Genomic DNA, 72,089 nt, shown 5'->3' with positions numbered 1-72,089 from the left:
ATTCCGTGCAACTCTTAAAATTGAATTTTCCTGAGGCAAAAATTTGAAATACCCATATAATGAACAAGTCACCACCTGGTATTGATATCAGTATTATTATTATTTTTTTTTTTTCTGATAAAGTGTAAAGTCTCTACCCCACCACCCTCCTCTGATACATTCTTACTGTCACCACATAATTCTCCCTAAAATACAAACTTGGTCATCTCTCCCCACTGCTTTGAAAATTGTAGATGCTAACCCATTTCAGGATAAAATCCATACTACTTTGAAGGAGGCAATATAGTGTAGTACAAGTAGTTCTCAAGCTACAGTGTGTGTTAAATTGGCTTAAGGTGCTTATTAAACACATTACACCCCAAGAGATTTTGATTTGGTAGACTCTGGGCATCTGCACTCATAACAAGCTCACTAAGTGGTTCTAATAGCAATGATCAGTTGGGATCACTTTAAGGAGCCCTGCTGTGTGATTAACAGCATAACTTTAGAATAGACCTCACATTACTCCCTTGCTTATAAAATGGGAATAATAAATATATCTCAAGCTGGTAGTGGTTGTATGAGATGCTGGAAAATAATTAGCACAGTGCCTGGCACACAGTAAATACTCAAGTGGTAGCTGGTACTGTTATAAATATAACACTGTTAATAGGTTGTTCCAGGGACCAATTTGATATGCTTTATTTTCTGTAGCACCCCTATTGCAATCCTTTACGTGTACTAGGAAATGAATGAAGAAATGTTTGCTGAATTAAAGAACCTAATCTGATTGACCAAAAAGGGAAAGAAGTCAGCTTTGTATTTTAAGGGCAAAGCACAAAGATCTTGATGGTTTTATCTTACCAGGGTAAAAAGCAGTTACACTGATAGAAAAGGTGCAGGCCTCCTTTGGCTCCACCGGGGGTCACTGCTGACTCTTCTTTCCAGGTTGAGCATAGATGCAATAAGGCCTGTTCTCACACCTTGGGGTGCATCAGAGTCACCGGAAGGCTAAAACAGATTACTGGCCCCCATCCCCCAGAGTTTATGATTCAGTAGATTTGAGGTAGGGCTCAAAAATTTACATTTCAATCAAGTTCCTGGGTGAAGCTGATGCTGCTGGTTCAGGGATCACATTTTTAGAGAACCACTGCATACTGGAGAAATCCACCCACTGCTGGATTAGGGTTTTTTTTAACAGGTTTTCTATAGCAGTGTGTCTCAAACTTTAATGTGACTGTGGATCACATGGAGGTCTTGTTAAAATTCAGATTCTGGTTCAGTATGTCTGGGTGGGGCCTGAGATTCTGCATCTAAAAAGCTATTTGATACTGAAGTTGCTGGACCACACACTTTGACATAGCCGTCTTCCCTACTTCTCATCATTGATCTTTCCTTCATTTTACCAGTTCTTTGCCCCATCAGGCAAGGCTGAGATGATGTACGGAAAATGTTTGGCACTGTACATACTGCACAGTCAAACACTTTATATGTGTTAGCTATTAGTATGATGAAGCATTTGGTGCAGTGGTTAAGAATGTGGGTTTTGGAGAGAACTTTGAATTCAATGTTTGGAATTCACCAGCTGTGTCAACTGGGGCACCTTACAGGAGAATGTCTTTGAGCCTTAGGCTCTTCATATGTTAATTGGGATTATAGTGGTCCTTACCTCACAAATTGTCGTGTGTATTAAGTCAGATACTAAACGTAAACCACTTAGCACTCTGTAAAGCATGTAAATGGCTATTATACTAGAAGAACCTAGTTTATCAGGTATATCACCAACCAGGCTAAGGAGAAAGCCCTCAGAAAATACTGAAATGCTCAAAAGCATTTAGAAGACTAAATTTTTAGGGGAAAAAAATATATAGAAATGATATCTTTTCAAAAGTTTTTAGAAATCAATTGCATTTTATTAGAAAAGGCAAATTTGTCCTCACATAGCCAGGGTCTTTCAAACCAGAGCTCATAATTTATTTTTCTACCTACAGAACTTAGCACATAACAGAAATAAAGTAGATATTTGGTGACTAAGTGAAGAAACCCTACTGCGGTCGCAGTTGATTCGTCGGGGTGGGGGTGGCGGCCGGTTGCTAAATCCTAGGCTCTCAGGATTGCTTGGAGGGTACCGGCGGCGGGGGCTCTTTCCCGGAGGCGAGGGCGAGGCGGGGGACTTGGCCAGGTCCCCGGCGGGGTGGCGTGCAAAGTATGGAGGGCGGCGAGAAAGGAACAGGCGGGACACGTTTCTTTTTAGGGTGAAGAAACCAAGAGAGTTTATTAGGGGAGAGTACAAGCTTATATCGGGCGTTTAGAGGGCGGGGTAGCTGTAGAGGTTAAAGGCTTGGATTGGTTCTGAGAGGGCGAGGAGGTTGATTGAAAAGGGGCGAGAGTTGCTCCGGTAACGGTGTCTGGCAACAATGTATGCACACTGGTGGTGATGGGAGTTGCACTGGCAACGGGGAGTGTCCGGGCAAGATAAGGGGGTGGGGAAAAGGCGGTTCCCTCCGGCAAGCCTCCCCTAACAGTGTTATTTTGGGTGAGGAAATGGGGCCTGCCTCCGGCCTCACTTTCCCAGGCCCGGGGGGCTGCGGAGGGCGCTGTCGCCCGTGCCCACCACCCTCCCCAGGGGCTGATCAGGTCCCCCAGCCCAGGCCCGCCAAGTTGAAGCACGTAATCAGTGTCCCGCACCCTACCATATTCAACTATGTAATAGGTTGTCCCACATATGTTTCTCTCACTAATTTTCTGTTTTTCTTAGAAAGGCTCCCGTAGTTAGACCATTGGTCTGGTTTTAGCACTGAAAATCCCAGGTCCCAGGAAACCCCTCCATACCAGATAAACCAAGATGGTTACTCTCCCTAAACTTATATATTATACATGTAGCCCTTATTTGCCTCCCTGCTTTTGTACTCCATCGTTGTGCTTTCCTTACTTAACAGAATTTAGGCCCCCTCTTCTTCATTCAGCAACTCAACAGGCATTTAAGAGTTTCACTATATACCAAGTCCAATCCAAGTGCATTGGAGGAAAACAAAATGAAAGATAATTCCTCCTCTCAAGAAGTATTGCTGGGCATTGTCAGCTCTTAGAAGAAGGCTTTCTCTATCCGAATTTTATTAGTCTTCCTTTTTGCCAAATCTCTGCTAGTTATCCATTGCTGCATAACAAATTACCCCAGATCTTAGCAGCTTAAAACAAACATTTATTATGTCACACATTTTCTAAGAGTCAAAGAATTCAGGAGGAATCCAGGAGGAGCTTAGCTGGGTGGTTCTAGCTTAGGAACTCTCATGAGGTTGTAAATGTGCATTATGTAAATATGCTTATTTATGTCTTTATGCACACATGGTGAAATTTCTCTGGGATATATACCAAGGAGTAGAATTGTGAGAACTTCAAACTGGCTTCACCATTTTACATTACCACCAGTGACATTTGTGTTTCAGTTATTTCACATCTTCATCATTTCTTGTTAATGTTTGCCATTGTGATGGATATGAAATTATATTTCATGGTGGCTTTCATTTTTATTTCCCTGTTTACTAGTGAGGATAAGCATCTTTTCATAAATTTACTGGCCATTCAAGTTTCCTTTTGGGTGAATTACCTGCTCATATAATTTTTTGGCCACTTTTCTATTTGATTGTTATTGCTTTCAAGGATAGTAAAAAAAAATAATTCTGTATACTGTCCTTTGTCAGTTGTATACTTTGAAAATGTCTTTTCACTTTCTTCTCCCTGTAGCACTTTTTTAAGACTTTCACTGCAGTACTTGCCCCACAGAAATGTAATTTTTACCTTAATCCCCTAGATTGTGAGGTCCTTGAAGCCATAGCTTTGTTCATGATTAAGGACCTAGCACTGTGCCTTGTACTTATGGGGGCCCAGTAAATGCTTTTTTGATTTTGGAATGGTTAGGGTTTTTTTTCCCTTCAGACAAAGAACAACCAGCTGTCTGCCTGTAGTGCACAGGTCAGAAAACTACAGCCTATGGGACAAATCCAACCCACTACTTGCTTTTGTAAATAAAGTTTTTGCTTATGTATTGTCTACGACAGCTACAAAGTCAGAGTTGAATAGTTGCAACATAGACTATATGGCCCATAAATCCAAAAATACTATCTGGCCCTTTACAGAGGGAGGTTGTGGATTCCTGGTCTGGTAGATAAAGATGAATGCCCTGGGAAGTATGCTACTATCACATATTTAAGCCTTTAAAAGAAATAGTGCACCTAATTTCTTTTCCGCCACTTAACATTTGCCAGCCTATTATTTTGTAACTCCTTACCTATCTTAAAAGACTGAATCCAAAATATATAGCATGTTTAAAGATAATTTGGGTTAATTTGGGCCCCAAATAATGCTATCATACTATCTCTAATCTACCCATACAGAAAATGGATCTTATTTCTTAAGAATTTCTACCCAAAAAATGCCTCCTGGATCATCAGCTACTTAAGGATAGGGAAATGTCTTTGAATTCCTTTGTAATTCCCAAACCTCATCCCTCCCCCAGCACCTCCATTCAGTGTTCTTCTCCTCGAGGTCACTCCATAAACATTGACTTATGCCTGGTGATATTATAGTGCATTGGTTACCTGGTTGCACTTTGTAGGAAATAACTGGGGCAGGCAGAGAGGGTCTAGGATGGGGATGAGAGGAGGATGGGGTGTGTGCAGGAGGCAAAGGGATAAAGGCAAGGAATGAAGAAAGATGGCCCTAAAAGCATTTACTAATTTGCAACTTATGGGTCTGCTGAAACCGCTTTCAAATTTTGCAGCCTTTGACATTTTTGCAATTTTTCCATGTTCTTCTGCTGTTCCAGTACTACAGATAAGAAGCCCTTAAACCTTGCTCTGCTCTGGAATAATGAGATTGGAAAGAAAAGATCTTTTTCATCTTTTTACCATTAAAAAAAAAAAATAGTCAAAGCCCTGCAGTTCAACAAATATTACTCATGTCGTTGGCAAGAAGAAAAGGGGACTTTTGAATTAAAAAAATGGAAAAGATGAACACAAGAGGCATTGTTTGCATATCAGAAAAATTAATCTACATAGGAAACTGTAAGAGCCTGCAATTCAGAAAGCAAAGAATTAGGACAGCCCAGCTGAGAATAATTTTCTAGCCAGTTAATTTAATTGCATAAATCATTCCTTTGTTAGCAATAAAGAGATATAATTAAAATGAGATTGCTTCTAGTTTCTATTCTCTGGAAACTAACGGAATTGATTCTGGGCAAAGCAGTCTTCCAAATACTAGATCGGCAAATTACATTTACCTTTTTAGAAAAGCTAAATTATTTTGCTGTAATATCATGGTGAGTTTAATTAATTATAGATCTGCCATATGATCTTAAGGAAATAATTTATTTAATGTCCTTAGAACAGAAGTTTGCAATCATGTGTGTATCCCTTTGGTAGATGGTGTGCAGATTTTTACAAACAGGTCAGAAGTTTAACAGGCAGCTGTCAGGAGGACTTTGAGGCAGTAGAACGATTGTTTAGGGTTTTCGTTAGCTGTCCTTGTTAAAATAAAAAACACCACTACTTAGTATTGCATAATTTAACTGAACTCATTTAGATTGGCTTTATTCTAAAATTGCTACTGGTAATTATTTGCTGTCTCTAAACCTTTGGGATTTAAATAGCCTATAATTGTCTATTAAATAGGGGGAAAATCAGATCAAAGGGGAATGAAAAAAGTCTCCTACTATAAAGCACAGGTCTGCTGATCAATCCGTTGAATGTCAGAGAGAATTGCGAGCTGTGATAGAGAAGAGGCTCATTTTCATTGTAATGAATTTGAATTTTTAAAAATGTACTATCTCACTTGCTCCAGATATTTGAAGTCCATTGGTATCACTTGGCAACAGGGATGTGTAGAGAGGTGGGAGGGATCTCACCAGCCTACAGAGGACTCAAGGAAAACCATGCCCCACCCCAGGGCAGACATTCTGGGTCTCATACTCCATTCAAGCCTCAGGGAGGCCAGTGACTCTCTTCTTCCTTCTTGAACATGATGGTAACATACCTAGGAACATTTTGTGCCAGATAAAATGTTTGGTTTGGCTGTTGGACATTTACATGTACTGACCTTTTAGAACAAGATGTGCATGCCACAGTTTATCAGGATTTCCATGGTTCATTAGAAGAAAGCCAGGGGGGAGAATCAGCCCAGGACCCAGAAGAAATTAGGTCTTCCCTGTATGATTTCCTCTCTCAGTGAAGATCTCCTACCAAAGGTGGTGAGCAGTAAGAAGACTGTTCAGTCACTTTTTAACTCAAGATAGTTTGTCCAAACTCACTCCACAGAACAGAATAGGTGGAGCTGAACTTCCTCTGCTTAAAAAGTCAGCAGAAGTTCCAGTCTTCTGCTGGAGCAATAGCTGCTATGGACATCTCCTAGGTGAGTACTGCTAGAGCAGGTCCAGCCCTGAGATTTCAAATGCCTTGCAGATTTTTCACCTGCTGCCATGACTTTCAGCTTCATGCTCCTTCTCTTGGATCCCTGCCTGACTCCCTGATTCTTTGTTAACCCTTTCATTGTGCTCAAAGCTGCCATTATGTCCTTCTTCCACTTTTAATCTCTTGTGACTAAGACAGTTCCGGTTTGCTAATGCTGCTGTTATGCAAAATACCAGAAATGGATTGGCTTTTATAAAGGGGGTTTATTTGGTTACAAATTTACAGTCTGAAGGCCATGAAAATGTCCAAATTAAGACATCAACACAAGTATACCTTCACTGAAGGAAGGCCAATGTTGTCTGGAAAACCTCTGTTAGCTGGGAAGGCTCATGGCTGGCATCTACGGATCCTGGGTTGTGTTCCAGCACCTCTCTCAGCTCCTGTGCTTTCATCAAAATGTCTTGGGGTATTTTGTCCTCTCTTAGCTTCTCGGGAGCAAACACTGGGCTAGCATCTCCAAAGTGTCAGAAAAAGTCTGCTTTCAGGAGCCATCTCCAAAATGTCTCTCTCAGCTGCTCTCCAAAATGTCACTCTCAGCTGTTCTGAGGTCCTTCTGTTTGTGAGCTCTTTTATAGGACCCCAATGATTAAATCAAGACCCTCCCTGAATGGGTGGGATCCACATCTCCAAGGAAATAATTTAATCAAGCATTTCACCTAGTCACATCTCAATGGAAACACTCAAAGGATTCCAACCTAATCAACACTAATATGTCTGCCCCCACAAGATCGCATCAAAGAACATGGCATCTTGGAGGACATAATACATTCAAACAGGAACAAAGACTGTTGACTTGAGCAGGCTATTAATGCAACAAAAATAACTCAAAATTAATGTTGAGGTTGATCTTCAAATGCCAACATTTTTTGGGGAACTCCGGATTGCAGAATTAACATGGGGAGTATAGTTAGTAATAAAATGATGGTTTCAGCCAGAATTAGGTTAAGGATTCTAAGTAACCTAAGAATCCTCAGAATAAGATACTTCAACCTAGAATAGGATAAATTTCTTTGTCTTAAAATACTTTCAGTCTTATCCCCTGATTCTAGATAATCTCTGCTAATTAATCCCAAATGTAGGCAATTTCTGTCCCACTTCTATAAATTGTTTTTCTTATTGTTTTTATTTATACACATCAATCAAATGGGGATTATGTTAGTTTGATCATATTTTCTATTCAGTCACTTTATTGATGGATATACAAATAATGTTGCTAATTAAGTAGATAAGTCAAAGGGTATCCTAAGGAGAACATCCAGTCCCATGTACTTCATGAGGATATATCTAATGGTATATTATCAAGTGTGAGAGAACTCAGGATATTCTGGGCCAACTACTGAAGGCTAAGCTCATTCTGGACATCATCTGGTCATCCTCATAACATGAAGTATGTCATATGCCATTAATCTAGATTCTTGAAGAAGGAACTTAGGATCAGAGAAGAATGCCACATGTCTAGATCAGATACAAAGGGCAGTTTATCAGCAGTTCCTTAAAGACATGTTTGGCTTTCCTACCTTAGAGCTTAGATCCTTCTGAGTTACCTGACCTAGACCAGGTCATAGTGAGCTGATATTTAATAAAATTATTTTGCATCTGTAACATAAGTCTTTCATTACTGCAGTCTTTGAAAATAGACTCAAAATATTCACCATTTCACAAGGATTTGATGTACCATATAGAGATTTAGGGGCTGTGACGATTAAGTTCATGTGTCAATTTGACCAGGTTCTGATGTCCAATTGTATGGTCAAGCAAGCACTGGCCTGTTTGTTACTGTGAGGACAGTTTGTGGATTTAAATCATCAGTAAGTTGATTGCATCTATGGCTGATTACATCTACAATCAACTAAGGAGATTGCCTTCAACAGTGAGAGAAGTCATATCCAATCCATTGAAGGCCTTAAAGGGAGAACTTATGATTTCAGCAGTCAGAAAGAAGAATCTCTGCTTCAGCCAGCCAGCTTCCCCTGGGGAATTCATCAAAACCCTTCATTGGATTTCCCAGCTTGTGGCCTGCCCTATGGAATTCGGATTTGCCCAGCCCCACAGTCACATGAGCCAATAAATTCCCATTGTTTAAGCAAACTTGTTGCATGTTATTTGCTTTAGCAGTCAGGAAACTAAAACAGGGGACCTATCCTCACTAGAGCTGACAGTGTTGGTACAATTACTTGATATCACCTGTCTATGGCTCAGAGTTAGGAATTTGCCATGTAGCCTTGGATCAAGTTCATCATCTTCTCCCCAAGATATTCCTGACCGTTACCACCATAGTCCATCCCATGCCCACACTGATTGCACTCTCTTTTGCATCCTCACAGTATCCTTAACCTATCTCTTTATGTGTCACAGTAGTTTATTATGTCCTTATACGGATGGCCCCCCACTGTCTGTAAGTTTCTTGATGTCAGTAGTAGAAGCTCATTCACTGTTTGATTTCCTAAATCTTACACAGTGCCTCATACAGACACTCAGTTACTGTTTATTGTTGTTATTAACCAATACAGAAAGAAACACACACATATACACACACACACATCCTTGGCCTCTTTGGCATCCTGTTCACATCTTTGACCTCCTGTACACAATTCTTATCAAGAATTATTTTAAATTCCTTATCTGATGTCTAACACAGGACATTTTACATGTTGGTTATTTAATAAAATTTTGCTAAATAAGAGTAATTATGCAATGTGGTAGGCCTTTTAACAACTGCCAGTAGATGTGTTTAAAGGATGTCTAGTGTGCATAACATTGGGCAAGGAAAACCATGACATTGCTCAGTGGCTGCAGTCTGGCATTCCTCAGGGCTGTATCCGAGACCCTCTTTTCATGCTCTCCACTCTCCCTAGGCTTTAATTATCTGCTCTTCTGATAAATTCCAATTCCACATGTCCATTCCAGACTTTTCTTCTGAGCTCCAGATCCATCCATGCAACCCCTCCTCATACCTTCTCTGGATTGACTACACACAGCTCAAACCAAACATGTCCAAAAGAGAATCCATCGGTTTCATCTCCCGTTCATAGCAAATGGTACCACCAACCACCCAGTTGCACAGGCAGAAAGGAAAACAAAAAAAGTCTCCCTTCTCTCACCCTCATCTCCCACAGCAACTCAATCAACAAGTCAACCAACTTTCTTTTCTAATGCTTCTGGACCCAAACTTTTTCTCCTATCCCTTGGACCAACTTGCCAAATTCTATCTTGCTTCTCTCCAATCCAGACTGTACAGCATAACCAAAAAAATAATTATTTTTTTAAAAAATGTTCCTCCTTTGCTTAAAAACCTCTGTTTTCCTGTTGCCCTTGGGATAAACCTAAACTCCTAAACATGACTTACAAGGCTCTTGATTATCTTCTTTGTCTCCTGACATTCTTGTGCTCCCCAAACCTTAGCATGGCTGCTTCCTGTCAACATGCAGACCTCAGTGCAAATGTCACTTCCACCAAAAGAAGTCCCCCTGGTTTGGCTAAAGCAACCCCACCCAAACCCAGTCGATCTCTAACTCCTTACCTCATTTTTTTCTTCAATGAACTTATCGGTATCTGAAATGACATTGTTGTTGCCTGCTTGTTGTCTGTCTTCTGCCACTAGGATTTCAGCTCCCCGAGGGCAGTGACAGTATCTGTCGTGTTCCTCAAGGCTGGACCCCCAGATTCCAGAATAGTGTCTGGTGCAGTCAGCACTCTACAAATATGTGTGGGCCTACTGAAGCCTACTTTGTGTTCTGGTAGTGTCAACAAATAGATAGTACTCTCTCTCTCACTCTCTCTCTCTCTCTCTCTCTCTCTCTTTAGGGGCCTTGGCACATGCCGTTTCACCCCATCCTCCCCGCACACACAAACACACATTCTTTTAAATGTGCAAACTGAGCTTGAATATCACTTCCTTCAGGAAGCCTTTCCTAGGTTAAACCCCCCTGTAACATCCTCCCATATCATCTTATACTTTGCCTATCAAAAACATTTAATATTCTTCATTGAAATTATTGAATAACTGCTTTCTACACTAAACTATAGGGGCCACAGATGTTTGTTCACAGTTAGATTCCCAGGGCCTAGTATAGGGCCTGCACATTCTCAGTAGTAATAATTTGTGGAAGAATGGGTGAATGAGTGAAATTAATTTTTTTCTCTATACGGAATTTATTTTCAGATCAGACCCCAAAGAGAAAACAGCACTTCTTCCGAGGAGAGAGGATACATACCCTCCTGTCACCCACCATGTTGACAGTCCAGTGGGGCAGAATGGTGACTTACAGGGGACTCTGATGAGAAAGCCGAGCTGCAGCACTAAGCAGACAAATAGAGAAGCTATTCCTAGGGTGGCAAGTAATTAGCACACATTTGGCAGAGTGTATGGGAAGGAGCAGACATCCTTAGGGGTACCCTTGGAAAACACTCAGGTCTTAAAACTGAGAACAAATATTGAGCAATTGCAGACACATAGTGAGAATAATCTTCACATAGTAATAAGGGCTTTGATATGCAGAAGGACCGTCGCAGAAAGACTAGCGCCGGACAAGAGGAGAGTGGCTTATGTAGCGGAATTTCCAACATTAGAACCAAAGGAAGAGAAATGTGGAGGTCACTAGTACCAGAGTTTTTTTGTTTGTTTGTTTGTTTGTTTGTTTTCTCTTGGCTACACCAAGCTAAATGATTTTTTTTTCCTAATCATTATTGAGGAAGGGAATGAGGGTGAGTGTCCAAATCCTATTTCACGGGCTCTTGAGCTGATGTATATGCAGGGAGTTGTTCCTATGTTAATCATATGCCTTAAAGTGAATATTTTCATTTGCAGTTAATACTTTTGTGTTTTTATAGAGTATTAATATTTTTTAAGCTCCAATATCATCGTGTATTTGGACCCGGTAGCTGCTACCGTGACTTTAACAGTCAAAACGTTGGCTCTCTAATTAGCAATTTAGGTGATTTTGCTTAAACGAGCTTATTTCTCTCTGGATATGCTACATAAAATTCCATGGAATCATTTGGAAGATAATGAAATTCATCAAATGATTTGTACAACCAAAGCATACCAGGGTGTTCTGATGAAAGGGAACCCAGCTGGGTCTAAGGGGAGCAGGGGTTCTGCCTGAGCCTGTGTTCTGCATTAACTGCTCAATTCAGATGCCTCAGCTCTGTGTTCCCGTGTGCGTGTTGGTCCAGCAGTGCCTCTAAAGAAGGGCCTTAGCCATCCTAGCAAAGCATTCAAATTAGGATTGCAGATAATAGGACGCCCAGTCAAGTTTGAGTTTCTTTTAAAGAATATTTTTTAGTATAAGTATGTCCTATACTTATATTCATGATTTATCTGAAATTCAAATTTGTGCATCCTGTATTTTTATTTTCTAAATCTAGCAACCCTAATTAAAATTCATTCATCATTAAAATAAAATACCCATTCACTCAATTCTTTGTTTCCAAAATCGCATAAAACCACTGAAAGTTAGTAAATGAAGTCAATGAATATTCATTGAGCTCTAACTAAGTGCCATTGGTTTTCACAGGCAACATAAACTTTGTTACTTAGATTTCTTAAGCAGGAACAAGAAGTAAGAATCCACTGTGAGAGGAGGCATTTGAGAAGTTGGTGGCTGGATTTCCATACCTGATTTTTCGTTGCTCATGTCTCTGTTGGTTTAGCAGTTTGTTGTGTTTTTGCCACATTTATCTCCTTTGATAAAAATCAGGTGCTCCTGAGGCTGTAAACTCAATTCTCAGGAGGATAGGTTAACTCCCCTGAGTTTAGGGGTCACAGTCTACATTCCACACCAAAACACACCCGGAACAAGAGGGGCCCCTTGATAAGTCATATACAACCAGCTGATTGATTGGTTCAAGGAATTTAAATATCTAGACATTCATTTTAATTAAGCACTTCATTGGAAAACACATAACGTAGACTACGTTGCCAGCACTGACAGCTATATTGCAATTTTATAGCCCAAAATTTAATCAGCAGGTGTTGATTAACAGTGCTCTAGAACTCTTCCATAGCAAGGGAGTTGTTCAGATTCTCTATGCTTCAAAAAAGGGGAGAGTTTGCTGAGAAAATAGATTGTCGACCTTTTGCTTTTGCTCCTTAGTTCTCCAGGAGTTTTGATCTGAGCTGAAAGCAAACTCACTTCTTTAGCAGGAGTGCTCATACGACCATAATTTAACATTTTTTAACCTTAAAAGAGGAGATACCCTTTCAAAACTGTGAAGCGCTGAGTTTGTAAGGACTGGGTTTACACCTTCATAGCTCACTTGCTGTTAGTAAAATAGAAGCCCCTCCCTGCACTGACACACACACACACACACACACCCTGCCACACACACACACACACACACACACACTTTCTGTACTCATCCCTCAAATTGCACAGGGTTTCTCTCCTTGATCCATTCTGCATTCTCTCACAGCTCCTGTCTGGGTCACCCTTACCTTGTTTTTACTAAACAGCATGTTGTTTCCCACATACCCAGTGTCTGATCTAGAATTCCTTTGCCTTCCTTTGCTTGAGCAAATCCTCCTCAAGTTTTTCTCAACACTCCCCTCACATTTCCCATGGTAGGAAGACTTCTCTCTCTCCTACCCCAGAATGTGCCAAGTGTCTTTCCTCTCTGATCACACAAGTACTTTGATGTTTCTGTATCACTAGATGTGTACACTAGAAATACACTTTTAAATATTCATTTTTATCTGCCTATAAATGTTAAGTTTGTTTGTAGAAAACTGGAAAACGGAAAAGTATAAAAAACTGAAAATCACTAGTAATTCTACTTTTCAGAAGTACAATGTTAATATTTTGGTCCATTACCTGCCAAAATTTTTTTCTATGTACACTGTGATAGGTTAATTATTAAAATGGCCCCAATTCTCCACCCCCTGCATCATCATTTGCGATGTGATCTTGAGACTTTGATCAAAAGTGGTGTCTACTTTCTCTCCTTTGAATCTGGATTGACCTTGTGACTTGATTTGGAAAATAAAATGTGGCAGAAGTGATAGTGTCAGTCTCATACTCTCTCTTTCTTGGAACCCTGATACACCATTAGAATAACCCTGAGTGAGGCTGATGAACAATAAAACATCATGTGGAGAATAGATGAGTCATCCCAGCTGAGAGCATCCTAGACCAGTCAGCCTCAATTGACCTGCCTGATAATCAAAGATGACCAAAAAAAACCCAGCTCAAATAAACCTGGATGAGAAGAACTACCCAACAAAGTCCAGCCTAAATTACCTGCAGAATTATGAGCTAAATAAATGGTAGTTTAAAACTACTATGTTTTGGGAGTGGTTTGTCATGCAGCAATAGCTAACTCATACATATATATTTTTACATAGTAGAGATTAGATCAATTATAACAAGTTTGTATCCTGCCTTCCCCTTCATGTTCTAATCATAACCATATTATTAAAAAATATTCTTACCAAGCATTACATTTACACTGCATAATAGTCTGTCCATGGATGTAGCATAAAATTTTATCATTTTCTATTATCCTATAACTAGTTTGTTCTTAAATTTTTAATAATTATAGAGAGCAGTGTAATGGGCATCTTTAAGCTAGAAGTGGGTCTAAGTGTATGATGAACATCTTGAAGGTCCTTGATACACACTGAAAAACCTTGATATACATTGACAAATTCTTTTCCAGAAAGATTACAACTACCTACACCATCTCTGGTGCTAGCCAAGGTCTTCCTCTCTCCACAACCTCACTACTGTTGAGCATTACTTCTAAATAAATTGTAAATTTGATGATCAGGAAATGCATCTCATTCTATTTTTAATTTTTTTATGAGCGAAGTTGGACCAACATTCATACTTTCTTAGCCATTTGTATTTACTTTTTTTGCAAGTAGTCTCTTCATGTACATTGTCCATTTTCTTTTGCTTTTTTGTTAGTCACGTATTTGTATATGTTCTGTATATTAATAATGTATGATACCAATAGCTGCTATTTATTTAATCATGAGGAAGAGGCAAACACATCATATACAGTACCACATTTCAATCCTCACCAAAATTTTTCAAGTTAAGTTACCATAGTTACCTCTTTACAGATGGGAAAACTGGGGCTTGTAACAGTTCACTATCTTGCCTGTGCTTATTCACAGGGGTCCTGGTTTCCAGAGTCTGGCTCTTTCCTTTGAACATTGCTACTTCACTTTGTCCATCACAGTTTTTGCAAAAAAAAAAAATTCTTTTTTTGGTCCTAACTTGTCAGTTACCACAGTGCAGAGAGATGATCTCTTTACAAGTCCATCTGTCATTTCCACTAGATTGTAAATATCTATGGTTGGAACAATATCCTTATAGCTCCCGCACTTAACATGGTTCCTAGCATGTAATATGAATTCTGTAAATATTTGTCCAACAGATTTCTCTGCTCTCAGATTGGTGCCAATATTTTGATGGCCAAAGTCTGATAGGCTGTATATCATATATATATATATGTTTCTCCCTCCCTCCTCCAATCAGATATTATAAAATAACCAGGCTAGTTAAATTAGATCATTTTAGTTTGTCAATTTATTTTACCCAGAGCCAGTTATCTATCTATGTCAGGTCTCTGGTGCACAATTATGATTGAAAACAAATATCACTGGGTTCCATTACTCCCCACATAACTACGATCTTGGATCACCTGAGGTAGAAAATCATTCACAATACTTTTCAGTCCTACTCCGCAGAACTGGAATTTGACCAAGAATACTCTGGTGGTCCCTACACCCCCTCCCTAGAAGAAAAATTGTTGATGGCCCATCCAACTCTTCTTTGAAAAATAGTTCTGGAAAAAACCTACATTTATTTACTGATGACAAGACCCATATACAACTTTCATGGTCTTACTTATACACTGGACCCTTTGAAAATAATACAAAGCTGTTTTGTTAACATAACGATATTACAAACTGGTGTTTCAAAATCCCTGGTCAAAATTTGAAAATATTCTGATCAGATTCATTAAAAGGGAGACTTTCTAAACTTCATGCTGTCTTTCTGTGGGCGGTTATATCTTCTTCAAAACAGGAAAGATGACACCCATGTAGATTTGCACAATGAAATAGTTACTAGGTTAACAAATGATTTCTCATAGGCGCTTACTAAAATTTGTGCATATGTGCTTTCTAAAGCAAGTCAAAATTAAATAGGCAAGATGCTTTTCTTTCCTGTGGGACCGCTAGCTACCTTGGGGACAGACTGACAGAACTGCTAGCTTCAGCCTAGGAAAGAGTTGAAATAGCCTGGAAATGCTGAGCCATGCCTTTGCAGGAATGTGCAGCACCTGGCACAGTGTTTAAAAACCCTCTAGAGAGAGTCACCAGTTTTTTAAAAGCTGAGCAATAACTTGCTGGGCTCCAAACTAGGTCAGTGAGCAGAGAAGGTGGGAACTTTCTGTTAAGATCAACTTCTCATTACATTTAATAAGAGTTTTAAAAACAAGATTGGTGGGGGTGGGGTTGTGGAAACATGCTGACAGTGGAGTCCACTTTTCTTGGAATCATACATACAGGATTTCTCAAATGGAAAAAGACCACCTGGCTCCAAAATTCTGAAGTCTATTTAATGATACCCTGATAATTTTTCTTTTATGTTTTACAATAAGGGTTATCAACCAGTAAATTGGAATCCTCTAGTAAATCTTTGTTCTCCAAAAATATCAGCTCAGAAATATACACATATATCAGTGGAATATGTAGATACTCTAGAGAAAATACTCAAAGATATAAGAATTATATGATGAATGTTATGCTTCAAAATGATGAGGAATGGGAAGTGTGGCTACCACAGGCCACTTACCTTTCTTGGGGAGACAAAAGCTCGATTTTTGTCTTTTACGTTGCGTAAAAATAAATGCCAAAAGATCTAAGCATAAATAACCGAATTACGAAAATGTTGCAAGATCATGTGTTCATTTCTTCACAAGTCTTACATATTTCTTTATGTATTTATTTCTGGGGACTTTATACTTCTGCTGATATGTATGAATGGAGCATCCTTTTGAATTATAATTTCCATATGATGGTCTCAAAGAAAGCCGTTTAACATTAATCTTGTATCCAGCCACTTACTAAATTCTCCTAGTAGTTCTAGTAGTTGATTTTATTTTGGTTGAATATCTTGGATTTTATATATTATTCAATTATATTATATAAATAATGCTAATTTTGTTCCTATATAAATATCATTTTTCTCTTGTTTTGTTTTAGTGGTTACAAATTCTAGAATTCTGTTTTAACTAGAAATGACAGTAGGCATTTCTCTTGTTTCTGGCTTCAAGAAAATATATCCTCTTTTATACAATGTAATTTTATGTTTCTTGTTGATTTCTGTTACTTGCTTTTATTAGTTTTAGGCATTTTCATTCTATTCCCATTTCACTGAGAGTTTTTATGATGAATGGCTTTTGATTTTTATTAAATACCTTTTTCTTTCCAATTATCATTCAAAGGGTTTTCTCCTTTAAATGACATGAATAGATTAAAGGAGAAAAACTGTTGAACAATAGTTTTGAATTTTTAAAAAGTAATTTAAGAAAAATAACACAAGTAATATCCTTTGTTGCTACTTTTGATCAAGCCTAACTTTAGAATAAATCCAAATTTGTCATGATTGACATGCATTGCATGACTCTTTTTGCAAGTGCTTTATTTGAAATTTTTGTATCTAAATTCATAAACGATATTGAGTTTTAATTTCGATTCTGTGTGTTTATTAGGTTTTTGAATGAGGGAGAGGCTAGATTTACAAAATAATTTGAGAAGTGTTCTGTCTTTTTCTAATCTCTGGAATGGTTTGAATAGCATTGGTATTATGGATTCCTTGATGGTCTGATTGAATTCTCCATAAAATCAGCTTCCTTGTAGCTTTTCTAATGTAAATCTTTGAAAATCTTTGCAAGATCCTCTATTATTCATCTATTCACATTTCCTATCTTACCTTGAATAAATTTTGATAATTTAGGTTTTTGTAAAAATATGTCCATTTCATCTAGGGTTTTTGAATTAATTAGTATACTATATATATATTTATTTATATATTTACTTGGAATTCTTTTCTTTTAAATGTACTTGTTAAAATGCCTTTCTCTCTCCAGAATTTGAAAATTTTTGTTTCCCCCTCTTTTCAGTCTGTACTTCCTCTTTGAAATGAGTGTTTACATTTCTTTTTAAAGTTTTACACTTTTGTAATTGCATACTGTTTATTGCTTATTGTTATTTTACGGTTTTATTGCATTCTTAAGAGGTTTTTAAAGTCTACTTCCTTTGTGACTAAGTACAAAAATATGTATTTTCCTTCAGTTAGACACAAAGTTCTATATATCCATTAAAACAAATGTATTATTTGTGTTAACCATGTGTGCCAGTTTGAATGTATTATGTCCCCCCAAAAAAGCCATGTTCTTTGATGCAATCTTGTGGGGCAGACATTTTAGTGCTGATTAGATGGGAATCAGCAATTGATTACTGGAGCAGTATATTAGCTCAGACAGAAGGAGCCAGCTTGCTACAGCAGAGAGGGACACTTGGAAGAACACACAGAAGCTACAGATGAGAGACAGTTTGAAGATGGCTGTTGAGAGCAGACTCTTGCTCCAGAGAAGCTAAGAGAGGACAAATGCCCCAAGAGCAACTGAGAGTGACATTTTGAAAAGGAGCTGCGACCTAGAGAGGAATGTCCTGGGAGAAAGCTATTTTGAAGCTAGAACTTGGAGCAGGCACCAGCCATGTGCCTTCCCAGCTAACAGAGGTTTTCTGGACACCACTGGCCATCCTCCAGTGAAGGTACCCAATTGTTGATGCAAATCCTTGGACACTTTATGGCCTTAAGACTGTAACTGTGTAATCAAATAAACCCCCTTTATAATCTGGTGTTTTGCATTCCAGCAGCGTTAGCAAACTAGAACACCAAGTTATTTATATTCTTATTTATTGAGCATCTACTATATGCTAGGCACTGTATGAAGTGCCAAGTTCACATGGTCCCTGATTTAGATTTCTCTTTTTTTCCCTTTCAATTTTTAATAATTGTAATGAGATAAATCTTAGATTAAAAAAAAAAAAAAGCTGTTCCCATTTAAAGCATACAGTTAGATGAAGTTGGGTTTTTTTTTTAATTCCATTTAACTGGGTATTGACAGATGTATATACCTATGAAACCATGACCACAGCCATGATAGAGAACATTTTATCCCTCTCAAAAGTTTCCTCAGCCCTCAATAATTCATTCCTTCCTCCACCTTAATTCCAGGCAACCACTGATCTTTTTTCTGTCCCTATAGATTACTTTGCATTTTCTAGAATTTTCTATAAATGTAATAACACATACTATTTTGCATTTGACTTCTTTCATTCATCAAAACCATTTCAAGTTTCATCCAAGTTTCTCCACGTGTCAGTAGTTCATTGCTATTTATTGTTGTGTGGCATTCTATTGTATGGCTATACCACAGTTTGATTATCAATTCACTTTTTAATGGACATTTGGATTATTTTCAGTTTTCACTATTACAAATAAACCTACTATGAACTTTTGCATGCAAGTATTTTTGTGGGCATATGTTTTCATTCCTCTTGTATAAATATCTGGACGTGGAAAGACTAAGTCATTAATTTATCTTTATAGACAGCACACAGATGGATTTGGCTTTGGAACCAATATGTGGAATCTTTGCCCTATAACAATAGAATGTAACCTATCTATCTATCTATCTATCTATCTATCTTTATTTATGGGCCCAATTGATCTATAAAGTCTCACATTTTTTATGGTTCCTTGCCTTCTTCTCCTTTTTCTACATAAAATTGTGTTTTCCTTGATCACTATTTTTCCTCTCTGGTGTAGCATTTCTCAAAATATATTCTATAAAATAGTAGTCCCAGTGAGAAGCTCTACAGAAAATAGTTTTCATAATGAGATAAATTTAGGAAATACATCTCAGAGATGTACAATTCATATTAGAATTTTAAGGGTTTTGAGAATTCTTGCTTGAAACTCCTCAATAGTTTCCCATTGCTCTTAGAACAAATCCCAGATCCTTAGGACAGCCTATGAACTCCTGCAATTTGGCCTCTACCAACCTCTTGACACTGTGACCCCTCACTGTGCACCATAGAACTTTAATTAATTCCCAGGACAGACCAAGTTCCTTCCTGCTGCAGGACATCACACAATCTCTTCCTTTTTCCCAGAGTACTTTTCCTCATCCTGCATCTGGATAATCCCTACTCATTCTTCTGGTTCACAAGTTAGATATCATTTCATCAGGGAAACCATATAGACAATAGATGAGGTCCACATTAGACATTCTCAGAGCATACTGTGCTTTTCTTGTGTAGCACTGATTGTAACAACAATTAAATAGTTATTTGTGTAATGATTTGATTAATGGCTGTTTTCCTTGATGGACTGTAAACTCTATAAGAATGAGAACTTGTCTGTCTTGCTCATAAATAGAGCCATAGCATCTGTCTGCTCTAGACTGTCTGTAGGAAGGAGAGACACCTAAAGAGATGTCAACCCATTCCAATATAGGTGTCGGATAGCCAGCAAAAGCATGTTCCGCACAGTCTCTGATGGAAAAATGTTTTATTCACAAAGGAAAGAGACAGAGCGAGGTCAGCTTCACTAGTGAATGCCAGTTCCCCATAGCCAGAGGGTCTCAATGCACGGTTAATGCAGGGAAATGTTCTATGCACAGCATCCCTCTCTTATGTTTGTGTGTCATAGTAGAAGAACCCAGGTCCCTCCTGACCAAAGACAGATACACTACTAGGGTGTGATCTGGATGTCATAAAACATGCCCACCAGAGTCAGACTGTGTCCAGTGAATATTTACATATACTAGGGACAATAGAGGAAGGAATGTGCTGCAATCCTCTCATTTACTAGGGGATTGTTTTATCCCACCAGGTCAATACACCTGGTCCTGAGCACATCATATATTTGTGGGTCCCATAGCAGGCTGTGCTATGACTGGTCACTACCACAGTCCACTCCCTGATATTTCCTAGGACCCCAATAGACAAATTAAATATCTCAGTAAGCACATCATCCATTTCGGTTGGTGAGCTGCATGTTTGGGGCATAGTAAACACCTCTGACAGATGTCATGTGCGTGCACCATTTTTGTAAAATCTTTAGGCAACATTTGAGGTGGACAACTAATAGTATCACCCCCAGCAGGGTGGTCAGGACTGCTTGGAGGAGGCCCAAACAGCTGAATAGGTCAAAGGGCTGTATTTCCCCAGTCTTGTGGAGGACTTGGACTGCATTTTTTCTGTCCTCTATGTTACTCACAGTATGTCCAGATTCATTTATGTAAAGCAACATCTCTCTCCTAACATAGCCCATGCACCATCAAAATAGTCCAGCACTCTGTGGTTTTGGAGGGCAATGGCCATCGTGCTATCTACCTCACGTTGGGGTAGTCCCTACAAATCAAGTGTAGAATTAAATCTCCTTTCTATAACACTAGACATTTTATATATAGCCTTTTCCAGTTGATATACTCTGATTCAAGAATCAGGATACGGACCACCTGGTAAAGGCACTGCTGCACTGCAAGAGGGGGTTGTCTATTGTGTAACAGCTGTGATATGCAAAAGAGCCCAGGTTGGGGATTTTAGGGGATGTTATGTTTCTATTCCAAGTGTTACACTGGAAACCACATACTTAACCCACTTTGCCCCCACCATTGTTGGGGAAGGGCCTTATACAAATGATCCCCACATATAATAAAGAGCCCAGCTTCTGTTAACGTTAGGGTTAGTGTAGTCTCCTTGACCTGCCAGGTAGGTAATAAACAAGTATCTCTATCTTCCTCTTTAGTTAGCTGGGCATCAGTGCATTGCCAATACCAGTGACATTCAGCAAAAGTTCATCCACCCACCTTGTTTGAACAGTACACATCTCAATGTAGGTGCTATAGAAGGCCCTCCCTCCTGTCAGTGCAGCTAAATAGGGTGCTGCCATTGCCAGGCCAGGTAGCCCAGACTTAAGGTCCACCCAACCAACCGTGTGGTGTTCCAGCCCTAGGGGAGCACTTGTGGGGATCCACTCCCCAGCAGTACTGCACATGCTAGATTCCTCAGTGCACCAGCTATAGGCACCAGTCATTGTACATTGGGCTGCCTTGCCATATACTGCAATAGTGTTTTTACTCATAGTAACATTAAATTCAGGCTCAAGAGTACCCTCCTCAAAATCAAACCACACTTTGGTTACACTAGTCATTAGGAACTTCTCCCAGGTAGGGCCCAATGCTGTTTATGTTTTGATATAGAGGGAGAAGTTCTTCTCCAAGGTTGGGCACTCCCTATGAGGAGCACTTGGGCTTTGGAACATGTCTCCTATGTGTAGTGGAGTCAATCATACTTGACTGTAGAGTGGTTTCCATTCCACACTGGGTCATACATCTGGTAGGCTGGTGTTGTCCACCATGTTGACAGGCTGGCTGGAATGATGTGCAGAGGTGGCTCATTATCTCGATTCAAATGCTGACAGAGCCAGCAGCTGGTCTGGTTGGTAGCTCTAGCAAAAGTTTATATTATTGGGGCATGTGGATGATGGGGTTGTCCATCATGGAGATAGCCTGGGATGGGGGAAAAGAGAAAACATTACTGACCCATACCTCTTTACCTCCCAGGGCAAAGTGCTCTTGCCCAACAACTTGAGGTGTGGATTGCCTAGGTATTGTCATTCAAGCTGTCTGTCCAAACCCCAAGGTCACAAATTCTGCCAGGCTTTTAACCACCCCCCCTCAGTATAGGTAGGGAAGTCACATCCTGAACAAATTTTGCATAGTCAGTACGTGTCACCCATTTGTACTGAAGGATTGGGAGTCCCAGGCATAACCAGCAGAACCCTACTGCTTTGGTGTTCTGTCACCCCTTTCTCCATTCTTGTGGAGTCCCACAAAAGGATAGCATCACCTCCAGGTTGGAATTTGTTGGCCCTGGTGGGGCCTGGACCATAAACCATGATCGCTGGTGCCCAAAATGACCCAAAGGGCCCCACCCACAATTGCATGCACACTTGGCCTGTCATGGGTCATTGCATCTGCCCCCAAGTCCCCCAATGTCCCAGTTTGCTCTTGCCCCTATGGGAGCTCAGGGCTACTGAAACTTGGGCACCTGCATCTAGGGGCCTCTTGAAGGTCAGAATGCCTCCCTTTCCTCTTCCACTTGAACAGGGACATAGGGCAGACATTCCCCAGTGGAGGCCCAGAGACCTTGGCCCTATCGCTAATCATTCTTTTTAAAGGGAGTAAGATTGGAGGTGAGGCAGATCATCTTCCCTGCCCCACGTATCACGTTACTGTCCTGGTGGAGGTACAGGGAGGTCTTATCAACTGCTGCTTCCCTTCTTGGACAATTGTGTTCAGGGATTTGGAGGAGAGCAACAAGGGATTCTAAATCTTTCTAGACTGTGAGACCTCTTACTCCTGTGCCTTTATGGCTTATACCAGGGCTTAACCCCTAACTTGGAGCACTGGCAGAGTTCTTCCGTAAGAATTCCATCAATTCCCCCTGCTTCAGTAACCAAGGCCACAGTGCCTGGTGGTGGGCCCTTCCCCTTCCTTTGTCTTTCTCCTGGCCTTTGCATTCCCTTCATGACATTTCAGCAGGGTGGCTCTTTCCCTCTGGGCCTGCCTCAGTGAAGACGGTCGACACTTCCTCTCTATTTCCACCCCAGAACAGGACATTGTGTTGGAATTTTTCGACCACTTTCCCCACCATCATCCCAGGAGGCAATAAAAGGAACAAGGGGGTCTTCAGTTGGGGAGGCCCCTGTTTCATGAAGGCCTCCAATGCTGCAGACAGCATTTCATCCATGCCCTGCTCCAGGGTGGGGTTGCATAGCCATGTGTCGATTGTCTTCACCCTCAGGGCAGTTATAGTCTCATGGATGTTTTTCCATAGGATTTTACTTTTTAGGAACTCTCCCGCAGTTGGGAATACTACCCTCAGGCTCCCAGCAACCCAGACTAACACTGGCATCAGGGTTGTTCTGTTTGATATTGGCAAAAATGCATTATACGTGGGATATGACTCCCTGGGATGAATCTGAACCCAACATCGTAGGATTGAGAACATCTTCTTGACCAAAAGGGGGATGCGAAATGAAACAAAATAAAGCTTCAGTGGCTGAGAGATTTCAAATGGAGTCGAGAGGTCACTCTGGTGGACATTCTTATGAACTACATAGATAACCCTTTTTGGGTTTTAATGCCTTGGAATAGCTAGAAGTAAATACCTGAAACTATCAAACTGCAACCCAGTAGCCTTGACTCTTGAAGTTGATGGTACAACTATGTAGCTTACAAGGGGTGACAGTGTGATTGTGAAAGCCTTGTGGATCACACTCCCTTTATCCAGTATATGGATGGATGAGTAGAAAAATGGGGACAAAAAACTAAATGAAAAATAGGGTTGGGGGGGAATGATTTGGGTGTTCTTTTTTACTTTTATTTTTTATTCTTATTTTCACTTTTTCTGATACAAGGAAAATGTTCAAAAAACAGATTGGGGTGATGAATGCACAAATAAATAATGGTACTGTGAACAATTGGTTGTACACTTTGGATGACTGTGTGGTATGTGAATGTATCTCAATAAAATTGAATTAAAAAATGCATTGTAGCAGAGGGTCAGTAGTTAACTTTCCCAGACTGTGCCACTTGGCCCTAGACATCTGAGTCTGCAATGCCCCTCTTATTGAGCTGATGCACCAACCAAGTCACGCGTCCCTCCTCTGGCTTCTGCCCACATCTGTCTTTTCACTTCCATCTTTCACACTCAGAAAAAGACCTCATTTCAACAGTTTGGTTTTCAGCAACGCCACAGGTAGTTTTGTGTTGAGTGAAAACAGGTCTCACCTGGGCCCACCAACAGCCAGGACCAGGTGTCGCTCCCTGCACAGGGGCCCCTGTGCCAGTTTGAATATATTGTGTCCCCCAAACGCCATTATCTTTGATGTAATCTTGTGTGGGCAGACGTCATCAGTGTTGATCAGATTGTGATTCTTTGAGTGTTTCCATGGAATGTGCCCCACCCAACTGTAGGTGATAACTCTGATGAGATAATTTCCATGGAGGCATGGCCCCACCCATTCAGGGTGGACCTTGATCAGTGGAGCCATATAAATGTGCTGACAAACAGAAGGAATTCAGTGCAGCTGTGAGTGACATTTTGAAGAGGAGCTACAGCCAAGTGGGACACTTTGAAGAAAGCACAGGAGCTGCAGATGAGAGAGAGTTTGAAGATGGCTGTTGAAAGCAGATTCTTGCTCCAGAGAAGCTGAGAGAGGACAAATATCCCAAGTGCAACTAAGAGTGACATTTTTGAGAAACTGCAGCCTAGAGAGGAATGTCCTGGGAGAAAGCCAATTTGAAACCAGAACTTTGGATCAGATGCTAGCCACGTGCCTTCCCAGCTAACAGAGGTTTTCCAGACACCATTGGCCATCCTCCAGTGAAGGTACCTGATTGCTGATGTGTTACCTTGGACACTTTATGGCCTTAAGACTGTAACTGTGTAACCAAATAAACCCCCTTTTATAAAAGCCAATCCATCTCTGGTGTTTTGCTTTCTGGCAGCATTAGCAAACTAAAACAGAGTTTGGTATCGAGACTAGGGTGCTTTTGCTGCTGAGTTTGCAAATACCAAACATGTTGGAGTGGCTTTTTAAATGGATAAGGGGAAGATTCTGGTAGAGTTCTGAAGAGCTTGATAGAAAAGGTCTAAACTGCTACAAAGAGACTGTGGAAATATGGACTCTAAAAATACTTTTGATGAGGACTTGAGCAGAAATGATGACTGTGTTGCTGTGAACTGGAAGAAAGGTGATCCTTGTTTTAAAGTGGCAGAGAATTTGGCAAATTTGAGTTCTGGTGTTGCATGGAAGGCAGAATTTGAAAGCGACAACCTGGAATATTTAGCTAGTAAGATCTCCAAGCAAAATATAGAAGAAGTAGCCTGGCTTTTACTTGCAGCTTATAGTAAAATGTGAGAGGACAGAGATAAGCTGAGAAATGAACTCTTGGTTTCAAAGAAACCAGAAATTGATGGCTTGAAAAACTCTGGGCTTCCAGGGGGGGAAACCCTAGAAGTTACAGCCCAACGTGAGGCTGCAACCAAATATGGAAACCAGCCACCATTTCAGAAGACGCCAAGACTGGAGAAGGAGTTAAGCAGAAAGGATTTGTGGAAAGTCCTATTGTCTGATGGCTTTGACCCCTGTGTGCTTCATGCGAAGCCAACAGAATGTTTGCAAGATCTTTATAGACGGAGCCGCTGCCAGCCTGGACTGGAGGAGACAGACAAGGAAACTAGAACAGCCCCTGACTCTCCTCTGGAGTTGTTTGTGACCCTTGAAACACTGTGGGAGTTGGTGACTGGCAGGGGAGCTTGCAGGCAGTCAGGAGCCAGGGTATAGTTTCCCTGCTCTTCTTGGAACCCACCTCTCTCTTCTCAGCCCTTATCCACTGTATCAATTCATCCCTGTTAACCGGAAGTCTGCTTACATTTCACTTGTCCTCATGGGGCCAGAGGGAGGTCAGCACCTCTGTTGGCCCATCACCCTCCAGGATCCTGCACCACCCTGGGAAGACTTACTGAATTGGTGGATCCCTTAGGCCTCCACCATGCCATGGTGTGCTCCTTCCTTCTTCTCTCCCTCCCTTCCTCCCTCCCTTCCTTCCTTCCTCCCTCCATCCCTCCCTCCCATAGTGTCGGGTGGTTAGATTCTGGATATATTCTGATGGAGAGCTACCAGGATTTGCTAATGAATTGTAGGTGAAGTGTGACAGAAAGGAGTCAACCAGCATGCAAACATTCTTTGGTTTGAGAAACTGTATGAATGATGGTATCACTTATTGAGAAGAAGAGAAACTGGGACAGAAGATCGCAGATGAGGAAACTTGAGTCTTGTTTTATTATGTTTATTTGAGATGCTATGCTGGTTTGGATATATTATATCCCCCAGAAAAGCCATATTCCTTAATGCAATCTTGTGAGGGCATACTGATTAGTCTGTTGATTAGTGTGGATCCTCTGATTAAATTATTTCCATGGAGGTGTGAGCCCCGACCATTCAAGGTGGGTCTTGATTAGTTCGCTGGAGTATTTAAGAGAGCTCCAGAGCCAGAGCAGACCGAGATGCTTAGAGATGCTTGGAGATGGGGACAAAAGAGCATTTAGAAATGCTAAGCTAAGAGATGAAGCCCAGAGTTTGCCAGGAGAAGCTAAGAGAGGACCCCCAGGCACTTAGAAATGCCCTGGGAGAAAGAAGCAAGAACACACAGTAGCTGCGAGAGAGGAACCAAGACAGATGCCCAGAGACATTTTGGAGAAAGCCATTTTGAAACACAACCCAGGAGCAAAAGACCAGCAGTGACTTCCCAGCTGTCAGAGGTGTGCCAGACATCACTGGCTTTCCTTCAGTGAAGGTATCCCCTTGTTGATGCCTTAGTTTGGACACTTTTATGGCCTTAGAAGTGTAAATTTGTAACCCAATAAATCCCCTTTATAAAAGCCAATCCATTTCTGTTATTTTGCATAACAGTAGCTCTAGCAAACCAGAACATGTGCCTATTAGCTATCTGTGTGGTGATGTAGATTAGATAATAGGATATATGAGTCTAGAGATCAGGGAGAGATCAGGGATAGACATATAAATTTAGAAATCAACAGTCAACTGATGCAATTTAGAGCTGTGAGATTGGATGAGATCATCAAAAATCAAAAAGAGAAGCCCAAAGACTAAATCTTTGTTACTTCAGTATTATATCACCCACAGTTGTTAAAATTGACAACTTCATGACTTAAAAAAAGTGAAGTTTGCATCCTTTTCTTTTGTCCCTTTTAGATTTTTTTTTTATTACATGAGAAATTTTCTCTTCTCACACCCTTTTTAAAACACATTTTCAATAATCACGTAGATCAGCATAAACTCACAGCTTTCTCGTTTTTATCTTTTATGTTGATTCATTCCTCAATTAACAGCACATTAATTTAAAAAAAAACATTTTCAGGAATGGTACATAAATATATCTTTTCTTAGTTATATATTTAAGGAAATTTTTTTTAACATTTGAATTACAACTTCACTGACTATAGAATCATTGAGTTATAGCTATTTCTTTCATACTCAGTAATACTTGATCTATCACCTTCTCTCGTTTCATATTAAAAGAAGAAAACCAGGGTCATACTTGTTTTTATCTTTTGTAGTCAACATTTTGTTTCTTTGTTCCCTATTATGGTGTTTTGGTTGCTGTTATTATTCTTGATGTTTGCTCCCCCCCTCCTTTTCTTTTGACTGGATTCTTCATGAAATTCTAACACTTTGCCACAATATATTTAGATTTTGGTTTCTGTATTGTTTTCAGATTTTAACCATAAAGTTATATTTTTCCATAAATTAATTGGAAAACTTTACGTATTTTTTCTAATGTTTAAAATAGTTTAAACAATCCTGAGAAATAAATAATAGAACCTTAAGCATTTTACCAATGTTTTCTATGGTGTCTGGACTTATACAATATTCTGTTTCTTCTCTGGTCATTTTTAATTAATTTATATTTTACTAGTAAATTTTATATTTCCTCTAGGTTTTCACACTTGGTTCCAAAGAACTGCATGTTGTGTTCTTTTTAAATTTTCAAAATATTTTCCTTATCTGTGGCTATGTCTCCTTTTTTTTTTTCCAATTCTTATATTTTTTCTCTTAAAAAAGGAGCCTATCTTATAAAGATAGTTATTCAAATAAACAGTTTTGGAGTTATGAATCTTTTCTAATTTCTTTTAGATTAATTAATTTTGGCATTTATTTTTATTTTCTCCTATTTTCTTTTGAATCACTTTGTTTCTTTTTAAAGTTCTTAACTGAGTACCAAGTAATGAGTTTTTGGTGTTTAATTTTCTCAAAATAGAAATTTTCATATTTAAATAAAAATTTACATAAAATTTAAAATAAAATTTGCTGAAATTTTCTGCTGAATAGAGATTTAACTATTTTTTATGGGCTATAATATGAAATATACCCTTAATTTCTTTCTAGAAATTATAATTTCAGTTTTTACTTCCTTTTGGATCAATGGATTTGTAGGGCAGCTTTGCTGAAAATTTCTAATGAATTAGGAATTTTATGACATGTTTCCTTTATGTCTAATTTTATTGAAACAAGTGTGTCCTATAAAACCTCTCCTCCAAAAATTGTTGTGGTGGATTGAATTATGTACCCCAGAAAACATATTCTTAATCCAAGCCTGTGGGTGTGGATCCATTGTAAATAAGATCACTTGAAGATGTCACTTCACTTAAAGTGTGACCCAAATGAACCAGGTTGAGATTTAGTCTGGATTTCTGGAAACCATTGTGGCAAGCCATGGCCTGAGCAAAACAGGCCTGCAGATCTTTAGTGTACAGCTGTCTGCGTGACCAAGGCAGCTAAATGTTTAACCTATTGTTTTTGTAAGTCAGTAAGGAGAAAAAGGGTAAACTGACATTCAAATGTAACTTTACGGGAAGCAGGCAGGAAGTGAGAGACTCTTAGTCTCACAAAAAGAGCAAAATGTAATTGTTCAAGTGTTATTCTAGTCCTTCCTGCACCACCCTTCAGGTCAGAGTGACCTGTCCCTGCATCTATGCTCCCCCCACCCTTAGGAATGTCTTTGTCTAAAACCCTTATAAAAGGGCTTGCTGTTCTCTGAATTTCCCTGAGAAAGCAGTACCTGCCCAGGGAGAGAAAAGCCATTTAAATTCTGCCTCCCTGTGAGTAAGCCCTAAATAAAGTTCATGTTTCAGCAGATGCTAGGCGTTTTCTTTGGTCTTTTGACTGGTAAAGCCCCCTCGGACTCTGACAACCGTTATAAGCAGAATGAAGTTCAGATATAGCATGGAAGCCACAGGGAGCAGCCTGAGCTGGAAGTCAATGGAACCTGGAAGAGAAAGGAAAAGATGTCTCCTTGTACACTGTCAGGTGACTGAGAAGCCAAGGATTGCTAGCCAGACAGAAGATAGCAACCCTGGGAACCAGCAAGCTGTTTCAGTTTGGTAAAGCTTCGGAACGCAATATGCCAGAAATGGGGTGGCTTTTTCAAAGGGTATTTATTAGGTTACAAATTTACAATTCTAAGGCCATGGAAATGTCCAAATTAAGGCATCAAGAGGAAGATATCTTCTCTGAGGAAAGGCTGCTGGCATCCAGGGTTCCTCTGTCACATGGGAAGGCACCTGGCGACATCTGCTGGTCCTTCTCTCCTGGTTCTGGTTTCACTGGCTGTCTCCTAAAGTCTCTGTGCATTTCTCTCTCAGCTCCTGTGGATCCTTGCTTATTTCTCCTGGGACATTTTTCTCATCTCCCTAAACTCTCTGCAAATGTCTTTGCTGTTTATCCTCTCATAAAGAGCTCTAGTAAAAGATTAAGACCCACCTTGAATTGGGTGGGTCACAATCCACTTGAAACAACCTAACCAAAGTCCCACCCACAATAGAATGGATTAAAAGATCGTGACATTTTCTGGGGGTACATAGCAGTTCCAAACCAGCACACAAGCCTCTGAATCCACAAGCCAATAAACTCCTGTTGTTAAGCCAACTCATTGCATTACATTTGTTTTAGCAGCCTGGCAAAATAAGACAAGTGTTAAAGTTTGTTTTAAGGCAGTTACTTGGTAGATTTTTGTAAATAATCTGTGGATATATGAAATAAATTTATATTCTTTTCTTTAAAGATATAAATTTTTCTCTCTCCACACACAAATGCATATATATGAAATTGAATTTTTTGATTGTACCATGTAGTTCCCATGGTACATATATTTGTCTACCAGATGTTTGATTATGTGCTTTTTGTACAAACAGCCAATAGAAAAAAATTGTTGAAAGTAATGAATAGCCACCTCACAGAAAAGGAACACAGAGTCAATATAAATATAGAGAGACATTGACCATCATTAGGATAAGGTAAATGCAACTCAAGACCGTGATGACCTACCATTTGATTCCTATTTGATAGGCAAACAATTTTTAAAGTTGAAAATATCTAATTTTAGAAAGGATGTAGACAGGAAGCATGTCTTATAAAGTGATATATACTTTGGAAAACAGTTTGGCATTGTCTTAGTTTCCTAGGGCTGCCACCACAAAGTACCACAAACTAAATGACTTAAAACAAGAGAGTTTATTCTCTCACAGTTCTGGAGGCTAGAAGTCTGTAATCAGGGGTCAGTGGTGCCATGTTCCCTCTAAATCTCATTGGGAGACTCCTTCATAGCCTCTTCTAGCTTCTCATGTTGCTGGCACTCCTCGGGATTCCTTGGCTGAGGCTTTCTCCATCTTACATGGCCTTATCTCCCGTCGCCACGTTCACATGGCCTTCTCTTCTGTCTGTGTCTAATTCTCCTCTTCTTATGAGGATACCAGTCACATTTGATTAAGGCCCACCCTAAACCATTTTGGCCACATTTTTCCTAATCACATCTTCAAAGATCTTATTTCCAAATTGCGGTCACATTCATGCAGATGAGAGTGAGAACCTGAACATTCTTTCTGGGGGACACAATGCAACCTATAACAGGCATCATCCTCTAAAGTTAAATCGTTGCATACCTTATACTCCAAAATATTTACCCTAGAGACATTCTTGTCATATCTACAGCTTAGACATGTACAAGAAAGTTCATAACAACACTGGTTTACAAAATCAAAAGAGTATAAAAACCTAAAAGCACACCAATAGGAGAATGGAAGAATTAATAATAGCTCTGTGGAATATCCAATAACAATCAAAACAAATACAGTGACACTCAGCAGAATGGATGAATCTTGGCAATTAAATATTAATGAAAAAGTAAATCCCCAATGATTTCATATAGTGAATACCTTTGTATAAAGTTAAGAATAATGAGAGAGTGTGTGTGTATGTGTGTGTGTGTGTGAGAGAGAGAGAGAGAGAAAAAGAGAGAGAGTTAAGAACATATAACTGGAAGGAAACTAGGTAAAAAGGAAAGCAGAGAAATGATAAACAGAATCCAGAGTGATATTTATATTAGGTGGGGAAAGGTATGGGTGTGGGTTAGGAGAAGGACCACATGGCTAGATGTAGGTTATTGTCACTCTCCTACCATTTGTTTTGGCTAGGGGTTTTTAATTACGTAATTAAGAATAATGAATGAAATATCCAATTAACTAAAGAAAAGCGAGCCATGAATGGGCCAATGATAAGAAAGTATCATGAGCCAAGGATTACGAATAATCTACTGTGAACCTGAGGTCAAATAAAAAAATAATAAATTGGGAGTTTTAAAATCAACACCTCATTTCCCTCTTTGATCTGTTTGTTAATAAACTTAAACACTATGGCATCTGATAATAATGCTGATAGTAACTTTTTTGTTTGTTTGTATTTGTGTGATACCTTTTTGCCTACCTCTGTATTTTCAATTTTCTTTTATGAATGTTTCAAATGTGCTTCTTATAATATGATGCTTCCCAAACTTTAATGTGCATATGAGTCGCCTGAGAATCTTGTTAAAATACAGTCTGAGTTCAGTGGTTCTGGGACAGGACCTGGGATTTGGCATTTCCAACAGGCTCCAGGTGATGCTGATGCTTCTGGTTCCACACACTTTGAGTAACAAGGTGGTAAACAATATATAGCTGAGCTTTGTTTTTTAAACCAAGAAAGTCTCAGTCTCAGTATTTTAATAAGATAATTCAGCATTTTCTCATTTGATAAAAACAAAGCATATAGTTGATTTTAGTCTTTCCATTCTACTTTATGTTTAATTTTGTGTTTCACTTTTATGCTGGTTGAATCAAATTATTATTTATTTACTTTTTCTCTTGTTTGGAAATTGTGAATTTTTTTTTATTCAAACCATAGTACTTTTTCCCAACACCTAAAATTTATTCATTTAACAAATATTTAATGTCTACACTTATTTCTTGAGTGTACTTCTTTGCTATTATTTGAAAACAAAATGCCAACTGTTTCCTCTTCCTAAAAAACACTCTATTCCCTAAGTAAAAAGAGGAAATATTTAGAATATCTTTTTCTTCCTCTCTATTTCCCAACAAGGGAATATCTTTAGAATTCATTTGCCTACCCCCCATATCAAACACCTCTAAGTGTTGCTGAGGTAATTTTATAGCTTTAATTTCAAACTATTATTAGGCTTTCCCTTGCAGCATGTGCCTTCTATTCTAAGAGTTCTAGCTTAACAGTGATGCTACTCATTATCCATCACTCTGTCATTCTTTTAGATTCAATTATATGTACTGAAAGTTTCATCCCTTACGTCTCCTTTTTTTAACAAAATCTTCCCCTAACTTGAGTTCTTCCTTGAAATTCATTTGTCGTTTAAAGATCTTTTCATTAATATTTTTTTCAGTGTCCATCAGTGACACATTTTGTAAATTCTCATATTCTGACAAATAGATGATTGTTTTCTTGGCTGGATATAGAATCTTGGGTTCTGTTTCTCTCATTTCTTTACTGACATACCATAAAATTCACCAATTTTAAGGCACAGTTTTATGAGTTTTGTCAACCACTGTAATAATCACCCCATAAAATTCCCTCATGACCCTTTGCAGTTACCACCCCCCATACCCTTGGCCCTTAGCAACCATTAATCTGCTTTTTATCACTATGGTTTTGCCATTTCTAGAATTTCACATAAATGGAATCACACAGTATTTACTCTTTTGTGTCTGGCTCCTTTTTCTTAGCAATATGCTTTTGAGATTCATTCAAGGTTTTCCATCTATCAGTACTTCATTACTTTTTATTGATGAACAGTTTGCCACTGTATGGATATAATAATATTGTTTATTCAGTTGATGGGCATTCAAATTGTGCATAAAGCTGCTATGAACACTGGTATATGCATTATGTGGACACACGTTTTCATTTCTCTTGGGTAAATGTCTAGGAGTAGAATTGTTGGATCAAATGTTATGTATGTTTAACTTTCTGAGAAACTTATACCTGTTTTCCAAAGCAGCTCAATCATTTTGCATTTCCATCAGCAAAGAATGAGAATTCCATTTACTCTACATCCTTGCCAATATTTGGTATTTTCTGTCTTTTTAATTGTAGCTGTTCTAGTGGATTTGCAGTGGCATCTTATAGTACTAATGATGTTGAGTATCTTTTCATGTGCTTATTTGTCTTTCATAAAACTTTTTTTGGTAAAGTGTTTTGTTCGAGTATTTTGCCCATTTTAAATCAGGGTATTGTCTTCTTACTATTAGGTTGTAAGAGTTCTTTATTTTATTGTTTATCTTTCTCAAGTCCTATTAGATGAATGATATCTTGGTTGGAAATAGAATTCTTGGATTGCCTTTCCTATTTCTTTTGTACTACTTTTATTGTACTATTTTCTTTTGTTCTGCTTAGAAAACATTTAACCTCTTCTAGCTTTTGGAGCTGCAGCTGTCCCGTCCAACACCCATGTTATTTGTTTCATCTAAGTAAATTCTTTTTTCCTTTTTAGAAGATTGTCAGAAGTCTAAGAATTTTACCTGAATATATGAGGGGTAAAAGTGTTTATATCAGTCTTTATCAGTCCTAATTGGAACTTTGTGAACTGTTTTAATTTTTGAATTTGAAATCTTTCTAATTTGAAAGTCTTTCTTTCACTTTGTAAAATTTGTCTTCCCTCCTTTTAGTCCTAATTTACCTTTTGAAATACCTAATGTTTTATTGGTAAATCTTCTGGATATGTCTTCCAAGGTCTCTTAACTTCTTTTCCATAAATTCCAGCTCACTGAATTTTGTTTTAAGATATTTTTTTTTACCTGATCTTCCAGACCATGAATTTGAATCTTATCAATATCTATCCCCTCCTTAAATTCATCTACTGAATTTCAAAATCCAAAACTGATGTTTCAGGCTGTAGAAGCAGAAATGTCTATCCCTATGGGCCAGTAGTACAATAGCCAGGAAGAAGGTGGCTCTCTATTCTTGGATCTCCTCAGCTCCAAAAGCTAGTGCTTTTTAAACTTCCACCTTGGGTCACCTCTGCAGCCCTTGACAACAGGAGCTGGGAAGTCCAGTGGTCCTCCCAAAACCAGGTTCTCGGAATAAAGCCACTCTGAACTTGGGGTGCAGAGTGCACTATAATGCATAACAAGTATTCAAGAATTTACCAGATATCTCACTTCCACTGAGAAAAGTCCAGATTCTTTAGTCTGGCATTGAAGGTCCTCCTCCTCTTACATTTCTAATATTGGCTCTCTACTCCTTTTCCCCCTGGTAGCTAGAAAATCTACTTTTTTCCTATCCTTGGTACAAAGCAGTCCATTCACTTCTCCCTGAATTACACTTCTACATATTTCTATTTATTAAAACCCAATATATCCTCCAAAGCCCAATTTCAATATCATTTTCTCCACAAAATTTTCCTTAGATCTTCATATAGAAATAATCTCTCACTTAACTCATGTGTGCTTTTTGTGCTGGTTTGAAACTGTTATGGACCCCAGAAGAGCCACAATCTTTAAACCCAATCTTGTTAGGTGGAAAGTTTTGATTGAGTGTTTCCATGGAGATGTGGTTCACCAAACTGGGGGCAATACTTTTGATCAGATCATTTCCATGAAGTTGTGGACTTGACCCATTCCAGGTGGGTCTTGATTAGTTCATTGGAGTATTTAAGAGAGCTCAAGAGCTGACACAGATGCTGAATTTAGAGATGCTTGGAGATACAGACAGAAGGACATTTGGAAATGCTAAGCTAAGAGATGAAGCTCAGAGTTTGTCTGGGAGAAGCTAGGAGAGGACCCCCCAGATGCTTAGAAATGCCCTGGGAGAAAGAAGCAAGGATGCACAGGAACTGAGAGACAGAAATCCAGAAACATTTTGGAGAAAGCCATTTTGAAACACATCCTGGGAGCAAAGGACCAGCAGATACTAGCCACGTGCCTTCCCAGCTGACAAAGGTGTTCCAGACGCCATCAGCTGTCCTTCAGTGAAGGTATTCTTTTGTTGATGTCTCAGTTTGGATACTTTTATGGCCTCAGAACTGTGACTTTGTAACCATTTCTGGTACTTTGCGTAACAGCACTCTAGCAAACCAGAAGAGCTTGTCATTTCCTAATAATAACTGTGGAAGGTTAAACTATGTACCCCAGAAGAAAACATGTTCTTAATCTTAATCCTTTATTTGGGTCTGAACCCATTGTAAATGGGACCTTGTTAAAGATGTTATTTTTGTTGGGGTGTGGTCAACTGAATCAGGTTAGGCTGTGGTAGAGATTACTGAAGTCCTTTATAATAAGCAGAAAGAAATTCAGACATAGAGAGAGAAAGCCATGGGAAGAGCTGGAAGGTGAAAGTTGGTAGAACCCAGAAGAGAAAGCTGATGACACTTCCGTGTGTATTGATATGAGAGAAAAGCCAAGGACCCAAAGATTGCCAGCAGCCTGCCCAGAATGCCACCGTCTTCCATGAGAAAGCACTGCCTTGCTTGTGCCTCCATTTTGGATTCTTCCTAGCCTCAACACCATGAGCCAATAAATTCTTGTTGTTTAAGACAACCCATTCTATGGTATTTGTTTTAGCAGCTAGGAAACTAAGACAATACCTAATACCTAACACTTAAATATTAGCACTTAATATATTATGCGCTATTTTAAAACCTTTACATGTACTAATTCACTTGTTTCCTATCTAATCTGTTTTCTCGCCATACATAGGGTTCTTGGGGGTAATTCATGTCAATCCAACTTTGTGTCCCCTGAATGTCCTAGCATAATGTCTTGCTCATGGTAAGCATATTAATAAATATAGTTTTGAAAGAATAAATAACAATAGCAATAATGCTGATTGAGTTCATACTAACAGCATTAGTTGAGACTTTTGAGGTCTTATTATATATCCCACCAGAGGGTGGCTAGCAATTTTGATTCTGTCAAGAGAAAGTAATTCAGTGTACAGACTCCTAATTATAAGCATTCGCTTCCAATTATCACAATCACAGGATCCTTACTCCAGTAATTTCCAACCCAGAGGTTGCTTCCAATCTCTTGCTAACATGATTGGGCAAAGTTGTTTGACTATATTAAATTGTCACACATCCCAGTTGTACTGGTTTGTATATATTATGTCCCCCAGAAAAAGCCATGTTCTTTGATGGGGATTAAGTTGGAACATTTGGATTAGGTTGTTTGCATGGAAACGTGCCCCATCCAACTGTGGCTGATTACTCTAATTGGATAATTTCCATGGAGGTGTGGCCCTGCCCATTCAGCATGGGCCTTGATTAGTTTACTGAAGCACTATATAAGCTCAGACAGAAGGAGCGGGCTTGCTACAGCCAAGAGGGACACTTTGAAGAATGCACAGGAGCTGGGAGAGGAACTACAGTTTACAGAGACATTTTGGAGATAACCTTTGAAAGGAGACTTTTGCTCTGGAGAAGCTAAGAGAGGACAAACACCCCAAGAGCAACTGAGACTGACATTTTAGAGAGAAGCTGAAGCCTAGAGAGGAATGTCCTAGGAGAAAGCCATTTTGAAACCAGAACTTGGAGCAGACGCCAGCCACGTGCCTTCCCAGCTAACAGAGGTTTTCTGGACACCACTGGCCATCCTCCAGTGAAGGTACCCAATTGTTGATGTGTTACCTTGGACACTTTATGGCCTTAAAACTGTAGCTGTGTAACCAAATAAACTCCCTTTTATAAAAGCCAATCCATTTCTGGTGTTTTGCATTCTGGCAGCATTAGCAAACCAGAACACCAGTGTTCAAGGTTATGAAATGGTAGCAGTGAAGAATAGAACTTCCAAATGGTATCTTTATGTCAATATCTTAGAGATTAAAAACCCAGAAGCCTTTGCTGGTATTGGGCTACCATGTCAGTCTGTAGAGAAAACAGAAGTTACCAGTGGCATTTGGACAAGTGAACCAATTCTTTTCCCTCTTTTCTGTTTTTCAAGCTATTGCTAGTGTGGATCATAAATGTTTCTCTTTGTTTTTCAGCAGAAAGACCTGGATTGTCTGGCTTGGTAGGTTAAAATTATTTCAGAATATAAAACTATCCTAATCACCTTGGAAAATTCATTGATTGGTTGATAATTTGTTCTCACAACAATTACACAAATGCATATTGAGTACCTGCTTTGAGTCAGTCACAGTGGTTGTAGCTTGTTTTTGTCACGGATGTTCTCTCCCTGGATCTAGTTCTTTAATTGAACAAGTTAGGAATGTTGGTATAATTTTGACTTTTATCACTTAGACTTCATAACTCTTTCCATTTTGTCATTTTTAAAATTTATATGACATCTAGTGAGTGATTGATCTTCTAGAAGACCCTATGGTCACTCACATTTCCTTATCACCAGCACATGGGGGCAATCCACAAATTTATGGCTGCCAATAAAAGTTGTTGCCAAAAGTACAGTTTCTTTTTTCTGTGTGCTAATTTCTAATAACTCTTGTGCATGAGAGCAATTACTGACAAAAGTCAGCCTCTGTTAATAGAGTTTATCACACTTCATCATATATCCCTTGTTGTTGGAAGCATTTTGACAAGCCCAGGGTTAATTAAAACCAAGAAGACAATAAAATACACCTAATCAAACATTACAGGTACAGAAATCAATTAGCAGATTTATGGCACTTTGGAGGTTTCCACAATGTATAAAATTCAAAGAAACTGTCGTTTCCATCTCCTCAAGACAGGGTAATTAAATTTCTAATTGAAACTATTTTTTAGTAGGTAATATACAATCCACCAAAGTTTGATCTGCATTAAAGCAGGGACTACAGAAGTTGAAAGAACCTAAGAAATTAAAAAGAACATTAAGTCATCTCCGTTATTGTTATTTTGCCAACGTGAAATTTGAGGAAAAGTTAAATTGTATAAAAGGGGGAGCGGGAGTGGTGCTTTGCATGATAAAGGAAATAAGTGATGTCTTCTTATGTATCAAGGAGCTTTGTCTTTACGCAATACAAAAAAAAATCACCAAAGGAGAGTGGACATTTCAGATAAGTCACTAGCCTTGTCAGCATTGTTAAATAATTTATCTGACTTATTTGTTTTTCTCAACTTGACTGATTCTTTTTACTGGGTTGATTGCAATGATCTATTGCTTTGGTATCATGTAGATGCGGCCTTAAATAAATCATGTCTTTTTGCAGTTTTATTCCCCACCTGCCTAAGTGAAATGTGATGTTGATCACCATGCCTGAAACACATGTCTCAGTGGGGAATGGGCAGGTGAATCAGGCCAGCAATGTGTGTTTGTTTGTTGAGTGTCTGAAAGGCTGTGTTCACACAATTTGCAGGTTGGCTGGCTGATGGGACTCTATTTACCTGGAGGTTTTCCTTTAGCCTTGTATTTTGTGAATTATTAATGAAGTATCTTACTGCTATTGAAAATTAAGCATAGACATAATCATTTTCTTTACCTTTCTCTCCAAGTCAACCCCCATTTTGAAATTTCTGTGCCATTGACATTAAATTCAGAGACATTAAATCTGTTGCTTGGAACTTATTGTTCTTCCATAACTAAATTATTGATGACAAAAAAAATAACTTGTATATTTTTCTGGACTTGGAACCAAATGATACTCATTATTAGGGTTTTACTTTTAAACTGTGAACAAAATCAAAATTTCCTTTCATAAAATGGTTGCCATAGAACAAACTACAAGGTCAAAATCAGATTTTAGATATTTCATTTGGTTTGTGGGGCTGACACTGAGGTTGTGTTTGCACAATAACCATAAAAGCCAGATAATCTGAACAATTTCATGGAAAAAAATATCAGCCAAAGCACTGTTTGAACTCACATAGACATTAACTGATTATGTTTTGCCTTTAAAAATTAAGATATGCTGATGACAAAGGGTTTCAAATGAGGGTAAACCAATTTTTAGTCCAACAAAAGCAGATCTAACAATCTTTGCATAAACTGGATCTTATGCTTCCCTAATGCTACCTGTTTTCTGGTGGGTTCATTGTTTCAACAATTTCATTTAAGTGTTAAGGAACATTAAATGGATATGAAAGAGTTAGACAATAAATGGAGTGCAGCAGGCATTCCAACGTGGTGGCTGATTTACATTGCAACATGCCCCTAGGTTTAGGAATGCACTGCCATCTGGGCTTGCTCTGCTGTTGGTCAGTGGAAGAATGCATCAGGAACAACTAAGATCAAAATTAGACTTGAGCTATGTTTGTTATTTTTCTACACCTCCAACTCTCTTCTCTCAATTCTTCACTGGCTTTTCTTCCTTCTTCCCCTCCTTAACTATGAATATATATTTAAGACTTAGTCCTCAATTTTTATTTTCTTACCTTCTCTCCATCTGCAATGTCTCCCATTCTATGGTGTCAACTAACGTCACTTTGTAAATAACAAATCTCTATTTTCTCTTTGGTCCTTTTTCTCAAGCTTTGGTCCTGCTGTAACACCAGCTGCACAACAGATTTTTCACTCAGTTTTGGTTCTCTCTAAAAGCCCAAAATGAGCATCCCCTTCCAAACTCACTACTTCTCTTCATGGTGCTTCTGTTTTCTAAGCCAATGGTTAGGTAAGCTTATTTTTAATAGCAATGGACAAAAAACATAGAATGACTCAGACACAATTGAAGTTCATTTTTTCTTTACGTAACAGAACAGGGTAGGTGAACAAGTCTGCAGGGTGGCCTGTTGTCTAGATCTCAGTATCGTGGCTACACCTTTCTGCCAGGAAAGCTGAGAAATGTAGTTTACCCCTTTGCCCAGGGAGGTAAAAGGAAAACGGATTTTGCTATGCAGCCATCATCTTTGCTGCAGCCACTTAAAATTAAAACTGTAGATTTCAATTCTGTTTTATCTTCCATCTAAGGTCAAAGACCAAATCCTGTTGAATTCTCATTCAAAGCATCACTTATTGCAACCTTCTGTCTCCTCCTAACACAATCACAGTGTCCGAGCCCTCATCACCTCACATTCGGATTACTACATTAGCATTCTAGATGATTTCCACAACTACAGCCTCTTCTCCCTCCAAAATCTATCCTATGAATCCTTTTCTCAGTAATTTTCCTTAGTCATGGATTTCATTGTTTTATGTCACAGTTCAAAACCTTCAACAGCTCTCTTTTCTAACAGATCAAGTCTAAATCTCCATCACTCATGCCTAGCTTTTAGGAACTGATATCGTTTAGAACCTTTTCTTCTTACTTCACCCAATCTTATCTCCTACTTATGTAAGTTTCTGCAGTATATGGAATCTGGCCCACTAAATTTAGATGTAAATATTAACTGTTCTCTCTTGGGTTGTTTAATATTATTTCATGTATTTTAGAGCTATCTTCTCTACAGAATTGCAGACTTCTTGAGAAAAAAGATGATGCCTGGTATTTCTTTTCTTTCATCCCCATCTAGTCCAGCAGATTGTCTAGTACATACAAGGTTAGTATTCAATAAATACTTGTTGATGAATAGGCTAACTCTGAAAGGAATCATTATACTGATTTTGTGCAATTTTCCTCCCTAAAGGTGTCAGCTAGATTGGCAAATCTTTGTTACAAATTGCCATTCATTTATGAAAATCTATGCTTAATTATAATTGGTGCCAGAGACTCTCAACATAGACAGATATAAAATAGAGACAGATAAAAACTAGAGACAGATAAAAAATCTTGGGGAAATTAATTTCAATTAGTTCACCCTTTCATTACTTCAACCAATGACTTTTTAAATCTTATCCCTGTCTTGAAGAGGCCCACGGACTGGACAGGGAGCTAGGAAATATCCAGATTGTGATAGGCAGAATCCTAAGAAGGCTTCTAAGATTCTTGCCTCCTAGTATACACACTCTGTATCATCATCCCCTTGAATGTAGGTTGCACTTCCAAATAAGACTGTTATGTTACATGGCCAAAGGAATTTTACATCTCTCAATAGTTGACTTTCAGTTAACCAAACAAGAGATTACCCTGAGTGGACCTGACCTAATTAAGTGATCCCTTAAAGGAGACCAGAAGCTGTTCTCCTGCTATCCTGGAAAGAAGCAAATGCCATGTTGAGAACCGCATATAAGGGGCTCACACATGGCTAGGACCTGAGGGTGGTCTCTAAGGGGCTGAGACAATTTCCTAGCTCACAGCCAGGAAGAAAGTAAGGAACTTTCAACTTACAACTACAAGGAACAGAATTCTGTTAACCAACCCAGATAAGATTTAGAGTATCCCGAGGGTCCCAATAAGCATGCAGTCCAGCTGACACCTTGATTGTGAGATGCAGAACAGAAAATCCATTATGGATTCTCTATTATGCCAGGCTTCTGACCTATAGAAACTGTATAATAATAAGTGTATGTTGTTAAGCCACTAAGTTTGTGGTAATTTGTTATGCAGCAAAATATAAAATTAATACATGAATTTCTTACTCTATGTTATTCAAATGCTATGAAATACTACATTTATGGGTTTAATAATTTTAACAATCTTTACATTTTAATTTTAAGACTTCATTTTATTCCAATATAAAAGCTCATATCAAATAAAAGTATTTTTGGACTTGAAAACACTAATGCCATTTACTTACATTTCCCTGACCTTCAGCCAGTTAACATCTAACCTGTCTTAAGGAAGCATAGGTTGGCTTTGCCTAATCTATTTTTAAAGACTTCTACAGAAAGTAATCTCACCCAATTATCAGTGTTTCATTAGAGGATCACCGTTTTCACTCTTCCCTACTCTAGCGTGCATATCGTGCTGACTAACCATTATCTTCTGGGTAGTCCCCTGGGTTATATATTCCAAGAATCTTTGGAAGAGAGCCAAGTAGTCTTTTTGCTCTTTAAGAGAAAAGTGGTTTAAAGGAAGCTGCTGCTTAGCAAAGCCATTACTCTATTCCAGGACAGGCATGTTTCCAAAGTACTTTAACAATGCTAATGATAAAAATAGCCCTGGAGTGAAAAAAAGAGAAAATAAAGAAGTCATTTCATCACAGGAAGCTGCCTTGTGAGGTGGGAAAAGCCCTGGATGAGGAGATGTGGCATCTGCTGGCTGAGATGCCTTGGAGAACTCTCTAAGCTTCAGTTTTCTCATCAGTAAAATGGGAGAGGGAACTAGATAATTTCTGAGTTTCCTTCCAATTTTGAAATCAATGATTCACCTATCCAATGAGAAAATGGAGAGAAGTAAGGGATCATGGTGGAAAAGACAGGCTGCTTAACATCTGTACAATGAGGACATTAGTGAATGAATCCTCTGAAGACCAGTCTCTGAGTGAAGGAAGACACTAGCCTGTCTTGAGCACCTCAGCAGCTCTGTGGCTTCCTGTATTTGTCAGGGTTCTCCAGGGAAACAGAAAAGAGAAGATATATAAGTATAAATATGTATACATGTAAATATATACACAAATATTTATATGTGGATGTATATATATACATATATTTATATGTGGATATATATATGTGTGTGTACATATATGTATATACAATAAAATATTATGAGATTTACTATAGGAATTGGCTCATGTGTCTGTGGTGATGGGCAAGTCCAAATTCCATAGGGAAGGCTGCAAGCTAGGAACTCTGATGAAGGTTTTCAATAAATTCCCCAGGAGAAGCTGGCTGGCTGAAGTAGAGATGGAAATTCTTCTTTCTTACTGCTGAAATCATCAGTTCTCCCTTTAAGGCCTTCAACTGATTGGATGAGACTTCTTTCATTGCTGAAGACAATCTCCTTAGTTTATTGTAGATGTAAACAGCCATAGATATAATCACTGACTAATGATTTAAAGCCACAAAATATCCTCACAATAACAACCAGGCCAGTGCTTGCTTGACTAAACATGAACTTACCCATCACACTTCTCATTGTTTAGACCAATGCAACATCTTTCTGCCCCCTTCCTCTGGCCTTTTCCATTATGACATTTATTATTCCCTTAGGTATTCTCTGTACTTGCTCCAAGTTGAAGTCTTCCATATATATAGCTTTTGTAGTATATGTCTTGTCCTACCTTCCATTTTTTTGCATGACAAATCCCAGTGATCTCTTAGGTCTTGACTCAAAAAACTACCTTTTGCAGAAAGTTTTCCCCTATTCTGCTTTGCACCCAGATGTGACTGAATTTTGCCTCTTTGGAACCTCCATTAAACTATCTACCCTTCTTTGAGCACAAATATTCTTCTACTTTATAGGTTAATTGCATAGTTATCATCCTCATACTGAAAACATGTTGTCAGAAGTTGAATTAAGTGTTTCATGACTCCAGGCCATAACCTAAAGGATAATGTGGATTAACTTGCTTGCCTAATATCAACTTCTCTTCATGTAATTCTTTTTCTTGTTACTGGAGTGTAGCAAAAGTAAACACGTAGTATTCTGATAGCATAAATAAATTCTCAGGAGGCTCTCCTGAAGAATATCCATGGTTATTCAAGAGAACAGATGTTATGAAATTAGCCAGATACTTTCATTGGAATTTTGCTGTTGCCTCGGCCTGATGGTTGGCCATAAGGAACAAAGGCTCATGTAAGAGTCAAACAACCAGTTGTGGACTCAAACTCCTATCTCCTGACTGGTAGTTCAGTAGATGTTTTTCCCTCTCCTCTGCAATACACTACTATGCTGCTTCAGGGCCCATCCCCGAGAAAATTGCCCAGGGCTGCTACAATCCCTGAGGCAAAAGTATCATCTGAATGAAGGGAGTGCTGATTTGTTTCTTCACAAGTTGTATTTCCAGATGGTACACATAGACTTACAGAATCTCAATAACATTTTATTCCCTTGCAGGCCATAGCTGATTTGCAGTGTTTTTCCATTTATAATTTCCAAGCTGAATACTTTTATATTTTAACTTTTCTGTTTCCTTTTCTTTCAACTTGGAGCTGGAATTGAGCTGAAGAATTTAGAAACAATAGCTGTAGGCAGTAGCAGGGAAGTTGCAAACATTACAAACAGAAGGTTTGAAAAAGGAAATATTTGAGGAAAGAAGAAAATAGGAAGAGTTAAAAGAAAGAAGGAGACCATGGTCAAAACTATTTAGGACTTACATGAGCCAGAAGCTGTACTAAGTTCTTATTCATGATGCCTCATTTCATCTACATGACAACCCAGAAGACAGACCTATAAGAATTTGTCCTAAATCCCATAATTAATAAATTATGGGAATAGGATGTGGGCTAAAGACTGACTTCAGAATCCATGGGTTTTTTGTGTGTTGTTTGTTTGTTTTACTTTGCCTTACTGGGGGGGATTCTTGACAGCGCAGAGAGATGCTAAATTATCTACTAAGGGGCTGGTTGTCAGAGGGAGTTTGATACATTCATCTTGCTATTCTTGAAGCTGAAACAATATCTGAGTTGGAAATCATTTGAGGCATCATCTAATTTCCACTTTGTGTGACTGAAGTCTAGAGAAAATCAACCAAGGTGAGTTAAAGTACTTAATATATTTATGATTGTACACTTCTCAATTTCCATTTTCTGTGGTTTTCATGAGTATCTAAGTGGGTGTTTTGGCCTAGAAAAGCAGTTTCATCCCTCCTCCCCTCCCTCTGAAAATTTTCCCTTCTGAAAAACTTGAGAGGCACAGCTACCCCAAGTGGGCCCTTGAGGTCAGGGTTCCCAGACTCAGAGGTGATGGAAAGATGTGTCTTCAGAGAATAAATAATGGAGCCAATCCCACCTTCTGGGATGGGGTGATACTCATAGCCTCATGTTCCTGATGTCTTCATGGTACACATGCCACAACCCATTCCAACATTTCGTGGCCACCTAAAGTTTATCCTACCTCTCTTTGACTTGTTGGGGTCGAGACTATAAATGGAGAGGAAAGAAAATGTTCATTCATTATTCATGCAACAACTCTGCTATGCTGTGAAGGAATATAGAAGTGTATGCATGGTTTTTGCTTTTGAGAAGTTTAGAGTATTGATGAGACTAATCTAAAATTAGAGAATAAAAAGATAAATTTAAGGCAGTGAAGTGAATATGACCAAGTTTCTAAATACAGTGTAGAAAGTAGTTACTGAAGATTATTAGGAAACAAAGAGAGTAGAGTTTGTCGAATAAGAGGCAGAGTGGGATGGCTGAAGAAGAACTGACCATGAATCAAACAGTGAGGCATTTGAAGGTTTAATCTCCCCTCCCAGATCATGGGAACCTAGACATTAGACCAGGGCATTTGGTTGGAATGTTTCTGGAGCCTCAGTGCAACTTGCCTGAAACTTGGTTCCTGAGCGAAACTTGATTTCAGTGCATGAAACAGAGGTAAATGATTAGGAGGTGGTGCCCCGAGACAAAACCAAAGGCAGCAGAAGGTAAGGGCAATCTACCCAATTATCAGTGAGAACTGCATGGCAGTGGGGGGTGGGGGGGAGGCACCATGATGACTGGACTAATGTCAATGTTCCATCTCAGGGGCCATATAGTACAATATTTAAGGCAATCTCTGGAGCCTGGCTTTGAAATCTGGCCTCATTGTTCACTCTTTGGGTGACCACAGGGCAGTTATCTGAACTTTATCTTTTACAATATCTTCATCTTTATAATGTTGATGATTCTAATGGTACCCACCTAAGGAGTGGATGGTGTGACTGAGTTAACATAGTAAATGCTGTGAGTGGTTTCTGGCACATGGTAAGTGATCAAATATGTAAGTTATTATTAGGTATTAGTAGTTAAGGCCATGTCTCTAAATACAGTTAGAGCTGCCAGTTAAATTTTGAGAATCAGCTTCAAGTCTGAGCCTTTTCAATCTCTTTGTCATTAGGCCCTGCCATGCCTTGAGAAGAAAAGGGAGAAAATAAAGCAAGGGACGAAAACAAGCTCCCATAGTCCTTCTCTGAGAATTTCTCTGGGGCCTAATTTTAAAGAAGGAACATGAAGGACAGTTTGAGGAAAGGGGAACCTACACTTTTAACATTCTTGTAATAGGAAATTTGCTGGCTTTGTAAACACACTTCTGTTTTGGTGCCGCCCTCCAGTTTTCTCTGATTTTCCTCACAAAGAATAAGAATTTTATTCTGTTCTTTCCATCTCAGACTCCAAATGCTTCTTCTTCTTCTTCGTCTTTTTTTTTTTTTTCCTTTTTCATTAAAACAAAACTCCTAGGCTACATCCCAATAACTCCAGCAATGCAAGCAAGCTTTTGTTCCCAATATTGGCAGAGTTTCCCCCTTCGTTTGTCCCCCTGCCTGTCTGCAGGTCTCAGAGCTGCTCTGCTGTAGGAGATTGCACAGAGCTAGTGGATTCAAGCCACAGCACTGCTTTTCTGAGCCAAATGAAGAGAAAGGAGCCTTTGATCTGCTCCAGCCTTGAAGTCAGGTATTCCCTAGTGGGCTCCTTACAAAGCCTAGGTCCTTGAGCTCTTTCCCTGGAGTTTGCCTTTTGTTTCCTTAAAGGACATATTCTTGGCGATGGGCAGAAGGAAATGGCAGCCTAAACCAGCAGCTTCCTCTGCAACCACCCTAGGCTGGTCCAGTGCTCAGTCCATAGAAGTCGCTGGATTGACCCAGTCCTCCTTAAAGCCAGCCTGAGTTCTTTATTAGTGAGCCTGAAAATGCTTCAGTCGTAGCACTAGCTGGTAGCCAAACCAGTCTGGACTGTCAGCTGAGGCCTACTCGTTCCCAAAGACTTGGTATAACATCAGTGTTATTTGCCTTAGTGCCCATCTAGCCCTAAAAGCACACAGAGATGATCTTGCTCAGATGTTTTTGATGAGAAAGAATATTTTCCTCTACACAAGACCACCTAATTACTTCTTTATATCTTTATTGATTCATTCAACAAGCTTTTATTGAGTGTCTGCTGTTTACATTAAGCATTTGAGGATATATGAAAGTTAAATTCATTTCTGATCAACAGATATTTGTTGAGAGTGACTGTGAACCTGCCAGGCACTATACTAGGTCATGGGCATACAAAACCAAACAGGTGAGGTTCTTGCCCTTAAAAAGATGAAGAGTCTAGTTTCACACAGTGAGTATGGGGGTGAAGTGGGTGACCTATTTGTCTGGTCTTATCTTCTTCACATTTCACCTGAACTGCAAACAGAATTTAATTTGGTGCCCCATTTTCTCAATCATCCTAAAAGAGAATTTGGCATTAGTTTCAACCATTCTTCATGTGACTGTGAGCACAGAAGTAGATCACTAGAGAAGGACATAGGGAAGAGACAATGCTTTCGTCCTACCTTGCTACAAAGAGCGGTCCCACAATCAGCAGTGAAAGTCTCTTCTGGATGCTTGTTATAAATGTAGGCCCCACCCCAGACCTGATGAATCTGTATTTTTTTTTTTAATTAGCAGGTGATTCATATACCCATTAAAGCTTGAGGAGTATGCTTTGCTAGTATTTGTTCCCTGGCTATTTCAACAGTGATGGTGGGCTCAATTAAAGATCTTCATCAAATTAATTTTTTGATCAGCAGCAACTCAGTACCTGCTAATTATATGATTGCTTTATCAAAAGAGGTTCAGGCAATTCCTTACATATGAGACATAGCATTTTGTGTGTCCCTGTGACATGAGGGTCACAACTGATTGGGTAGGGATCTGAGTCTAAGCCAAAACTTCCATTGATTGGCCAGTGACCTTTGCCATATCTTGGAAAGAAAACTCCCCAATGAGGTTGCTTTACACTATATAACTAACCCAGTCAGGGGCTCTTCTTTAGGAAGTTAAAAAAACAAACAAACAAACACAACTATATAGAATTGATGCTCAGCAGAGCTAGAATTAGAAAGACGCATACACAAAAGCAAGCAGAAACCATGGAATTGAAAATAGGTAGAAAATAGAACAGAAGAGTACAGGACAATCTCGCCATTTTTAAGGGTTCCCTTTTTAAGAGTGCTGGGAACTTCACAGATGTAAGTTTTAATCCTCACTGCACCACTGAAAGGCAAATTTATTTTTATATTTCATAGATAAGCAATCTAGAGCTCAGAAAAGGAAGTAATTAATCTACGATTACTCAACTAGAAAATAGTAAACTCAAAATATGAACCCAGTTTTCATAGGCTTCAAAGCTCAGGTGCATTATCTTCTTTCAGTTTATTGCTTGTGTTTTGGTCCTAATCTTTTTCTGGGCTATTCTGGGGTCACCCATATTCAGATGAGAGCCATAGGCACAGCTCACCATCCAGAGTCACTTAAAGTCACAAGATGAGTGTTCTCAGCAGGCCCAGGGGAGCTGCTTCCTCCCATAAGTTCACACAAAGTCACTGTGGGCACTATGAATGAATTCTGGCTTGCTCCCTTTTTTCCAAGGAGCTTGTAATCTTTTTTAGGAAGAGAAGACTTAAATATTTAACAAAGTTATTATGTAAACTAGTGTGTGGTTAAATGCCATGAATTTTCAGCCCCATGATCTATAGTTATTTGGAGGATTCAGAAACTTTGTGCTGGTGGTAGAGGTTTGGCTGAGCCTTCAAAGAGAGACTTTAGATAGATGAAGAGGAGAAGGGATAATTTTAGGCAGGGTTACTCTATGATCAAAGGAAAGAATGAGACTGTTTAGGATACAAGAGGGAAAAGTGAATCATCTGCTCTTGCTTCTTAAAAGAACATCTAATTCAGTGAAAGCAGGCTTTACAGAAATACTTGTGAGGAATCCCCATGACCAATAGGTGACTAGAGAGAGAGTAGAAAGGAGGAGAATTTTAAAAAATGAAAGAAAAGCAATGAAGCAAAGGGTGTGGCCTGGCAGAAGGCATATGCAAGTCAGAGGAAGTACTCAATAATTGTGTCTACATTGGGTAAAGTGGATGGTCTGAGGAGTAGGTAGATAAATCACCTCCTTCTTCCACCAATGCTAGGCTGGTGAGTATCCTTAGGTTTATTCTTAGAGGGTTATATGTGCCAGAGATTGTTAGTGCTTAACAAATATCCATGTGCTCCCCTACATCCCTAGCTTCTTTAGGTGGCCATGGGCTTGGGATTTTGCTAATGGGATGCAGGCAGAGTGACGTAAGTCACTTCCAGGTCTGGGCCCTAAAAGCATCCCATGGGTTCCTCAGCTCTCTCTTTCCCTTCTTCAATGATTTGGGGGCTATTAGTTCCAGATGGTGTCACTACAAAATGGAGAAGAGCTGCCTGCTGGTATTGGACTTGAAATATTCACGTTGAGCTGCTGAAATTTTGGGATTGGTTTGTTATCACAGCCAAGTCCAGCCTACCCTGACTAATACATTATAGTTTTATTTTTGGTGTTTATTATAGATGGTTTGTTCTGCCCCATAAGGCAGGAAATTCCACTAGATTTTTTTTTACTAATATATTCCAAATGAGTGACTGATACATGGTAGGTGTACACGAATATATAGTGAATGAATAAGTGAATCATTATATCATCACTGAGAGCAAGTTGGTATGATTTTCTCACCTTACTTCTCCATGCTCAGAGAACATAGCGTTCTTTTGGAGTCTTCCTCCTTGAGTTGCCTTGACATCATCTTTTCCTGGAGTAACTTGGAGGTTTGAGACAATGTTGGAAAAAGAGTGGAAGATATTGGAATGATTTCCCCGTGACCTTTCTCCTGCTAGGGTTCATCCTGGGGCCCATCATCCCCTGGGATAACCTTCTAAAGGCACCAAACAGATCAACCAATAGGTCCAAGCAGCGTGCTGCAGCACCCACTTGCCTATTTCAAGACTGCATATTCAGGAAGGTTTTTCAGAAGAATGCCACAGATCTCTGCAGTCCACCCAATACTTTCTTTGTTTAACATACCTACCTAATTGTGTCAAAATCTCTGAGTTTGAAAGCTAAACACTCCTATGTTTTGACATGCATAAGGCTCTGATTTGTACAGGCACAGAGCAAAATCACGCAGTGCAGTCTGGATTCAGGGCAGAGGAAAGTGCTCCTGCTGGCTGACCCCTTTTTCTCTTTCCTTACATGTAAATTTTATCCACTTATCCCTTCAGTTGGAAAAAGATGAGGATTTGGTTGTTTTACATTAATGGTTAAGTAAAGACTTCTAGAAATGCAGACTTAGGGGACCCATGTTTCCTACCGGGTCCCTGCTTCCTCTTTATCCTTTCTGCTAAATACTGCTAGCCCCACACCTGCTGCGGGATAAGACCCCCAAAAGGTCTACTTGGTATCAGTGGTCTAAATTTTTTGCACTTTAAAATGGTAATATACTAACAGCAACATGGATTTTTATTTTCCAAAAAAGTGTTTGGGGAGCCTGGGAGTACATCTACGATAAAACCGCATCATTCACTAATTAATACATGTTCCAAATTTGGGTCCCAGGAGAGAATTTGTATACTCAGTCCTGAGGGAACTCATTTAACCAAAATTTAATAGTTTATTCCAGAATCCATTCAGAGTGACCCCATAGTTTTAGAGGTATGTAAAGATGTTTAACACTTATGGGTATTTAAGAAGTTGTCTTTCTGAAACACAGAATGAATGCCTCACGATGGAGGGAAAAATGAAAACAATCATGTTTACAAAAGAACTGCCAAACAATGCCAGACATAGAAGGCTGGTATTGTAGAAAGCACTGGGAATGTGGAGAAAACCTAGACAGTAGCTGCACTTCTGCCACTGATGAGCTGTGCGAACTTGGGCATATCCTACAGTATTTTCCATCTTCTTTACTTTTGTAGAAATGATTGGTTCAAGTAACTGATCTTCAAGGTCTTCTTCAGTTCTAACAGTCTAAAGTTTTCTGGAAAACTTAAAAAAATATATGACAACAATATATGTGTATAGCAGAGTGGAAGGTGTGTGTGTGTGGGGGTTTAGCTACCAGGTCAGCTTCCAGGTCCCCGGTTAGCCCATGTTTGTGGAGTCACTGTGTGTTAAAGGTTCATTTTTCTCCTTTGTCTCCCTCTCTCTCTTTCTCATTGTCCCATTTTCATATGATGGAGGCCTGGTCATTCAGCCCTCTCACTTGCTGTATGCTTTGTGCTTCCAAGGGTCCAGAAGGTGGTAAAATCAAATACCAAGACTTGGGAATTAGAATGAATGAAATAAACACCAGTTAAAACATAGCCTGCTGAAGCTATTCACACCAGGCTGGGGCTGGAAGGAAAGGTACTCGGCTCCCCCAGGGTTCAAAGCATTGATTTTGGGAGCCAAGCCTATCTGTTCACTGTGCACTTTCCCATGGAACCTCATGGTGTGGGTGCCTCTGGTTTGGGTTAGCATCAGACATTCCTGAGTTCCCTGGCCCAGAATCATCTTAATTCCACTCAATCTCACCCTGCTTTATAAGAGTAAGAAACTGGTGCAGATAGCCAGATTGACTTAATTTCTACCAAGCGTGGCTTCAATTTCCAGTGTTCATCTTATCATTTCTTTAAAAACTAAGTGAGAGATCTAAGATGGTGGCATAGAGAGGAGTGGAAGCTAGTTAGTCCCCCTGGAACAACTAATAAACAACTAGGAACAACTAGTAAATAATCCAGAATAACTGTGGGGGGAAAAAACATGACTGTCCACTCATTGTACACCAGCCTGAATTGGGAGGAATGCCTGAGATCACAGCATAAAATCTGTAAGTAAAAATTGTGGATCCAAGCTGGGATCCCCTTCCCCCCACAGCCCAAGCTGCCAAGCCTTGTGGTGCTAGAGAGAAGCTCTCTCCCTGCAAGCGAATATAGCTCAGCTGAGCTCCAACTGGAGTTTTAATTAACAAGCATGGACTGCTCTCTACGAGCTATGAATCCCCAAGAAGCAGACAGAGGCTTTGGATGACAACTGACCTTGGAGAGCGGGAGGATGGCTGTGGACTGGCCCTGAAGGGGGCTTTCTGTCCCTGTTTCAGCTCAGTGGAGAAAGCCTCAGCCATTTTCAGTTCCCAGCTCTCTGACCCAGACAAGGGTGGACATAGCACAGGCAGAGTCTATTCAAATGCTAATGACCTCTCCCTAGGGGGATTATCTTCCCTAAGAGGAAACTCTACTACCTGCCTTCCATTCAGAACCAGACCCCAGAGCCTGGGGGAAAACAGCCACACCTCCTCACCGAAGTCAAGAATTACAGGCTAACAGGTGCCACCTGCTGGGCAGAAAAGAAAATTGACCAGAGGCATCACAGGGTGTACCAATTTTCTAAGACACACCCTCAGAGAAAACAGGTACTGAATATTTCTTCCTTCTGGGACATGAGCCCGTTCTCATCTGGGAAAACCTGATTGGGGTAACCAAGGAAACCATGCCTAGACATCAGAAAACTACACCCTACACTAAGAAAAGCGAAATTAAGGCCCAGTCAAAGAAACAAACTTTCACTTCAACTGAGATACAGGAATTGAAACAACTAATAATAAGTCAATTCAAAAAGTTTAGGGAAGATATGGCCAAAGAGATGAACCATATAATGAAAACACTGGGTGTACGTAAGGTAGAAATTGAAATTTTGAAAAACCAACTGGCAGAATCTATGGAAATGAAAGGGACAACACAAGAGATGAAAGACACACTGGAAACGTATAACAGCAGATCTCAAGAGGCAGAAGAAAACACTCAGGAACTGGAGAACAAGGCACCTGAAAGCCTACACACAAAAGAACAGATAGAGGAAAGAATGGAAAAATATGAGCAACGTCTCCAGGAACTTCAGAACAAAATGAAAACAAGAATGTACATGTCATTGGTGTCCCAGAAGGAGAAGAGAAGGGAAAAGGGCAGAAACAATAATAGAGGAAATAATCAATGAAAATTTCCCATCTCTTATGAAAGACATAAAATTATGGATAGAAGAAGGGCAGTGTACCCCAAACAGAATAGATCTGAATAAGCCTATGCCAAGACACTTAACAATCAGATTATCAAACATCAATGATAAAGAGAGAATCCTGAAAGCAGCAAGAGAAAAGCAATCCATCACATACAAAAGAAGCTTGATAAGACTATGTGCAGGTTTCTCAATAGAAACCATGGAGGCAAGAAGGAAGTGGGGTGATATATTTAAGATGCTAAAAGAGAAAAACTGCCAACTAAGAATCCTATATCTGGCAAAACTACCCTTCAAATATGAGGGAGAGCTTAAAATATTCTCTGACAAACAGACAATGACAGAGTCTGTGAACAAGATACCTGCTCTACAGGAAACACTAAAGGAAGCACTGCAGACAGAAAGGAAAAGACAGGAGTGAGAGGTTTGGAAAACAATTTGGGGAGATAGTAGCACAGCAATGTAAGTGCACTGAACAAAGATGATTGTGAGTATGGTTGAAAGAGGAAGGTTGGCACCATGCGGGACACCAGAACAAAAGACAATGGATAAAGACTGGGACTGTGTAATTAAGGGAAACCTAGGCTGGTCAACAATTGTAATAAAAGTTACAAATGTATTTTTACACGAGGTAGAAAAAAAGAATGTCAACATTGCAAGGTGTTAAGAGTAGGGTGGGATTGGGGAGAAAATTCAATCAATACAAACTGGAGACTATAATTAACAGAAACATTGCATTATGCTTCCTTTAATGTAACAAAGGCAATATACCAAAGCTAAATGCATATCAGGGGGTTGGGGGGGTGGAGAACAGGGGAAGGGTACCAGACTCTTGGAATTGGTGATGTTGTCTGACTCTTTATTCTACTTTAGGTTAATGCTATCTTTCCTTTTGTTACTTTCTAGCTGTCAAGATTTTTGTTTGTTTTTCTCTCTCTTTCTCTTTTCTTTTTCTTTTGCCTCTCTGCCTTCTTTGAGTTGTCCTCCTTCTTTGTGGAAGAAATGGAGATGTCCTTATATAGATAGTGGCAATGGTGCTGAATACATAAACACGTGACGATACAAGGAACCAATGATTGTTTACTTAGGACGGAATGTATGGTGTGTGAGCAAAACCGTCTTAAAAGAAGCAGGTTGATGAAGAAATCTTGAGGACACTATATTGAGTGAAATAAGACAGACACATAAAGGCAAATATTGCAGGGTCTCACCGATATGAACTAATTATAATATTTAAACTCATAGACATGAAATATAAGGTACCAGGGTATAGAATGAGGCTAAAGAATGGGGAGCGGTTGCTTATCATGAGCAGAATGTTCAACTAGGTTGAACTTAAACATTTGATAATGGACAGGGGTGATGGCAGCATGTTGTGAGAATAACTAACAGTGCTGAAAGGTGTGTGAAGGTGGTGGAAAGGGTAAGCTCAGAGTCACGTGTGTCACCAGAAGAAAAGCTGGAGGTTAAAAGATGGGAATGCATAAAACAGTGAATCTTGTGGTGGACAATGTCTGTGATTAACTGTACAAATATTAGCAATCTCTCTCATGAACTAGAACAAATGTATGACACTATAACTAGAAGTTAATAATAGAGGGGCCTATAGGAAAAAATATATACCTATTTCAAACTATATACTAAAGTTAGTAGTATTTTAACATTCTTTCATCAACAGTAACAAATGTCCTATACCAAAACTATGAATCAATAATGGAGGGGGGGGTTGGTTAGGGGTATGGGAGAATCTGAGTTTCCTTTTTTTGTCTTTATTTCTTTTCTGGAGTAGTGAAAATGTTCTAAAAATTGAAAAAAAAGTTGTGTTGATGGATGCACAGCTGTATGATGGTACCATGGGCAATTGATTGTACACTTTGAGTCTTTAGATAGTTGAATGGCATATGAACAATCTCAATAAAAAAAAATATATATATATATATAGTCCATAAGAAAGATTAAGTGAGAGGAAGGAGTAGCAACAAACAAGATAAGACTGAACAAAGGTCTATGAATACTGAAACTTTATATAATCATATATATATTTTTGGATGCTGGGGTGTTGGAATGGCTGGAAGGAGGTAAATGACATGGTGGAACTATAGTCTATAGCATGTCTTAGGATTTGCTCTATAAGCTGCTTGTTGAATTGTACCTTGAAGGTCTTCACCTTACTGAATATACCTTGTATTGCCTAATAAGGAACAAACTGAAATTGTAGAACTGTAACCCATAACAATTTTTGAAACTACCTATATGACTGCTTGTTGAGATGTACATCGAGAGATGACACCTTTCTGTGTGAATGTTATATTGTACAATAATGAAAATGGCTGAAGTTGTGGGAGGAAAAAAAAAAAACTAAGCAATGAAGAAAACACAATCAAACCCACCAGCTTTCTTCACTGGGCAGTGTAAAGACTTTCCCTACCAACATAAATATTGGATGTATTTTGGGCCCCCAAGGAAGCAGGGACCAAGGAGCACATGGGACTGGCTGGCTCAGCATTAAATTGTTGGTAGCAGGTAGGTGTATTTCTCTGACCCAACCAGCATGGCAATTCTCATTTCTCATTTGGGTCCATGTACATGGAATATTTACACTCTTCCATCCTCCTAATCCTTATTCTTGCTTTATCACCCAGTCCCTACATCGACAGTGAAATGGCACTTCTGTTTCTCTTCCACCCATTGAGAAGATTTGCTATAGACATCATCTGAGCAGTTGGGAAACTCAGCCAAGTAGCACCACATATGGCAGAATCTGTCCCTGATTTTTGCACAGTGGGGGCTTAAACTTTTTTGGGGCTCATGCCTGTAGCTTGGCATTCCCTCTCATACAGCAGATATTTGGCAGGGAGAAACAAGCACACATTTAAATGGTCAACCAAATTCAGCTTGTATTGATTCTATCATAGAGAGTTTTTGTTTTTGTTTTGTTTTTCCTTAAATATGGCATCAAGAAGACACAGCTGCAGATACTGTGGCGAACAGCTCAGATGGCAGTACACACTGCCATCAGCAGAAAACCATTTTTTCTTTTCTCCTGTTTGAGGTGTTATCCTCAGGAGCCATGTGGATGCTCTCTGGACCAGCCAGCCATCTCTCTAGCACCTCCATGAAGTCAGGAGCAGTGGGGAATGGGCTCTGCCTTGTCCATGGCCTCTAAGCTGGGTGTGGGGAGCGGGGAGAAGAGAGGAAGAGGGATGGAATGTCATCTATTCCATTGATCACTCAGGCAGCAATTCTGAGAAATGAGATGCCGTGTTCCTAGGCCAGGACTACCAGCAGAAAGCAGAACACTGTACCTGAAGTAAACAGTTTCTGAAGTTTTGAAGTTTTAGTAGGAATTGTGGGTAATTTGCTTAAGTCAATTACACCACACTGAGAACAAGTTCCCACCAGCCTTTGTTCTCCCTGGAGAAGCTGGAACCCCGTTTTGGGGTGGGAAGCCAAGATATATGCAATAGACACTGAGAAATTACTAAAGATATAATGAAATAATTAATGAATGATACCAGGAAGTGTATAATCACACTATGCCCATACTTAAAGCCATCTGTGGTTTCCTGTTGCATAAAGAAGGGATTTCCAGTCACATCACAGGCTGATCTCCACAGTATGACTCCAACCCTTCTTTGTGGTCTTATCTCCTGCTTCATTACCCCACATGTTATTCTCTGACCACACAAAATTACTTGCCATTCCCCAAAGAAGGCAAGCACTTAAATGCTTCTTTGTTTTTTTTTTCCCCCTCCACCAAGAATGCCAAATTCTTCTTCTCCCCTCAGTCATTACCCACTCATCCTTCCCATTGTGGCTCCAGCCCTTGCTGATTCCCTGGCAGGGTTAACATACTGCACCCTGTGTCCCCCTGCATATTTCAGCACTCTGTTTTACAGCACTTATCATGTCACCACCTCCTGAGTTTGCTAGACTCTTTCCCATTAGGTGAACTCCACCTGAAACAGAGCTTTAGAATTCCCAGTATCCAGATGAGTACTTGGCACATAGTACTCTGAATGTTTGTTGTGTTATTTGAAAAACTTGGGTTTTTTTAATAGTTTTTTTTTTTTTTTTAATTTTAAACTTTTGATTTTGAAATACTTTCAAACTCACAGGACTCAGAAAAATAATACAAATCCCATACAGAGCGCTCCAGTACACCCCTATTCCCCCAGATACCTATATCCACCAATTTTAACATTCTGCTGCATTTGCCATTATTGTTTTATCTACTCATCAATTTGTATACATCTGTATACAGCATGTATACATCATGTTTCTTTAACACTTACTGCTTGCCTTGTGCATTTCCTAAAAACAGGGATATTCACTTATGTATCCACCTTACATGAATTTATCAAGTTCAAGAAGTTTAGCATTGATATAAATCTAATCAGCTTACAGTTGATATTTCGATTTTTTCATATGCCCCAATAATGCCCTTTTGAGCCTTCTCTCCTCCCTTGTTAGGTCCCATCCGGGATCATGAATTGCCTTTAATTGTCATTATGTCTTTAGTTGCACTTTTTTTTTTTATTGTGGGAACATAAATACAACATGAAGTTTCTCATTTCAACCACTCCCATTCACATCATTCAGTGAGATTAATCACATTTACTCTGTTGTGGTACCTTTACCACCTTCCATTATTAAAACTTTCCATCTTCCTAGAAACCCTATACCATTTTGCATTAACTCCCAATTCCCTCTGTCCCTGCACCTGGCAACCTGTACTCTAATTTCAGTTTCTATGAGCTTGAATAGTCTTTGATAGTTTATTTGTAGTTACCATGGGGCTTAAATTTAACATCTTAAATCTGTAACAATCTTGTTTTGAATCCAACTTAACTTTGATAGTATACACAAACTATGTTGCTATACCTCTCTGTCCTCCCACCTTTATGTAGTTTGCATCACAAATTACACGCTTATACATTATGAGTCCCAAACCACTTATTTCTCATTAAATTTTATGCATTTCCCTTTTAGATCCTGTTGGAAGTAAAAAGTGGATTTACAAACCAAAGATATAATAATATTGGCATTTATATTTACTCCATCATTACCCTTACCAGAAACCTTTATTTCTTCATGCAGCTTCATTCCATTGCCTAGTGTCTTCTCCTTGCAACCTGTAGAGCTCTTTTTAGCATCTCTTGCGGGGTCAGTCTAGTGGTTATGAACTTCCTCAGTTTTTGCTCACTTTGGAATATCTTAATCTATCCCTCACTTTTGAAAGACAGTTTTGCCTGATATAGACTTCTTGGTTGGCAGTTTTTTGCTTTTAGAACTTTGAATATGTCATCCACTGCCTTCTTGCCTTGATGGCTTCCAATGAGAAATAAGCACTTAATCTATTGAGGCTGCCTTGTAAGTGACATGTTGCTTCTCTCCTATGACTTTCAGAATTTCTCTTATCTTTGGCATTTGATAGTTTGATTATAATATGCTTTGGTATGGGTCTATTTAGATTCATCCTACTTGGAACTCATTGAAAGCCTTGCATGTGTATATATTCATGTTGTTCATTAAATTTGGAAAGTTTTCAGACATTATTTCTTTGAATATTCTCACTGCTTCTTTCTCTTTTTCTTCTCCTTCTGGGGCTCCCACGATGCATATCTTGTCATGCTTGATGGTGTCCCACAGGTTCCTCAGGCTCTGTTCACTTTTCTTCATTCTTTTCTCTTTCTTCTCAGACTGGATGATTTCAATTGTCTTATCTTCAATTTCACTGATTCATTCTTCTGCCTCTCCAAATGCTGTTGAACCCCTCCAGGAAATTTTAAATTTCTGTTACTGTGGTCTTCAGCTCTGTTTTCATAATTTCCTTTTCATAATTTCCATTGCTCTATTGACATTTTCTTTGTGTTCATCTATTATTTTCCTGATTTCCTGGAAATCAGGAAATCTTTGCCCATTTTTTCTTTTAGCTCTTTGAACATAGTTAGGACCATTTTAAAAAAATCTTTTTCTGGTATGTCCCAGGTCTGGTCCTTCTCATTGATGGTTTCTAGTGCTTAAACACTCTCCTTTGCCTGGGCCATCACTTTCTGTTTCTTTGTATGCTTTGTAATCTTTTGTTGAAGCCTAGATGTTTTGATATTTTAATGTGTTATTTCTGGAAAGTAGATTTGGAGGCATCTGTCCATTAAGAATGTATCTAGCTAGTGTTATCAGAGAGTGTTCCTTAAATGCCAGGAGCTGACCAAAAAAGATATAAGAAATGTAGGAAAAAACACCTTCCCCAGCCTTTGCAGATTGATCTGTGCCAGTGCTTTCCCTTCAAGTCTTGTTCATGCAATGAGTTTGGAGAATAGCTCCAGGACAAAGCATAGGGGCCACCCTGTTCCCTTCTGTGCCTGCATCTTGTCTTGGGCATGAGTCACCATTTACAAGGACATTAATGTCCCCTCCCATCTTTCCTAGGAAAAGTTTTCTCATGGTCCCAGGCATGGCACTGTATGTCTTACACACTAATCCCTTGCCCCAGGAAGCCACTTGACCACTCTCCTGTAGCATTCTGTAGGAGTTGCTGGGTGGGTGGCATTTTCTACATGCAGGGCAAGTTCTGAGATGGCAAGTTCTGAGATGGCAAGTCCCTCAGGCCATCACCAGACAGATCGGGCTGGACATACACGTTGCCAGTATGTGTGTGAGGGTCACTCTGCACTCTCCCCAACTGGAACCAGGAATCCATGCATGGGGAGTATGGCAGCTTAGCCCCAAGCCAGTGAGGGGTGGGGGAGATCCTACCACTTTTAAGTAGCCTTTTTCTTGATTTGGCACTCACCCTTTTACTACAATCCTTTGTTTTCTGGAACTTTAAGAAACATGCTTCTGCTAGTTCTTGCTGGTTGTCCAAAGCTTCTGTCAGGGGATGACCACTGAAGCATCTGACTCCTCTGTCTTGATTGTGCAAGGTCCTTTTTTTTTTTAAATCTAAATATGTGAACATGCTCCATGGAAAAAAATTCTGTCAACATAGAATGTACAAAATAAAATGCGAAAAGTTCCTTGCCATCCCCCTGCATGTATATGACTCTATATATACCCACATATTTTTGGTTTTTAAACACAAATGGCTTACAAGGTGCATAACACTTTGAAACTTGCTTCTATCCCCTAAAGCATCAATACATCCTATACATCTTTCCATGTCAATACTTGCTGATGTATATCATGCCTATCATGTATGTAAAATTTGTGTTACTATAACCAAAAATGAGAGAAAACAGAAGATACAACAAGCTCAAAGGATCCAGAGGTCACCACATGCTGGGAATAGCCAGAGAAGACTCAATAAATGATATGGGGTTTGAGTTTGGCTCAGAAGGATAGGATTTGGATTTTGGAGAAGTATGGGCTTGGAGTGGGGGCAGGTGGCTTTCCTTATGGGGACATTAAAAGAAAAGCAATATGGTAGTGTATTTGGGACTGAAAAGTACTCTGCAACCTAAATTAGACAGCACTGAGCAGCAGTGGGATGTAAGTAAGAAAGATAAATCAGGCTATATTGGGGAGGGTATTGGATGCTTGAGATGCCTGGGTTTTATCCTGCAGATGATGATTGTGGGATAAGGGGATGGCTTGATGAAATTCTGATTCAGGAAGGTTATCTGGTAGCATTTGGTTTGCAGTGTGGACTGGAGAGGAAGGGAATAGAGGTAGGGAGACCAAGTTAGGGCCTCCAGTGTTGCTCAGTGGTGATTGGGAAGGAAAGGGGAGGGAATTAATTTTTGTTGAGTGCCAGCTCTGTCCCCAAATGTGTGCTGGATACCTTATCCTCATTACCTCATTTACTCCTCCACCAGCACAATGAGAAGGCTGATGGCATCTGCATCTTATGGAGGAGGACACTGAGGAGTCTCAGATCCCTCTGCAGACGGCCCCCAGTCAGTAGTTTTGAATTTTTGAATCCACATCTGTTTTGTTTCAAAGCTTAGGGCCTTCCCACTGTGCTGTGCTGCTTCTCAGCCTGAGGAGGGGACCTGAGGAGAGTGTGGTACTGACAGTAGAGAAAAAGTGACGAAGGGGGAGATGAGAGAGCTGTGGTGAAAGAAGCAGTGGGGAGTGAGAGGAGGACTCACGAAAGGAGGATTTAGAGTGGCTCATGGTCCATGAGGGGGCCTTACACTGACTGTTCTGCTAAAACATTCTGCCCTGGAAATCCTCCTGTGGAGCTTTACTGGGAGAGGGAAGAAATCAAATCTAATTCCCTAAGATATAGGCCTACTCTCTCACCCATCCCAACTGTACTGAATTTTTTCCTTTCCAACATTCTATACGAAAATCCCCATTCCTACTGCCACAGACTAAATTGGACCTTTATTCTAACAACATTCCATTTGGAATTGTGTTTGGCAAAATGTCTCCTTGCAGTGACCGGAGCCATTCCAGTTGCCTGAGGAGGGTTTCAGAATGACAGGATCATGGATGCCCATTCAGAAGTGGGAAATGGCTTGAACAACCCCTTCTCGAACCTCTGCTTTAATCTGGAGTCAAGTCTGAGAACATCTAAAGCAGAAGGGTCATTTCCAACGTTTCTTTGAACTTCTTTTGTTCAGCTTCACCTGCATCCAGCACTCCTGACTCTAGAGGGCAGTGTTTGCCTTGAAATGAAGTTCTTTAAGTTGCAATCACCTTTTCCCTCTGGGGTCTATTGTTTTTGCTGTACAGTACTTCGTTTTCTTCCACAAGGATTTTCTTTCCTTTTGTGCGTGTGTATTGGCGTAAGCACGTTTCTCCCTTTAAAAGTTATTTTAGCTCTTATGAACATGGCAGGAAATTACTCTGACCAAAGCCTGTCATTGTCTAGGCAGTTCTTTTAAAAGCATTCTCCCCTCATATTTTCGTCCAGTGCCCCTCGGTCTGACCCACGGTGCACCTCCCCCCACCCCAATTATTTCAGTCTGGGGGTCACCGTCACAGCTCTGCCAGTGCATCTCAATCCTGCCTCACAGCGGGTTCGACCAGGGCCCTCTACTCAGGGCAACTGAGCCTTGATTTATTACACCCCTTTTACGCTGGTCTTGGTCTCTCCTTGGGTGAGACTGCTGATCATGCCACACTTTCAGATTGGTTCTGCACCGCAAACCACTGTCTGGAGAGATGATAATTTGGCCCTCACACCCATTTCGATGGTGATATCCCTTGCTCAGGGGTGGCCTATGAAGGACAGCTAGGTGCCTCCTTTATGCTGAGAAGGTGCGTGGATAAGTATTATTCCTGTTGCCTCTGCCCAAAATATAAACACACACACACACACACACACACACACACACACACACACACACGCCCTCAGCCACTGTGACTGCACCATACACAAACACTTGAGGAGTCTAAGCAGAGCCGAGTACTGGGTCTGCCTGAGTGTCCCTATTCTTTTTGCATTCTGTCCCAGGGGCCTTGCAGTTGTCACTTCTCATGCTGCATGCACAAGGGATAAAAGCATGTGTCCGCAGGGGTGGAAACTACATCAGTGCACCTTGGGGAGGGAGGGGCCCAGGAACCAGAGAGCTGGGCAGGTGAGGAGGGATTGGATACAAGTATTGGGCTTTTCTCAGTGAGGCAAAGGGAAGCTGTGGGGTGACTTTAGGAGGAGTTGGAAGAAAACCTTTTCTGATGGTCTCAGTGAAGTGGGGAGGGTGTCTCTGGATAGCAGTATTGTGGAAGTGGCTGATATACTCTGTTTCCCTTGTTTTGCTCTCCCTCCTTGACATTCTTTACTGGATACTCTCACCAGGGAGGCAATCTTATGAGCATGGGAAGGTGATGCTAGAAAGGACCCGAGAGATCACATTGTTTGATATCTCCACTTTCTAGATGAACAACAGGCACTCATGCCCACTGAGGATGTAATGATATTAATTACAGCTATTTATCCATGCTTTTAATGTGCTGGACAGAATTTTAAGTGTATCAATGCATTTAATCTTTAGGAAAATCCTGATAATATTATGGTACCATGTTATAATGAGGAAACTAAGGTGCAGAGCAGTTAATTATCTTGTCTAAGGTAACCCCATTAATGAGTGACAGAGCAGAGCCCAATCTAGGCCACCAGGACTTAGATATCTTACTTAACTGTATATATTCAAAAAATTATATTATTTATTGATTGCATACTATGGGTCAGGAACTTTACATATCTTAAATCTTTACAACTATGCCATATATCTAACACTCCCACCTTATAGATGAGGAATTTAAACCTCAGAAATATGAAATGACATGTGCAGACCATAAAGCCCAAAGATGGCCAAATTGGGATTTGAACTGAATGTGTTTGGCTCCAAAACCTGCATTAGTTCTATTTATCACATAGTTCCTTGAAGTGGCTGAACATAACCCTACCCCAGGTGTATTTGCATCTTATAAGGAAGCCAGGAGGCAAGGACTACACTTAATCAAGGAAATGGCTCTGGGTTGGTAGAATTGCAGAAATTAACCAGGTAGGGATTAGTGAACATTACAACTTTTTCAGTGTTTTGCCAAACACGCAAACATATCCATAGATAAGCACTGCCCAGCTCTGCTTCTGTGTGTAGATGCAACGAAGAGTCTTGGAAAGCATGATAGACCTAGAAGTAGAAGGGCTGGGTTTAAGCCAGGGCCCCATCACTTACTGACTGTGGGAATTTTTGTATGAGCCACTTTACCACTCTGAGCCTCAATTTTCTCATTTGTAAAGTGGAAATGATAATGCTAACTCTACCTATCACACAGAGAGAAAATATGTATTGCAAAACATGTTACAAATAATAAAGCTAATATGTACTATTTATTATTGTTTCCTGTGGTTTGTTAGTTTGCTTATGTAGCTCACAAGCAGGCCATACTCTCTCCTCTACTCCATATGGGGAGGAGGGTTGTGGCTGAGGGGAATTGGGAGGGCCCTTTTGGGAGCAATTGGGGAGTCAATTGGCTCAGCCTTTATAGGTGGGCTGGTTAGTGTGACCACCACCTGCTGTCATCTAATCACTCCCCCCTTCCTTCAGGGGGGAACAGGACGTGAGTCTTTGCTTTGACCGCTGTTTTGTTGAGGCTTGTGGAGAAGATGGCTCACCAGGGTGATAATGGAAGACAATAAGAGGCACACACCCTTCTAGGTTCTCACTATCTTGGAGACAAGATACTATGTTTATCTGTGTATTAGAACATATAATAATTTTATTTGTTTTGCAACAGTCCACAAAGTGCAGTTTTTAAATCAAGATCAAAAGTAAAACCAGCAAACCAAGATCTCTTCATTATAACTCAGTTGATGAAGACACATTCATTGGGTCATTACCATACTGCTGTATTCTTTTAAAGTGAATAACCCATTTAGAAATGTTAACCTGAGATTTCTCGTAAAGCTTCTTGCTCATCTGTGGAGGGATCTCTCACTGACATATCCCTAGAGCCTGGATCCCCTGACAGACGTTCAGTCATGCGCCTATGTGGAGTGAGGAAGTAATGATGCTAGAGCTGAGCCGAACATATAACGTTATAGTAATCTCAGGGGGCAAAGGCAGTAATACATGTGGACATGTAGAAAATTATAAATCCCAGAGGCTGTAATGGAAATCCACAAATAGGTTTATTGAGGGTGGGAGCTCCTGTGTATCGCTACGCATTGTGGAGTATGGCAGAGGGAGCATCGGTTCTTTCCTGCCTTGTCTCCTTCTTCCTACCCTTGGCCTCTGCATGTTCTCGGACCCAGCACACTGCCCACTCATGTAGCAGTCTATCAAAGTTCTCAGAAAGTTTCTTCTCACCTCTCTTTCTTAGATTTAAGAGGAAAAGGAGCCACCTTTCCCCTCTACTCTTCATTATGTTATCAGGAAATAATAACTAAGCAAAGTGGTTTCACCCAGCTATAACACATTATGTGTGTATGTGTGGGGTGTGTGTGCGTGCATGTAAATAGAGCAGAAGATTCCCTCATTCTAAACCAACCTCTATCTTGAATTTGTATTGTGTCTTTGGCAACACTTAAATGTGCTTCCCTCTTCAGAAAGCTCGGAGATCACATCTCTTGATTTTTTTGAAACTTGATGTAGACTTGGGTTTGAAGAGCAACACTGTATAAAGGATGCATCACATTGAGAATGGTTAGGTTTAGTTTCAGTATTTGCCTACCAAGGCTGTCTCTCTTGACCCTAATAACAAATGAAAAGAAAAGATACAGGCAAGGGTGGGTGATTTCATGCCATGGATGACAGTCACATTGTATTTCCTGTGTTTTTCCATCTAAATGCTTTTGCTCAGGCTTTGGCATGTGCCTGGAACACAATTCCCTCACTCTTTGTCTGGCAAAATCCTCTTTATGCCCCAAAGGATCAGCACATATATCACCTCTTCCAAGAAATCAGACTTGACTCATTACACTTTTCCTTCCCCTTAAACCCCTCTTGCCTTTGCCGTGGGCCTCTTCTATGAAGTTTATCATCTACCGTTTACGTTTACAGTGTTTTGAGCACATACTCTGTATGTATTTATCTTGGGAGCAACAGATATATTTTGTTTATTTTTCTGTCCTCCTTTTAGTGCCTCATGATTTAAATATTATCTCAAATTATATAACTCCAACCAAGACTTCTGCCCTGAATCCAGCTGTTTATTCAACGTTTAATCTTCTATGTCTAAAGGGCATCTCAAACTTAATATATCTTAAACCTCACTACAAATCTCCTTTCCTTCTTGTTTCCCCCAATTCTTCCCATCTTAGTGAATAGCAATTTCATTCTTCCATTTTCTCAGGATAAAAACCTTAGTGTCATCTTTGACTTCCTTCCTTTTTTTTTCTCATACCCCATATCTAATTATCAGACTATTCTGCCAGCTTTACCTTCAAAATACATCCAGACACCAACCACTGCTTATTACCTTTAAATCCACCCTTCTGGCTTAGGGTGACCAGTATCTGTATCCTCACTGATCTCACCCTTGTCCTCCATGTTCTATTCTAAAGCCTCAAGAGGAATCATTTTTAAAGCACAAATCAGATCATATAACTCCTCTGTCAATGTCTTTCCCTCTCAGAAAAAAAGCCCAAGTTCTCACATCATCCCATCAAATGGCCAGCCACATGGGCCTCTTTACTGTTTCTCCAGAAGGCCAGCTTACTCCTGCCTCAGGACCTTTGTACTTGCTGTTTCTTTTCCTGGGATGCTCTTCTTCTGGCTTCCATATGGCTCACTCTCTCACTTATGTCAGATCTCTTTTCGAATGTCGTCTTATCAAGGTTACTCTCCCTAACCACCCTATGTCAAACGGTAACCCCACCCTCTGCACTTCTTATTCATCTTTATTTTATTTTCTCTACTATGCTATATCACCACCTTATATACAATGTATTTCACATATTTAATGTTTATTTTCTGTTTGTCCACTGCTGGAATGTAAGTCCCAAAAAAGTGGAAATTGTTGTCTGTTTTGTTCACTGCTGAATCTTTAGTGCATAGCGTCAGTATCTGATACAGAGTTGGTGCTCAATAAATATTTGTTATTGCTGAGTAAATGAAGAATCAATGTTAAACAATGGCTATAATCTTTAAGACATATTTATTATCTTTAGGAATGTGAGTGGCAGTGTTAATGAAGGGAGAGAGATATTAAAAAGTTGATAGGGGGTTGGAAATGAGGAATTAATCAAAATTCAAAAAAAAAATCAGCAGGCACAGTTCTAAAGCAACATAAAGAGATCTTTTTTTTAAAGACTTGGTAACTCACTTCTCATTGATTTGCTGTACCCTCAGTATTTTGCTCCAACACTAGTGACCCATTTTCAATCTCAAAATGATATAATTCAGTCACTGCGTGCAATTTGGGATCTAGTGAGGAGCAACTGATTTTCTTAAGAGAAGATGATTAACACATTTAGACATTAGGGGAAATGTTACTCATTCATACATTCTATTAACAATTCTTGAGAGCTTATGGGGTAACTTGCTTAGCTCTCTGGGCAATGGCGTGACAAGCAGAGAAAACACAGCTCTGTTCTTCTAATTCCTGTGAAGACGTCTAGAAGGAGGCAGGCCCAGGATGTGTGAATGTTGAGGTGGGGTAGGTGAGGCAGGAAATTGGAAATAGGCATGAAAGAGAACAATACTTAAAAGAGGGAAGCAGTATCCTGAAATCCCATACCTTCCAAGGACTTGAGGTTTCTGCCAAAATATAGGTTTTATAGAGAAGAAGGCAGCTAAAAACTTGGAAAGACATGTGGTTAAAATTAGAGAGAAAAACAGTGGAAAGCAAAGCTACTGGATGGAAGGTTGGATTGGTTTTTTGGGGAGTGGTGAGCCCCTGTGTGTAACTATTTATCTGTGTAACTGCTTGGACGGCCACATGGTTAAAGTGTTCTAAAAAACCATGCCAGATATTACCAATAAAAGAGAGCCCTTAATTTTACATATCATTATTGGCATAATATTTTCTATGTTTCCAGCTTTTGTGGAGGCATTGTTGACAGTTTGATGGACTAAGGACTCACTGTGGGTTTGGCTGTATTTCAGTCACTATGATCCAAAACTAAAAGGAGAGAGTTAACAAGAGTTAGCTATCTGTCTTGGCTGAAAAATATAATATCGGTACCTTAAGTAGAACAACCCCCCAAAAATTGTTTCACATTAGAAAGTTCCCAGAGGCAGTGGTTTAAGGGTCCTGTTGGTTGCCTTTCTGTCCTGCTTCAGGTTCAAAATATATGAGATGTAGGTCATACATTCCCTATTTCAGATTAACCATGAGGGAGGAAAGAAACAGGGAGGATGGAGGGCAAAGCCAAAGATAATTATCAACGTGGCAATATGGACTAGGCCAACTCCAAGAACTCTTGTCACACATAAATATTAACTATCATTGTAATAATGATGCTAAACAACCTTTTATTTAATGACTACTTTGTGCTAGGCACTTCATATATATATAAATATATAAGTATATGTATCATATATATATATATATAACAGATAGATGATAGATAGATAGATAGATAGATAGATAGACAGATTCTTTCCAAAGTCTATGAGACAGGTATTAGTAATTCCTCCATTTTGCTTCACAGGATTCATAACATTCTCTCTCAGTTTTCCTTTCATGTTTATCTCATCCCAAAGTTCTCATCAGATAATTTGAATGCACTTCCTTCCCCATCCCCACAAGGTCCTGGCCTTATCCAGGAGGTCAAGGCTATGGAGACATCTGGAAGGATGGCATTAGAGACGTTAAATCTTTGAATTCTTCTGTCCTCTGCAGGATTGAGCTTGGTATTTTCAAGTCCTAGGAATGGAGTAATTGCAAAATGAAACTCAAAATCCAAAAACAAAAACAAAAAAATCCTAAGAACTAAACCTTTCTCTAGTGAATGTTGACTATCTCTCATGGCATAACTTCCTGCCAGACACGAGAACAGACAGGGAGTGATGGGGATAATATGTCCTTCTTTAAACACATGTCTCAGAATAGTTAAGTTGGTTGCCAAACCTGATAGCTGGGCAAATGCATTTTGAATTCAGGTCTATTCAACTTAAATGTTTACAGTTCGTATGCCATGCACCATCTCTTGGCTTCTTTTTCCATCCTTCAACACACAGATCTTTAAAAAAATACATAGAAAAGAACCAGTTCTGACTCTTTTACTACAGGTGTCTTTGCAGGTCCCAGACACCTAAAATGCTGCTGAATGTCAGGGATGTGGAAAGGCAGCCCGCTCGTGGGGGGAACCCAGCACATCACAGGGAACCACAAGTCTATCTATAACAAGGGGGGAAAATAGTAAACAGACCTGTAAACTGAGAAGATGACTGGATCGATGCTCTCTACCTAGAGCTGGATTAGGTTTTCCAGGCAGAGGCCTACATTCCATTTCATGACACTTAGCTGCATCCCAGGGAAATGTGCGTTCAGATGTCAACCTGGAGAAGACAGCTGACCTTGCCCCAGGCCAGGGGCTTCCATGTGGAACATGGGTTGTGTTGTCATCCTCTTCTTCCTTTTTTTGCTCTTGGGATAACTGGGTGGCTGTCACTGCGGGAGTGGTCTTCTCACACTCATCCTCATCCTCTGACTCTTCCCTCCCTTCACCTACCTCTAAATCACTCTGCCTGGAGTTGGAGATAATGAAGTACTCCAAATTTCTGGGCAAAGATACCTCATTCCATTCCCCTTCAACTCCATTACTAACACTCAGGATCACTGTGAGCCAAAGGTAACCTGTCTGTGCCTCACCCGTGTATGAAATGAGAATTGTAAGGCAATTTTGAGAGGAGGTTGGAACCCACAGATAAAATATTCTTACGTCTTAAAGTCAATTGTGCATCTCTTGTTTACTTTTTATTGGAACTAAGCCCTATTCTTTATCCTGTCTTGTGCTCCCCACCCTTTTTCTTCCTAAATTGTCCTTAATAAATGAATTTGCTTTGACAAGGAGTCTGGGTAGCTATTTAGTTAGCCAACAGCTGGTACAATTTAAAAATAGCTAGGCTTGCCTCATGCAGCTACAAATCAGTAAAGAGAGGCTAAAAAGAAAATCCTAAGAAACAAAGCAATTCAAGAGGCTTGATAAGTGTCAGGAGACAGGGGATGAGGAGAAACTGAATTCTTTAGCAGAAAACAAACTACTGAAGAACTCAGATTAGAAATCTGTCTCCAGTTGGTGATATGGGTAACATGAATTACATTTGTATTTCTAATCTTTTATTAACGACTTCATATTAACTTATATTTACAGTCTGGGAGTTACTGTGCTGATCTCGATAGTGGGTAGAAGAAAAAATTGAAAAACTCTTGGAGGTTAAATTTCCCTCTACCTGATAAAACACTAAAACAGAAGACAACAGAAGGGAAGAAAATAAAATTATTAAGAGAGGGCTGGGATTCTGGGGGGAAATTTTGGGGAAAATTTGGGAGAAAAAATTAGAGGGTGGACAATGCTGGCAGAAAAGCTGTCCTAGAGTGTGGTCCTACCGGGTGCAAAAGAGGAGAAAGATGAGTGAAGGGAGCTTTTAGAACGCTGTTTGAGAATCATAGAGTATAACTGTCCCTTTCATGTTTCTCTGAGTGTTTTGAAGAGTCTTAATATCACTACTTTGCAAGGTCCTTTTAAACTTAAAAATTATTAGAATAAGTTTGTGGAATTGTGTAAAGATTGGTCATGAGGTAGCCAGCTTTTGCTAAGCTAGCTATACTTTTAATCATTTCACCTGTGATAGATGATTCATGTGGTATTCAAATCTACAGGAAAACTTCATGGATTTCATTACTATATAACTACTTGTAAAAAAATCAAATATTTTTTAAACTTTTGCAAATCGTTCTTTTTAAGTCCTCCCAATTGTGATTTTGTTAAATTAATTGCTCTATAAGACATTGCACATGTCGTAATTGCTAACACAACAATTCACCAAACTGTAGTTAATTTGTGCAGTTGCTAAGCATGTTTTATAAAAGAAGAAAATTTCAAAACCTGGTCAAAATTGTCCCTCGCAGTATAGGAGGACAAAGTTGATTTTTTTTTCTCAGACACTGAAATCAGACTGATAAAACAGAAAAAGAGTTTCTCTCCCTTATCTAAAGTGTTCCATCAGTAGAAATATCCTGATAAATATAAAATAGACACTCTATATACTCAAGAGGTTCCACAACTTGTAATATAATAATGGAGAGTTTCCTCATCTTCAAAGTTGGAGGATTTGGGGCATTTAATTTTAAAATATCAAACTAGTAGCTTTTCAGTTGAAGTATTTTTCTGCACTCTTTTTCACAATGTATTTTTAAAATCCTCATGCTCAATTTTAAGATAAAGCAGTTTGCATACTAAGTGCACACCACATGCTCCTGTTGCAAACTTTGTTTCCAAGTTAGTGACTATGCCAGTTTGGATGTATTATGTTCCCCAGAACGCCATGTTCTTTAACACAGTCTTGTGGGGGCAGAGGTATTAGTGTGGATTAGGTTGGAATCTTTGGATTAGGCTGTTTCCGTGGAGATGTGACTCATCCAACTATAGGTAATAACCTTTGATTAGATTATTTCCACGGAGGTATGACCCCACCCATTCAGCATGGATCTTGATTAGTTTACTGGAGCCCTATAAAAGCTCACAAACAGGATCGCAGAGCAGCTGCAGCTTAGAGAGACATTTTGGAGAACACCAGTTTGAAATGCAACCTGGGAGCAAGCAGATGCCAGCCATGTGCCTTCTCAGCTAACAGAGGTTTTCTGGGTGCCATTGGCCATCCTTTGGTGAAGGTATACTTGTGTTGATGCCTTAAGGGTGCCATTGGCCATCCTTTGGTGAAGGTATACTTGTGTTGATGCCTTAATTTGGATATTTTCATGGCCTTCAGACTATACATTTGTAACCAAATAAACTCCCTTTATAAAAGCTGATCCATTTCTAGTATTTTGCGTATTTTGCATAACGGCAGCATTAGCAAACCAGAAAAGATTTTGGTACCAGAGAAGTGGGGTGCTGCTGAGCTTGCAAATACTAAACATGTTGGAACAGCTTTTCAAATGGATATGGGAAAGATTCTGGAAGAATTGCGAGGAACTTGACAGACAAGGCCTAGAAGGCTTTGAAGAGACTATTGGTAGAAATATGAACTCTAAAGATAGCTCTGATGAGGCCTTGAACAGAAATGCTGAATGTGTCATTGAAAACTGGAAGGAAGATGATCCTTGTTTTAAAGTGGCAGAGAATTTGGCAAAATTGTATCCTGGTGTTAGACGGAAGGCAGAATTTGAAAGCAATGAGCTGGGATACTTAGCTAAGGAGATCTCCAGACTGTGTGGAGGATGTAGCCTGGCTTCTTCTTGCAGTTTATAATAAAATGTTACAGAATAGAGATAAGCTGAGAAATGAACTCTTGAGTACAAGAAAACCAGAAACTGATAGTTTGGAAAATTCTGGGCTTCCAGAAGCTACAGCCCCATGTAAGGATTTAACCAAACATGGAACCCGACCACCATTTCAGCACAAGCCAGGA

The sequence above is a fragment of the Choloepus didactylus genome, chromosome 2, assembly GCF_015220235.1.
Source record: "Choloepus didactylus isolate mChoDid1 chromosome 2, mChoDid1.pri, whole genome shotgun sequence".
NCBI lineage: Eukaryota > Metazoa > Chordata > Mammalia > Pilosa > Megalonychidae > Choloepus > Choloepus didactylus.
The sequence above is the reverse complement of the archived record's forward strand: the minus strand, read 5'-3'. Positions refer to the sequence as shown.